Genomic DNA, 53,810 nt, shown 5'->3' on the forward strand with positions numbered 1-53,810 from the left:
CTGGCGTCTGCTGTATTTTACAAGCTAGTACTTTTAATTATTAAATGCCCAGGTGTAAGTACCATAAGAGCACAAATTGATTCCTGACATAAATTAAGTAAAGGTAGGTTAAGTTTACTTTACTTTCCTTTCTACTTTTAAGTAAGTAAGTAAGTATAAGAAGGTAAGGTTCCCTTGCCATGTCAGTTTCCGATTGTTTCCTGTTAGAATGTGATACTACCCTATAGATTAAGAAATGTAGTCGTAGAAGGCTTGGCAGGTTGTAACAATTATAGTTATTTTTCCTATCTAACATTATAGCGTTTTTAAGGTTCCGTACCTCAAAAGGGTACAGAATCACTTTGTTTTCTAACTCTCTGTCAAGACCATTTTCTCAGAAACGCGTGGAGGTATCAAGTTGAAATTCATATCAAATACTTAAATCTACTGTCCCTTAGAGCTGTGAAAAAATTAAACTTCTAAGCCAACGTAATCAAAAGATAAAGCCGTTTATGCTGCAAATTTTCGACACTCGCAAAGGAATCAAAACCTACAGGGTACCTACTTCCCGTGAATTCAGAATCTTGAAATTCTCTGAGCTTCATAAGCTTCAACGCTTATAATACTTGATAATGGATTAGTCTATAACCTTTTGCAATACGTATCTAAATAAAAAAAAAAACGAGTGTGCTTTAGACCACGCGACTGAAGTAAACCCTACGAAACGTAACTCTCTCTCTCTCTTACTATCTTCACTAACTTATATCTTTTTTATGGTTTTATATGTTTTTAGTTATGTTTTAACGTTCTACGACTAACAGTTTTTTTTAAGTTACGCAAGACACATTTAACTGTACCTACTTACGTACGTAGGGACGCCAATAGTTAAAATGGATTAAGGGATCGTCAAAGTAAGTAATAAGTCTCTGAAAATTTAATTTCTACGATCAGATAACTTACATAAGATATAGAAAATAACATCTAATTTAAACCATGTCTATTATTGATAATTTTATTGTGTTCGTTGGCAAACGAAAAAAAAAACCGACTTCAATTACATCGACAAGACAATACAACGTAGGTAGGCGAAAAAATAGTCAAGTAAATAACTATCAAAGATTACTCCAAAATTTATAATCAGATCTCGATGAAATTTAAATGTGATCACATAATAAACATCGGCTTTCGATTAAATTAAAAATCACCAAAATCGGTAAACCCAGTAAAAAGTTATGCGAATTTTCGAGGGGTTCCCTCGATTTCTCTGGAATCCCATCATCAGATCCTGGTTTCCTTAACATGTTACTACACTTAGGATGTTTCCAACAAAAAAAAGAATTATCAAAATCGGTTCATGAACGACGAACATACATTAAAATATATATATATACACTCGAATTAAGTAACCTCCTCCTTTTTTGAAGTCGGTTAAAAATAGCTTTCGTGATAAAAACCCAATTCATTTAAAATTATTCATATGTACAATATGTAAGTAAGTACATAGTAGAGCCACTAGTATTTTAAAACCGATCAGGTTTTCTAAAAAATTAATCAAAATATCACAAGTACCTACCTACATGGGTATATAAGGTATACCTAAGCAAACTATACAAATATCACAATAAACACACTAAAATTTGAAAAATACAGCTGTAAAATGAAACGTATAGTCCTAAACTACAAATACCTTAGAAAAACGTATTATTTTATTCAAGTTTGCAGTCCTTGTGGATCTGCCCACCGTGCCTCGGAGAGCACGTTAAGCCGTCGGTCCCGGCTGTTATTATGTACACCTGATAGCGATCGTTACTCATAACAGGGAATATATCCCGCCCAACCTGCATTGGAGCAGAGTGGTGGATTAAGCTCTGATCCTTTTCCTACATGGGGGAAGAGGCCTATGCCCAGCAGTGGGATGTTACAGGCTGAAGCCAAGCGACCAACACATGACATTTATTTAGCAACGCAACGCTCAAAATTATCCTAGAAAGTAAGGTCGAAATTTTTATTGACGCTCTCTCCGTCTAACCATCTCCTTAAAAGAGAAATATTAATCTCCATATATTACAATCTTTATCTTCAGTCGTCTCCTACAAATGATCTTTCTTCATGAACCGTTGACGTTTGCCAGAAATTATGACGCCGTCAATAACTAACAACTCTCAACCTCTCTTCTGTCTATCTGGAAATGCTGATATGCCTTCGCGTTCTTCCATTCTTCCCGGTAAAAGGAGGTTCCCGGATTCAAGATTCTAAGCTCCGACCTTCAGTTTTTTTTTAATGTGTGAAACTTATTATTATAACTTCAGCATCGCGATAATATGTTGACCTATCAAGGCTTATTTATGCATATGATTTATTAATTTTAGGTCAACTTTTCTTTAAATTGTACAGAGTAATAAGTAAGTCTTCCAGAACCGCTAACAATATGACTACGAGATTGATAATATGTATATAGGTGATTAAATATAATACGGGTATACCTAACATAAAAACAAATTCCTTATACCTTGGTTAAAAATAGAAATAAAATCAGAAGAAATAAAAAATGTAATATATATATTTCAACAAATCCTATTATATTACCAATAATACTTAACGAAGCCCTAGAACCGTGTCGAAGTGAAATAATACTTTGCAGGTGATGTGGATAAAAATGTTTGAAAAATACCGTACTATGGCTTTAAATCTTAATTACACTGCATAGCGCTATCTATAAAATTTATAAAGAACTAATTGGCTCAATACAAAACGTTTATGACATCAGAGCGTTTGTTTGTAAAAGCTTCTAAATTAATACTCTAGATGACACCAGTGACAATTATTAAATAGTTTTCTAACAATCTACTAGATGGCAGTGTATGCCATATTTACATCTTTTTAAACCTACATCACAAGATATCTCACAATATATTTTCTCTTCTAGTAATTTAATTTAAGAATCATTAATAAGGCGAACGGCTTTTCTATAAATACATACACGTAATTTAGTCTTCTTAATCATTTTATCCACAAAATACATATAATAAGAATCACCTCTGCAAGTTTGTAATGATGGGTCAATGACGATTAACCCTAACTCATATCAATTGCGTCACAGGCCACAGGCTTACAGGTTTGTCTGGAGTAAATGGACATTGCATACTTTATTTAATACGTACAGACAACTCTTTCATTTCAATTTTTTATATATAATTAATTTATAACTTCTCGTATATACGGGAACGTAAATAGGTTTACCCATTAGTTAGAGTTTCAGAGGTGTATTTCTTTTAGACCTATATTTGTAATTTGTAAATCCGATATTTTATTTATCGTTTCATACTTACCTATATAAATATTTATTACAACTGACGTTGACCTTTGTAAGCTAATGTTGAATCATTGCATCTAAAAACGTTACTGATTGAGTTCTAGAACGATTGCGTCACCAGTAAACATATTAATGATATCAAAACATTAACATTTGTTAGTTGCCTAAGTAATTAAAATTTTATGAATATTCTATTTGCTTGCTAATTCGTTTCCTTAGCACAAGTCGTCGTTCTCACAGCCGGCTAATGCCTGTATACTGATATAAATATGTACATGGCCTCTTACACGGATTTTCAAAAACTTGAATCGAATCTTTTAACCTCTTCCTTTTTTGAATTCGGTTAAAAACAACATTAGTGTTTGCGTCTTTTTTCTTAAATCGGTTAAAAACAACATTAGTCTTTTTTCTTTGAAGTTTTTTATAATTTGTTTCGATATAACTACCTACCTAAAAAGAAATAATATAATAATAGTCTCTCACAATTGTTGTTTAACAGTTACCTTTTTACAATCAGTAAAGGATCATTTTTGTATGTGTTGTAATTAATAATAATATAATTGTTGGGAAAATATATTTTTGTCATTGTTATTATTGTCTATAATAGGTAGTAAGTAGAGAATATATGTAGTCCTACAATATTCTAGTACATAACTGTCGCAGTATTTGATAATTACCCATTGGATTCATCTATAATATAAAAATGAGTCGCTGAATGTGTTGCTAAGCGCAAAACTCGAGAACGGTTGGACCGATTTCGCTAATTCTTTTTAACCGACTTCCAAAAAAGGAGGAGGTTCTCAATTCGACTGTATTTTTTTTTTTTTTTTTAATGTATGTTACATCAGAAATTTTGACCGTGTGGACCGATTTCGACAAATTTTGTTTTAATCGAAAGGTGGTGTGTGCCAATTGGTCCCATTTAAATTTATTTGCGATCTAACAACTACTTTTCGAGTTATACCTATCTAATAATGCGTTTTTACTTGACGCTTTTTTCGTCGACCTACGTTGTATTATACCACATAACTTTCTACTGAATGTACCGATTTTGATAATTCTTTTTTTGTTGGCAAGGGGATATCCCTAGTTTGGTACCGTGATAAGGAAACCAGGATCTGATGATGGGATCCCAGGGAAATAGAGGGAAACTCTCGAAAATCCGTAATAACTTTTTACTGGGTGTACCGATTTTAATAATTTTTAATTTAATCGAAAGCTGATGTTTATCATATGGTCACATATAAATTTTATCGAGATCTGATAACTACTTTTTGAGTAATCTTTGATAACGCGTAGTTGCTTCACTATTTTTTCGTCGATCTACGTTGTATTACTTGTCGATGTAATTGAAGTCGGTTTTTTTTCGTTTGCGAGCAAACACAATTATTTTAAAATATTCCTTGAAGTACGAGGATGGTTCTTACGGAGAGAAAAATTCTAAAAAAAAAAATTAAAATTTTCTGAAAAAGTCTAAAAACAACACTTTTCTATACTTCCATACAAAAGATTTGTGATAATACTTAAAAGTCAATTTGAACTTTAATACCATACGATAAAGTTTGTGTTAGGCGATACGAAGTTCGCCGGGTCAGCTAGTTATAAATAAAATAATTGTTTTTTGGCCCCGCGTTGACGCAACGGTTACAGCCATGGATTGTACCTATTGCGTTGGCGGTTGTGGGTTCGATCCCCGCTCATGACAAACATTTGTATTGGCCATACAGGTGTTTGCCGTGGTCTGGCTGTTTGTGCAGTACTGTGGGTCTCCCCACCGTGCCTCGGAGAGCACGTTAAGCCGTCGGTCCCGGTTGTTATCACGTACACCTGATAGCGATCGTTACTCATATATCCGCCAACCCGCATTGGAGCAGCGAGGTGGATTAAGCTCTGATCCTTCCCCTACATGGGGAAAGAGGCCTATGCCCAATAGTGGGATATTACAGGCTGAAGCGTAATTGTTTTTGCTCGCAAACGAAAAAAAACCGACTTCAATTAGGTACATCGACAAGTAACACAACGTAGGTAGACGAAAACATAGTCAAGTAAATACTCGTTATCAAAGATTACTCAAAAATCAGTTATCAGATCTTGATCAAATTTAAATGGTACCGAAAATCAATCATCAGCTTTCGATTAAAATAAGAATCATCAAAATTAGTACACCCATAGATTGAAGAAAGAAGAGTACATCCAATGAAAAGTTACGCGGTATAAAATACGATTAGGTACAAATTTAATTGAGTAAATAAATTACCATTTTGTTGTAATTAAAATCAAGGTGAAATTAAATTTGCATGCCTAGACTGGTTTTTGGTATTTTTTATAACGAGAGGTTAAAATAGTTTATTATTAAATGAGTGCAAATACTGTGACGAAATTAGAAGACATCACAAAATTATTACTAATATTGTCGGGTCAAGTGGCTTCAATTGATAGAGGATATGTAAGTGCCTATATAATCAGATTTTGATTTACATATAATATACGGTTACATAAGAAAGATTTTGTTCAACATTATACATACACATATATAAATATTTACAACATACTTACACACACGATCATCTGTCCCTAAAGTAAGCAACTTACTGCTTGTGTTTATAGGTAACAGCCGACTGGTTTAGCTACATATTTTTTTTCGATAAGCATACATATAAATAATACATACATAAATAAATATATTTATATTACGCCCAGACTCGGGGTGGGAATCGAATCCACAACCCCTGGAGCAGAAAACAGGGCCACTACAAACTGCGCCAACGGGCTAATCAAAAGTACTTAAACATATTAGTGCTTTATGCATTTATACCTTAGATACTATACAAATTTATATTATTACTTATTACTTATTCAGAACTAGCCGCAGTTGTTATTTTGAAACATCTTTTTTTATACAAAATTTTGGACCAACAAGCCTACGACCCACCTAATGCTAACCGGTTACGGTAGCCTATAGAGGCCTGCAACACCAGAAGCATAACAAATGTGTTGTAGACCCCTCCCACGGCTGCCCCCAGAAGCAGTGGCTACTTTACTAACCACAGTAACACCAGACTGCTTGAGAGCGGTATTGTTTAGCTATGATATTCTGTAAAATTGAAGTGCTTCCAAGCCGGGCTGCTCCAGATACAGAGCAAGATATTTCTTGATGTACCTTACAAGAAAAACCCAAGCGTGTGAAATTTCTGATATTTTGGCGACGTTACTGACTAAGTCCTCTTTAAGATAAATGTTGATAGTGGCCGTAATTTCTCAAGAACCTTGTCAAAAACATGTTCGTTTTACTTGTAAGAATTGCCAACTGAAGCATAAATTCTGAAAACTACTGTAAAATCGAGACATTCCGGATCAAGGGTTGGTACGTTTGTCCCGAAAGCCTTAAAAAGAAGTACCTCGCGTAGCATACTTGGCAAAAGTATCTAATAGTTTTGATACAAATATTAAGAATAATACGGTTTTTTTTAAATAAGATTTTATTTGCTTTGACGTGTGACTCTGTATTCGTCAAATTGACCTTTATTTGTAGGTTACCTTAGCTCCATGATATCGCAGCGTGATATTTAATAGCTACTCGTAACAACTTTTATTATTAAAATGTATATCATAACCAAATATTATTTTTTACATATTTATAATTGAATGTCTCTTGCGAATGATATCCTGTTATCTACGTATCAAGTTTCAGCGCAATTGGCTCATTATTATTACGTGATTAACAATGTCCATTATTTAAACAATATTAACCAGAATTTCTTAGTCTCGTGTAAAAGCACCTAAGAACGTTTACGACTAATCTGTAATATGTATATCATAACAGTTTCATGCGGCTATAAATCTATAAATACAAATATTACACCCAGACTCAGGCGGGAATCGAACCCACAACCCGCTAAGCAAAAAGCAGGGCCACTACAGACTGCACCATCGGGCTAGCCAAAATTTAATAATTTGAGTGAAAAAACTAAGTCTAGCTTGTAGTGCGAATTCAAACCATGCCTATAGGCCAATATCATATGCTTTTTAATCAAATTAAAAAACGGAGAAGGTTATCAATTTGACTGTATGTTTTTATGTGTTATTTTAACTTTTTACTGGGTGTACCAATTTTTTGATTATTTTTTTTTTCATTCGAAAGTTGTTACTTGTCGTGTAATCCCGTTTAATTTGATCGAGATTTGATGAAAAGTTTTTTAGCCCCTACTAATGTGTATTTCATTGACTACCTTTTTCTACCTACCTGTCATTCAAGTATTATGTAAACACCGGGGGTGGGGATCTATCTATGTTTTGCTTATTTTTGATGACATGGAGGCCGGGGGGGTCTAGATGGTGGTTACGTCAGCAATATTTATTTATTATTTCTGAATAGATTAAAAACATATACCAATGTTTACGTAAGCATAGGGGGGAGAGGGTAGGGTTTTGCTGACTTTCACTGACATGGGGGAGGAGGGGGTTAAAAATTACTAAAATTTTGCTGACGTAATACTTAAACGACCCCTATGTAAATTGAAATCGTTTTTAACCAACTTCCAAAAAAGGAGGAGGTTCTCAATTCGACTGTATTTTTTTTTTGTATGTTACATCAGAACTTTTGACCGTGTGGACCGATTTCGACAATTTTTTTTCAATCGAAAGGTGGTGTGTGTCAATTGGTCCCATTTAAATTTATTTGAGATCTAACAACTACTTTTCGAGTTATATCTAATAATGCGTTTTTACTTGACGCTTTTTTCGTCGTCCTAGGTTGTATTATACCGCATAACTTTCTACTAGATGTACCGATTTTGATAATTCTTTTTTTGTTGGAAAGGAGATATCCCTAGTTTAGTACCATGATAAGCAAACCAGGATCTGATTATGGGATACCAGAGAAATCGAGGGAAACTCTTGAAAATTCGCAATAACTTTTTACTGCGTGTACCGATTTTGATAATTCTTTTTCTGCTGGAAAGAAGATATCCCTAATTTTGTACCATGATACTGGGTGACCGATTTTAATAATTTTTAATTTAATCGAAAGCTGATGTTTGTCATGTGGTCACATATAAATTTTATTGAGATCTGATAACTACTTTTTGAGTAATCTTTGATAACGCGTAGTTACTTGACTATTTTTTCGTCGATCTACGTTGTATTTACTCGTCGATGTAATTGAAGTCGGTTTTTTTTCGATTGCGAGCAAACACAATTATTATTTTATTTTTTTGATACCAAACACAATCATATAAAATTTCCTTTGGTTTCAGCGTTATCCATTATAGTCTTCCACTTTTTTTTTAATATTAAATATTACCAATGTAGGGAATTAAAAAATTTATAGTCTCGACGACTATATAAAATATTTTGCACTTAAAAACTATGCGAGTCACGTGATTAATTCACTAGATGACTAGACTGATCTGGTTTCTCATTTATAACTGCTGTTGCTATGAAACATCTCTACAATGAAACTTTGAATAACTGATATTCTCGATCGAGATTTCCATTGTCCGGCTTATTTTTATTTTAGTTTCACAATATATAGCATACAGTTAGGTATACTTTAGTTAAATATTTTGTTTTTGTTAGAACTTGAAGACACGCTACAAAGAATTTCCTATCAGATTTATTTGCAATTCTTTAAACATAAATTGTACCAGCGATGACCAAACGAAACAAAAGTTTAATATCAGCTCTTTTTTACATATGTATCTATTAAAACGTCATATTAGTTTTATTGTAAATTAATTTGTTGCTTCAATAAGACAAAGAGTCAGTTCGACGAATTATATTGTTTGATTTGTTTTTGTGTTTGCTCAATCTAAGCATATTAACGCTATGTAAACTCATAATACTTCACTTGTATAATATATTGTATTTTATATCATGTCGATTTTATTTTACAATGGTGAACGATACGGTTGAGATAGCAAGGCGTTCACATTTGTACGCCATCACTCATCAGTCTGCAATTCGTATTCGCAACGTCTAAACAAAAATACCGCATGGAATTTTAGAATACAAAACAAGTTTTTGTCTATTTCGATAATTTTCTAGACTTTATTTATTTATAAGAGTTAGCTTATTACACTGTCTTTTTTATTGATAGAATCCTTAAATTAATTGTCAACGGACTTATTGCAACGATTAATTTCTAAAATAAATATTTACTGGCTGCAAGCCGTTGTTAAGATTAAAATTGTATTTTTACCAACCTCGTGGGTGTCATTTTAAGAGCCAATTATGAAAGTTTTGTTTCTGATTTTGATTGGTTTTTGATTCAATTTCTTTTAGCCGGTATCTAATATTAATATTAGACATAAGCAACTTGTTAGTTCTCGTAGAGAAGGTACACAGATTATTGTTGCTGTATCATATATGTAACTATAATGTAATTCTACTTATATCTTGGGTATCGCGCCATGATACGCGATGAAAAATAATATTTTATCACTTAATATTTAACTTATACTCTCTTAATTAAAATAGCTAAAAATATTCACAGATGCGTGGCAAATTTTGGAGAAGGCACATCTATTTTATTTATACACAAACTGGTCCCGTCTGCTTACAACTTTTTAAACGACTTCAAAAAAAAAGAGTAGGTTCTCAATTCGATTGTATTTTTAACCAACTTCATAAACAATCAACAATAGTTTATTAAACATTATACATATTTACATACTTCATAAAATAATTTGATCAAGATCTGAAGAGCACATTTTGAGTAATCTCCTACTATGAGTAACAATCGCTATCAGGTTTACATGATAACCACCGGGACCGACGGCTTAACGTGTTCTCCGAGGCGCGGTGGTAAGACGCACAAGGACTAAACAAACATCCAGACCACAGCAAACATCTGTGTGGCCAATACAAATGTTTGTCATGTGCGGGGATGTTGGACCGTTGCGCCAACGCGGCGCCACGTATGATATAATACACCCATTTCAATACACCCATCGACCATACAAGAATAAAATATTTTTGCAATGTATGCGTGACCTAGTTATAGATCCTACGGCCTGTTCCACCAGCTGCGTGTGTTAAAGTTTATTCAAATAAGTTACGATTAGACTTTGACAGCAGAAGGTAGAATAGGCCATTAGGACCTGTTTCACCGCAATTAATAAACTACAGCTTTTAGATTCATTTTTGCGAAAACAAATATCTCAAGAATACAGTGGAGTTTGATATTGAAAAAGAATAAAACATCAAAAACTTTTATTTGTTGAATATAGTCATCCGCCATCTTCGCTATTCATCGCCAGTCATCGGTGAATACAATAATCCAAACCATTTTGACTAGCCGTTGGCGCAGTTTGTAAATACACTGCTTTCTGCTCCGCGGGTTCTGGGTTCGATTCCCCCCTCTGTCTGGATGTAATATATGTAAAAAACTAGATTAGTCGGCTGTTACTTATAAGTCTTATAACACAAGCATTAAATTGGTTAGCTTAGGAACAGACGACAGTTTGTATAAAGATATTAAAGATATATTCACTTATGTATCCGTCAAATAGCATTATCTACAACAGGTGAATCAGGCCTCTAATGTTTTTGTTTTTTACACTTTAAACTACTGTTTCTCATTAGTGTGATAAAACAATGATCATCCTATTTAATGGACATCGTTAAATACACCTACAATTTTCACACAATTTCTATGACGCGAGGACGACTCGCATTTAATGGGTTAAAATTTTCTTAAGTTAGTAGACAACGAAAAATATTTCCCTAATTTTATTGGGAGTTATTACTAGTCAATTGTAATAATACTTGTCAAATACCATAGTATTTTCAAACATTTTAAAAATCGAGTCAGGTAAGGATGACATCATTGTTTGTTACGTAGTCGCGGAGGCCGTGGAGCGCGACCGGCTTCTCGCCGTCCTCACGGCCCACAGTTGCGCAGTTGAGTCCGGAGATCCAACGCACTAAGAGCTCACGCAACCAAATAGAAGTGTTCATACAACTGTTATAACCATGGCAAACATTCTCGGTAAGTTTTATTATATCACACTACTTAAAATACTCTTCAAATACTTTATATCTATAGATAGATTGCTTCATTGACATTCTTGATACATATTTAATCAATTAGATGTTATGTTTCTTACTAAACTCAAACGAAATGCCGGTTTATCAAGTACCCGGCATTATTTTGGCTCAATGCCAAAGACGGGTGCGGTGTATGGCGTCTAAAATTCTTAGGATCGATATCAAACATTTTTTTTGGCTATTACTGAAGACTAGTACATTTAAATATCTAGATTTAGGAATCTATAATTATCCTAGAAAATGTTCTAGCGGCTGCTAAGTTCTTTTTGCGATCTAAAATTAGACTTGATGTAGTTACCATGACATGTACTATCTTGAAAAATCTGTATAATTGTTAATGATTGTTACTAATTGATCTAGTTATAGTTGTAGGTGTTGACAATGTAGGAACTCTAACGTTGGGAGGTATGAGATCATCCGTAATAAATTGTCGGCTACAATTACATTTCGGTCCTTCGTTCACTTTGTATTGTATGTAATCTTTAATGAAGTATTACGTTTATTATTCTGTTTCACGTTCTTTTTCGAAAGGTTGTCTGGAAGAAATCTCTATATCTCTCGCGATAAGACCGCCTTTTGTACATTTTTTTTGTTCTCTTGCATATTTATATTTCGCATGAATTGTTAACTAAGAAGTCATCCATAAAAAGGTCGAATATCGTGCTAACTAACACAATTATAAAAATTTGGAAATTATGTAACTACTTAAAAAATGTAAACAAACGTGTATGGATAACAAACAGCAGTATTATTATTTCTTATAAACAAGAACTTTAACTCAAAAGTATTTTAACATATTGTAGCATATGAACGTTAACTTTACATTAGTCAGTTGTTCAGTTCAGTCAATATTACATTATTATTTCAAAAATATTTACATTATGATGACTACATTACATTATGATATAAATATATATAAAACTCGGCATTAACTCAAATTACCAAGGTAACTTAATTGATGATACTATCAAAACGAGTTATGTACAAATACTATACAATTCTTTTCTATTATAAATCTAAGGAGTCGGAAAGAAGTTTCAAAATGACCTAATGTGTCGCTTCGCTCATTCTGGTAAACCTAAAATATAAATAAAATACAAGTTTTATATGCATAATTCTGTATAAACACGAAATTTATTTAAAAGTGCTTAACAATAATAATACTCTTTATTGTACACCATTAAAAGAAACAACAAAAAAATGATAACAAAAATGAAAGATGTACAAAGGCGGTCTTATCGCTAAAAGAGCGATCTCTTCCAGACAACCATAGGACACGAAATAGAAACAGCAGTAAGGAAGTAAGCAAATAATTGGTGTGCGAATTAGAATATTTTAATAAAGTACATATAGATAATATATAATAATAAACATACATAATACTTACATAATTAAATAAAATAAATACATAGGTATATCATACAAAGACGATATAGGCGATCATGACGTGTTTAGTGACAAATAGTATAGTTTAAAATATTTTTTTAAGGAGAAGAGAGATTGAGCTTGTCAAATAGAAAGAGGGAGAGAGTTCCAAAGTTGGACAGCTTTAACAGAGAAGAATTAGAGTAATAGGAAGAAGTATGAGACGGAGTAACAATAGCTCGTATATGGCTTACTCGACATTGGTATTAGAAAATGAACGTGTAATATTGTAGCAGCTTGAATTAAATTCAGTATAAATGCTTTTTGCAGTTCGGAATAAAGCTGGAAATCTAACATCCTTCGTTATATCCTTACTTAGCTGGCTAGTAGCTATCATTCGGTTTGCTTGGTTATTTATGAGTGTGTGTACTGTGTGTCACTTAATGACTACATCACAAACATTATGACCCCTATAACAATAAAATATAAATATATAGTATAGAAACTTGTATTAATTAGAGAAATTCGTTTTCGTAGATATCGTAATATTCGGATGTTTAGTTTAGACTCGTTCGATAGACGATAAGCAATAACATATTTTGTACGTGGTTCAAGTAATTATATCATGTAGATATATTTTTATCTCAATTAAAAATTTTGAACATTAAATAATTATATTTATTTCGATGTTGGATTTGTTTTCTAGCAAAAAAATCTATGTTATTGGTTGGTAAATGAATGAGTGTAGTTAAAATGGTACATTGACCTAAAATAATAAATATCCTAAAATAATCAATTAAGTACCTTGCTAAACTTTCTAAACAAGTAAAATAAAAAGATATATTTTGATTAAATATGAAATACATTTATATGTGATACGAGATATACCTATTATTATTATGTACAGAAGAAAAGAGATATAATTATATACAAGCATTAGCATGTTTTCTGTCATTTTATTTACAATTGTGCCACGTACCTAATGATAGTTTCCATAAAATCTGCCGCTAGAAAAACGGTATATTAAATGAGTGAAGAAGGTAATAACATCTGACTTTATTTTTAGGCATGTACCTATCTAATCTTTATTTTAATAATATTATATCTTTATTTTAATATTATAATTGTAATAACTTTACTATAAAAATATAGAATAATAATAAAAATATAGAAGTTATTCTATGCCATATATTATTTATATGCTAGTAGCATATAAATAAATAGGTAATTATTATTATTTTATTCAAAAGCAACGAAACGTGAATAACATAATTACCTATGTAAAATATTTTGCAAACGTAATTTAAAAAAGTTGAAGATGAATAAGTTTGTAGAAACTTCAAACAGAAAGAGTTAAAAACTCTTAACATTCCCCAAAACTAAATAATTCAGTCACAAAAAAAAGGTTCGCACCGCAAATCGCATCTCCACGCATCGCATAGCGCCATTATATTATTGATTTAAGAGTACCTATGACATCATCTAATACGTAGAAGGAGCGAATGTCCGACAACATGTACATACTTCCAATATTAATAGCAAATTTTAAAAAAACCTGGATTTATATAGGTATATGTATGTATAATAATAATAATAAAATAAATATCGTATGGGAATTAGTATGTCTACATTATTTGCATTTTTCAAAACTAAGACGTAAAATTTGAGTCTAAATTGAAAAATACTTTTTGTTAGTAATAGTTACGAGTTTCTAGACTATTTTTTCAGTTTTCACAGTAAATAGGTAACATTTAAGACTTTAATTTATAAAACTTGTGGGTGCGCGCCGTACAGTTCAGTCACGCTAGTCTCCGCATACCAAATAACAAAACTATATTTAGAAATGCTGTTAAGAGACCTACTCCGTCTGAGGCATTGACTGTAGCCTGAATGGGGTTGGAAGGAAACGCTACAATCGACAACAGAATAACAACTAAAGTTTATTAACCACATTATATTTTATTACTTATGATACAACTTCCCAAATAACAAATCCTAGAACAAGACAGCTGTCTTCAACACTTCTTAGATCGGTTGGTATTAATCGTAATTATCCGCATTTGCATTGTGATTTACTATAGACTATAAATTTACTAAAGAAGCATTCTATGCGGCACAATATTTAAATACCAATCTATTCGAATTAAGCGTGCCCAATAGTAACAACAAACAACAAACTAACCAAATTTCTTCATAATTAATTTCTCTTAATTTTTGATAAAAATTAAACAGTCTTATACCTTTTCCCTTTTTTTATGATTTCTTTTAAAAGTAAAAAGGTACAGTATGAATTGAATATTTTCAGACGTTTCGACCCCAGATAACCTCCAGTACCAATTCTTCCCGGTATCCAGCGGATCCGTACAATTCAAAATAAGAGCTGCCAATGACGCTCATATTGCTTTAACCATGGGACCACAAGAATCGGATCCCATGATCGAGGTAAAATAATGCTTCAGGAAAGTAAAATAAAGAAAGAAAATAGGGTTGCAAAAAAATTCTTTTTAAGTTTATTATTTAAATTGTGCATGATTATTATGATTTCAGATATTTATTGGTGGTTGGGGTAATACCAAGAGCGTTATCAGAAGAAACAGAACAAAGCCCGATAAAGTTGAAATTGAAACCCCCGGGATTCTGAATGCTGGCGAATTTCGCGGCTTTTGGGTGAGATGGGATGGCGGCATCGTGTCTGCTGGACGTGAAGGAGAATCTATTCCTTTCATTTCCTGGTCCGACCCGGAACCATTTCCGATAGGTTTTGTTGGTGTTTGCACAGGTTGGGGGGCGTCTGGTACCTGGAAAATCGAAGGTCAGTAGCTATTTTGTAAAATCACAAAATGTACCCAACATTCCTTTAATAAATTCAAAATTAACGGTACAGATGGAGCTGAATTCAATACACCGGACAAATTAGAGTATAAATTTGGACCCGTCGCTGCTGGGTCTTTGGAATTTGAGTACCGTGGAAAACACAACTGTCACATTTGCCTCACTCCGGTACCAGCTGAAACCGATCCTATGTACGAGATCATTCTCGGTGGATGGGAAAATACTCAATCCGTCATTAGGCACTGTAGACAAAAACCAGATAAGGTAGTTGTTGTTTTATAGTTGTAGCCATGTAGAATAATGAGAGTAATATATAAATATGTAGGTACATCTATCACGTGGCAATAAATCGTTGTGATATCCTTAGGTTACTGTCCCGACTCCCGGTCTCGTGAACCCCAATCAATTCAGAAAGTTTATCGTCCAATGGCACTGCGGCAAATTGTCAGTTCGCGATGGAAGTACTGGCGCTGTGTTAATGGAATGGATAGACCCGTCACCTTTTCCCATCACTCACTTCGGCGTGCGCACTGGATATGGCACAACAGGACAATGGCGTATTTCACACTTCTATAGAGATGGCGCAAGACCACGTTGAGTGTCCATATTGAGAAATAATGCTTTGATGTTAATCGCTTTTGCATCCAATATTATTATTATTATATTTTAATGGAACTGGCTGACATTTTAAATTACTAGTGTGTACTAACCAATAAATTGTCGTAGATACTTCAAATTGATTGAGTTTTGTAATTTCCACCTTATTTTAACTCTGGACTACATATTGGATTAAAATTGTGGCAGGTTGGGTACATTTTGTGTGTTTATTAATCTTCTTCAAATTATTTACTTTCATGTGCTTCTGGTACTTTTATATATTATTCTCTTGTGTTATGATTTATTTTTAGCATGTCCTTTCATTGGTATCTATATAAAATTGAAACTTTATATACATATGTATCATGCTTACACTTATTCTAACACCTGTAACAAAACCTGAGTTATCATTTTCATAGATTTGCTGATATCATTCTTCATTATAAGGGAAAATGCTGTACGTGTTGCAATTATTTTATCATTAAATATTTTTCAGTTCCTCCAACAGCGCCACCAGCAGCGGCTCTGTACAGCTCTCCTCCTGGCTACCCTGGCGCCCCCCATGTAGGAGGCGGTGCGCCTATGTATGGTGGTGCTGGTGTCTGGGTGGACATGACATCCGGTCAAGTACCGCCAGGTGCTGTGGTCGGAGGACAAGACTGTTCGGGTGAACCGCTTTACGTGGCCAGAGCACAGCACCAAGGAGCCCTTATTCCTGGAAAACTAGTTTCCTCTCATGGATGCGCTTATGTAGCTTGGGGCGGACAAGAACACGGAAAGCCTGAGTACCAGGTAGGTGAATAATGTAATCATCATCATTACAGCCTATACAGTCCACTGCTGGACATAGGCCTCCACAAGTTTACGCCAAAATAACGTGAACTCATGTGTTTTGCCCATAGTCACCACGCTGGGCAGGCGGGTTGGTGACCGGAATAATGTAAATTGTTTATTTATTTGATTGTTAGTTGTTGTGTACTATTTGTTTCATATAATATTAGTTAATTTTTATTTAACGAATGTTGTTACAATTTTTTATTTAAAATTATGTATATAGGTGCTAGTCGGAGGCCCTAACAACTGGGTGCCGACCAGTGGATCGAATATCCCGCCTCGCGCGTTCCCAGGAGGCCAATCAGAAGATGGTGAACCTCTCTTCGTTGGTAGGGTTCGCCATGAAGGTAGCGTTACAACTGGAAAAGTTCAACAATCTCATGGAGTATGCTACATCTCTTTCGGAGGCCAAGAATTAGGTTTCCCCGACTATGAGGTCCTCGTGTCTTAAGTAATTATAAAAAAAAGTAACGCCTTAGACACCATGTCTTGAAATTAAGCTGCTTTCTAAATTGTGTGACTTATTACTTGTAATAATAAGACATATTTAATTATTCACACTGTGCCTGGTAATCTTTATATGTTTAAGCACTGCGTAAAAATGTAGTTGTTATTGATTATTATGTAACGATCGTGTTATATTTTATTAAATTATTTTTAAAGTACAATTGAGTAGATATTTACTAATCAATGCACATCATCTAAAATAAATTTGTATTTTTTAACCGACTTCAAAAGAGGAGGAGGTTATTCAATTCGACCTATACCCGACCGATATATATGTCTATAACTTCGTCGTTTATGAACCGATTTTGAAAATTCTTTTTTTGTTGGAAAGGAGATATCCTAAGTGTGGTACCTTGATAAGGAAACCAAGATCTGATGATGGGATACCAGAAAAACCGAGGGAAACCCTCGAAAATCCGCATAACTTTTTACTGAGTACACCGATTTTGGTGATTTTCTAATTTAATCGAAAATCGATGTTTATAATGTGGTCACATTTAAATTTCATCGAGATCTGATTACAAATTTGGAGTAATCTTTGATAATGCGTATTTAATTGACTATTTTTTCGTTTACCTACGTTGTACTACTTGTCGGTGTAATTGAAGTCGGTTTTTTTTTCGTTAGCCAGCAAACACAATTATTTTTATTACATTACATATTAATATTAGCTGCCTTAGAACTGCTTTTGATGGGGGCAAGCTTCGTATAAAATACTTAGTGAATGACAAAATGTCACATAAATATTACAACTCTTCAAAGCTTAAACTTGTCGATTACCTCTATCTACATTACTTTAGTAATAAAAATTGGATTGCAAACAAGTAATTTTTTATTATTTAGAATTAGGACTTAGAAAGTAGTACGAAATACTTAATTATTATCTACGGGGAATCTGATACATTAGCTTCCAAGCCATATGGCTTGGAAGCTAATGTAGTATATACATACATATACCTACTTGGTAATGGCGTACACTGAAGCTCCGCCTGTTTGGTATAAAAAGCTCTGATTGATGTAGGTAAGTACAGAATAAGAGGCGATTAGACATTTCAATATAAAGTCGTATTCCTTATAATTATTAACCTATGATAATTATTAAAGAAACTTACGTTTTTACACTAAGTATTAGCAAACAATAGTAGTCCCTATATATAATTATATTAACTACATACTAGATGTATAATAGACCCTGCAAGCTAATTTAGAACATTATATAATTAAAATTAAGGCGAGTCAAACATAGAATAAACGTTTAAATGTGTGGGTTATTAGGCCGCGGCAAATATTTTGCTACAGTAGTCTAGTCCCAAAAATATAAAAATGCTGAAAAAATACATCTTGGTCTGACAAGGCAACGATATTTATATAAAAGAAATATTACATAATTTTTCTTAAACTGTTACCTTACCGACAAAATTGTAAATGAAAGATACAATTTTTATACATACTATATTTTTTTTCTATACAGTGCCGAGTAGCGGATGTCGTCGAATGATTTTGGAATTTATTGGAGTTTACTCCTTGAGAATTAGCCCGCAAGTTTAAAGTCATTCAACGTGTTATAGAACAAAATACGCTTATGGTCTATCTTAAGATAGGATCAGAAAGGAGACTGTCCGCGAGAGAACTATAATAACTTATTTAGCCCATAAAATTAGCAAGTTGAAGAAGCAGTTGGCTGGTCATGGGTGTCGCATACAACATATATCGACCGATGCCCGCTGGAGCATACGCGTCATGGAGTGTAAATTGCGGGTTGCCAAACGCAGTGTAGGGGCATCCTCCAGCAATGCTGAACAGACGATCTACGTAAGATTGCCTTGGGAGGCCGGATGTGATTTGCTGAAAACGCGGCTTTGACGCGAGCTGTGGGAAGCTTATATATGTTACGCTCAAAGATCGAAAACGCTCATTGAGCGGAAAAATAGCTCACAACGCGATGTGGTCACAGTAAAACATCCACATAGCGAAATTCGTGTTATGGCTCTAATGAAAACGCACACGACGCGTTGTGGCAATCAAAGAAAGACCAAATAGCGAAATTCGTGTCTTGGCTTACATGCTATTCGATCTCAACGCGTTGTGGCAATGAAGAAAAGCCATGACGCGTATGGAATACTATTTGATTACAACGCACACTACTTTCCGATATAGATCCTACTAGGCCTAGACTGGAAACGTTTTGGTAGATGACCTTAAGAAATATTTTTATTTTATAAAATCACGGCATAACGTGTTTCTCATTATCAAATATATTAAGTATATAATTATATAAACTAAAATGAAACGATATTTATTATTTATTGAGATTACTTTATATTTAAAAAAATCAATGTATTAAGTAATAAATCACTGAACACAAAATATTCATAACATTTGTAAATTACTCATAATTCACATAAAATGATAAGGGTTTTAATTTTTTCATGACAATTAAAATTCTTTCAAGAAATAAAAATATTAAACACAAATGTTTATTGATCACCAATAAACAACAACAATGTTAGGTATTAGAATTAGAAATAACTATAATTGTGAAAAATAAGTATTATATTGCTATTTACTTTTACATGAACTATTACTGTGGCATTTTGAGTTGCATTTTATATTTTTCATTTTAATTTATATAATTATATAGATACTTAATATATTTGATAATGAGAAACACGTTATGCCGTGATTTTATAAAATGAAAAATATTTCTTAAGGGCATCTACCAAAACGTTTCCAGCCTAGGCCTAGTAGAATCTATATCGGAAAGTAGTGTGCGTTGTAATCAATTAGTATTCCATACGCGTCATGGCTTTTCTTCATTACCACAACGCGTTGAGATCGAATAGCATGTAAGCCACGACACGAATTTCGCTATTTGGTCTTTCTTTGATTGCCACAACGCGTCGTGCGCGTTTTCATTAGAGCCATAACACGAATTTCGCTATGTGGATGTTTTACTGTGACCACATCGCGTTGTGAGCTATTTTTCCGCTCAATGAGCGTTTGCGATCTTTGAGCGTAACATATACATCAGCGACCTACAATATTCTGAAATGATATTGATAATAATAATGATATCTTTTGAAATATGATCATTGTTTGAAAAATTGGTACCTAAGTTTCTTGATATACCGTTCGTTAGATTTTTCTGTTACTGGGAAAAATTTGTGCGAGTTTCCAATAATGTCTTCTCTCCTGGGACTAAAGCTGGAACACATGAATCAATATATCAAACACCCAGTGGCGTAGCGACGGAGAAGTGGGAGGGGCAAGGGAGCCATTATTCCAACGACGCTACCTAAAAAGGGACGCCAAATGGTCCGCAAAACAAAAAATTGCTGGACATATATGGTTTTGGTATAATTTTGTAAAGTGATAATTATTACTTATACTTATTTAATTTTAGTGCTAAATAATTATTCGCACGGGTATAGCTAGTTTATTAGATAATCAATTAATAAAATTTATAAATTAAAAATACAATTTATAACTTAGTTTTCCTACAGTTAACAATGTACTTACTCAAAATATTATTCAAAAATAATTTTAAAAAAATCTGAAAAGAATAACGAGTGAAATCATTGCTGCACGCTATTAAAATTTGTGATGAAATGTCCCACTTCCACCCACAATCCACCACTAAATATTATTAAATTAATTTGAACCAAATTAATATTGCACGATTTATAATGCTAATCAGAGTTCTTTAGGGTTGAAAAAATGTTTTTGCCTTCTTAACTATTTTCGAAATTTTATGCTTTTTAATTTACGGAACCAGTATCGTTTGCATATCATTGTGCAAATAAAATCATTCAAAAAATTTATTTATAAAAAGAATTGTAATGTTTCTCGTAAAAATAATTTCAACTTTTATTTTAAATTATTATATTTCATACTTTTATGTGAAGTAGATCCTTATCCCCGTATTAACCCCTATCCAAATAAAAAATCCCTTTAAATATTTTGATTCCAATTTTGATATTATAATTAAATTCGGTATAGAATATATCAATATAGATTATTTAAACATAAATATGTATATGCTTATTATCAACTTGAGATATGGTAACCCACTGGTTGTTTATTGTAAAAGGTATAATTGGCGCATGCAGTTTTTGAATGTAAAAATATTTAAGTATGTTCTGATTTAAATCTTATTTTTAAAACGGTAATTTGTTACATTGGTGATAAAATAAAGTAAAAAAAAATGGGCGATCTTGTAGGTATGTATCCATTTTATTTATATTCATACTAGGAAACGATATTTTTAATGAGTCAGAATTTCAGTCTCCTTGTAAAAAAAAAGAATGATAGTGGATTAATAGGTATCTAAAAACATATTTTTATATTATTGGAGTTATTGGACTACAATATATTTAAAAATGTCGGGATAAATAAAACTGATTAGAATCACCTGACTGACCTCGAATAATTATATGCACACGTATATATGTAATCTGTTATGCGGAAAAATTTAACATATAATAATTTAACCAATAAGACAGTGTTAAATCTATGCTATTAGCCTGTTTCACCAGTTGAGGATAAAGTTTTTCCTGCAAATAAGTTACATCAAAATTTTTGTTGGGTTTAATTGGATTGTTGTTTGGGTCTGTTTCACCTCAATTTATAGAACTACCTAACATATGTGCAGTGGATTTCGATTATGAAAAAAAAAATACATCAAAAACTTTTCTTGGATAGCATCATACGTCAAATAGCGTTATCCACTAGTGGTGAAACAGGCCTTAACAATGATGATTTGATGAATCGGTTTTCGGTTGTGGCAGTACACTTCACTTTGTAGGTTATTTTTTATAACGCATCTTTGACTTGGTTTCTTTTCTATACAAAGAACCATAGAGAAACAATAATATTAATTTATTATGTTGATTACTCATTATAAACTATTATAATACTATTAAATTTTATTAAAATAATGTTTGTTTAACATTTTTTGCTGCGAATGCATACTTCAATCATCTTTGACGGACTATGGAATTACCCATTATCTGTGCTTGTGTTATCGCGAAAAACTGAACTTAGCTCACAGTTTTATATACAATCATATTTAACCCACTTTAGCCTATCACAGTCTACTGCTGGTTATATGCCTTCACAAGTTCGCGCCAGAAATGGTGTGTACTCATGTGTGTTGCCCATAGACACCAAACTAGGCAGGCGGATTGGTGACCACAGGGCTGACTTTGTCGCACCATAGACGCTGCTGCCCGTCTTCGGCCTGTGTATTTCAAAGCCAACAGTTGGATGGTTATCTCGCCATCGGTCGACTTTATAAGTTCCAAGGTGATAGTGGAACTGCGTAATGCCTTATCGCCTCTTACGACACCGGTGAGAAGAAAAGGGGTGGCTGTATTATTTTTTGTGTCCGAAAAAAATAACAAAAAAAAAGAAATTATCAACCGTTGACTTTGAATATTTTTTTTAAAGACATGAAATCTGTAGACTTTAGGCTCTATTTTTTTTACTAGCTTAGTCAAAGTCTACCATAAAGCTGGCCATTGACGATCAGTTTTTCGCGTCAGTTTAACTGATCAGCTTTTCGCGTCAGTTAAACTGATCAGTTTTTCGCGTCAGTTGAAATATTTCCCCACTCACTGGCGTCACTCCGGCTCTTCAGTTTTCGACCGACCGGGCTGTTACAGGACGTGTAGGCACTACCTATTTTTGTTGAGAAAAAAAATTGGGTTCTGATTCAGAAGAAGACACATTAATTCTTATAGCGGCTACTCTTTGTTGCCATATACTGGTCTTTTTTTTTCTTTTTTTTTTGACCTTATTATTAGAGATATTTCCGAGTGGCTGTTTGGCTGGACGAGGTCCAGTCCGACCTCGGCCAGCCGGCCATATACTGGTCTACAATGGTCTATAATTCTATATGAACAGTTTTTATTATTAGTTGTACCTCATTTGTAATAAGCATTTCAATGGTCAATCGATCACGCACGGTGTCATTAATGCCATTAATTATAAATGTATTTATTTATTTCTAAGTATTATTTATATGTGGAGATATGTGGAGATATGGAGATTTCCGTTTCCGGCACTAGAACTGTCAATACCATAGTGATAATCTCCGATAAAATTAATTCAATAAATATAGTTTGAACACAATCTGGATACTGGATTCGAGTCAAAGGATCAGCAAAAATACTGCAAAGTACGTAGTAACGATTTACTTTACGTGATTACTAGAATCTACCGCATAAACAGAAGTACAAGTATATCAGTATTTTAAAAGAGGGTAGAACTCAAAATTGTCGTTCCTAGCGGATTGACAGCAACGTCAAAAGAACTGACAACTGGCATTACAGACAGTGTTGCAATCCCGAATAAAATAATTTCCACCATTACCTACGTTCCTCTACACGCAAGTGATTTTGAAATATCTGTCCCAAAATAGAATGGATAAAAACATGGAATTACTTCTTCTCAAAATTGATGAGAAACTTGAAAAACAAGCCGAAAAAATAACTCATTCGGTAAATATAAATGTCATGGAAATACTAGACGAGAAGCTGAAAACAATTACCGAGGAGAACAATATTCTCAAAAACAAAGTATCAGAATTGGAACGAAAACTTAAATCAGTCGACAGAGAAAAACGCAAAAATAATCTAGTGTTATTTGGCTTGGAAGAAACGGGAAAATCTGAAGGGGAACTTATAGACTATATTAAAGAACTTATTTCAGATACGGGAGTCTGCTTGGATAGCCACGAAATTAACAGTGTGTACAGAATCGGAAAAAAAGAAAAAAACAAGAACCGCCGGTAGTGGCCTCTTTCACATCATTGTGGAAAAAACATCTTATACTCAAAAATAAGACAACTCTGCCACCAGGTATTAATGTGAAAGAAGATTATTCTAAAGAAATCCTGGAAAAACGAAAACAGCTACAACCTCAACTAGAAGAAGAAAAAAAGAAGGGCAACATCGCTTACATAAAGTACGACAAACTGATAGTCCTAAATCCGAAAAACAACAATAGGGAAAAGCGGAAACGGGAAACTTCTGATTCTCCTAAATCATCAGCATTGAAAAAAACAACTAAACACCAAACAGTGAGTGACCATCCACAATCCTTATCCAAAACTAACCGGAAAGAAATTATCAAACCTAACATACTGAATTATATTAACCAAGCAAGTTCTGAACCACACGTAAGCATTCCAAAAAACTTATGATTGTATCGGAAAATCGGAAAAATTCCCACAACGGCTGGTCCCCGCGGGAAGTATTGATCACTACCCTCTAACAGCGAGAAGACACAAAACACTCAACATTGCAACCTTAAATTCGAGAACACTTAGAACTGAAGAAAGCCTACACGAACTAGAAAAAGCTCTCGAGGACATAAACTGGGACATATTGGGAATTAGCGAGATGCGACGATTGGGAGAAAAGATCGAAGAGCGAACCGACTACATACTGTTTCAAAAAGGGGAAGTACCCGGACAAGGAGTTGGATTCATTATTAAACAGTCATTGAAACAACAAATACATGAGCTAATTGGACTCTCTGATCGTATAGCCATTCTCAACATTGTCATACCGGGATACAAAAAATTATGGACAATTATACAATGTTATTCTCCAACAGAACAAGCGTCAAAAATAGAAAGTCAACTTTTTTACCATGAACTATCAAAAACAATAACTAGATATTCCAACAACCACATTATTTTAATGGGCGATTTTAATGCTCAAGTCGGGGCAAAGCAATGTAAAGAAGAATATGTCTTGGGAAACTACGGCCAAGGAAAAAGAAGCGCACACGGCGAAGTTCTAGTCGAATTCCTATTGCAACACAACCTTACGCTCCTAAATAGTATGTATAAGAAAAATCAAAAGAATAGGTGGACGTGGATTTCGCCCGATGGCAGCACTAAAAATGAAATTGAATACATTACAACAAATTATCCAAAAGCCTTCACAGATACGTCGGTCATAGCAAAGTTTAATTTCAACACAAACCACCGTATGGTAAGAAGCAAAATAAACATAGAACCACCAAAGAAATCCAGAAAATACTTTTCTCCGTGTAACATAAAACATCATAGCAAAGAAACTATAAAGAAAATAAAACAATCTCTTATTCAATCAACTGAAGAATTAACCACCAGCAATACTGACACTAATGTGAAATATGGAAAACTTGAAAATATACTGACTAATGTTAAAGTTAAGCAGATCAGAGCAAAAAAAGTAAATATAAACTTAGTAATACAACCTTACAACTCATAGAAAGAAGGAAAACCCTCCTCTCAAAACACTCTAGAAAAGACAATTTAAAAACCATAACAACATTAAGCAAGGAAATCTGTGCGAGCATCAGAAAGGATAGAAAGATGACGAGGCTGCAAACATTAGAAAGACACATAGCAAGGACAGGAGGAGTAAAGAAAGCGCTAAGGGAACTGAGAGAATCAAACAAGGAATGGATACCAAAACTAATCAATAAGAAATATACCTCATCTAGCAGAAAAAACATAAATGATATAGCCACAAAGTTTTACCAAGACCTATATTCAAACCAAAACCACAAACAAGAGCACTACCTGAGGATTGACTCCAACAAAAAACTGGAAACAGTTCCAGACATACTTCCTGGAGAAATCGAAAAAGCTATATACAGCCAGAAAATGGAAAAAGCCCCAGGACTAGACAAAGTGACGAACGAAATCCTAAAAGGCACGCTTGATGAACTACTACCAATACTCACTTCAATATTCAACGAAATACTAACAACTGGTCAAATCCCGAAAGAATGGAAAACAGCAAACATCATTCTATTATTCAAAAAAGGACAAAAGGAGGATATAGGGAACTACAGACCTATAAGCTTGATATCAAATATATATAAAATATTTTCTAAGGTTGTTCTGGATCGAATAAGTGCAAAATTAGATGAAAATCAACCACGGATGCAAGCTGGGTTCAGAAAAAAATACTCAACTCTAGACCATATACATACAACTAAACAAATAGTGGAAAAATACAACGAGTATAACAAAAACCTCTATATAGCATTCATCGATTATTCTAAAGCTTTCGACAGCATAGACCACATGGCCATATGGAACAGCTTAGAACAGCAGGGGATACCATCGAACTATATCAATATCATAAAGAACATCTATTTGAATGGAGAAGCAAGAATCCAACTGGAAACCTTGGGTAAAAAATTCAAAATTGAGAGGGAAGTAAGACAGGAAGACCCTCTTTCACCAAAATTATTCTCGGCTGTTTTAGAAAGTATCTTTCGCAGATTAGATTGAAAAGAATTCGGCCTCAACATATTAGGCGAAAAACTAAGCCACCTAAGATTCGCAGACGATATAGTCTTATTTGAAGAAAACCCGATGCATCTAAGCAAAATGATAGAAACTCTCAACAAAGAAAGTAAGAAAGTAGGCCTATACATGAACAAGGACAAAACAAAACTGCTCACAAACTTCAAACCAGTAACAATTAAAGTTGACAACCAACCCCTCGAATATGTGACTGACTACATCTACTTAGGACAAATCATATCTCACAAAAACCAAACTACAAAAGAAATTGAAAGAAGAATAGGAAACGGATGGAAAAAATACTGGTCCTTCAAAGAAGTTATGAAATCCAAGGAGTTAAGTATCCAAATAAAAAGGAAAGTCTTCAACACATGCATAATTCCAGTCATTACATACGGATGTGAAACATGGGCATTGACTAAACACCACAGGGAAAAACTAGAACGCTGCCAAAGAGCCATGGAAAGAAGCTTCTTAGGAATAAAGACACAGGACAGAGTAAGATGTAGTGAAATAAGAGACAAAACCAAAGTTATCGATATATTAACCAATATAGACCAACAAAAATGGAGATGGACAGGTCACATGATACGAGACACACAAGAGAAATGGTGTAAAATAGTCACAGATTGGTATCCTAGAGATGGCAAAAGAAGTAGAGGACGCCAACAGACAAGATGGGAAGACGACCTAAAACTCACGGCAGGACATCACTGGAGAAGGGTAGCACGGGACAGGTATCAGTGGAAAGTGTCAGAGGAGGCCTATGCCAAGAGGCAAACTGAACTTCGGGACATTTTATAAAAAACAAGAAAACATATATGATATACATTGAAGTTCAGATTGAAAGGGCTTATTATTTTATTATTTATATGTATTTATAAAAAAAAATGTATCTATATTACCCGGCAGTTACCTACAGCACAAGAATTACATTGCTTACTGTAGGACGAGACAACCGTGTGTATATGTTATGAATATTTTAAAAAAATAGTAGGTGTCTAAAATAAAACTTTTTGTCGATGCTGTTTAATTTTATAATTTTCGTCCGTTTTCCACAAACATTCAAAATTTTTATATTTTTCAATAAATTCTGTCATTATGACACGTCTAGGGGACACCGACGCCGACACCGACACTTTAAAAACAAAAACTATACTAGTGCACTCACAATCACCGCGGACGCTGCGAACAAAATGATGCGATTGGTTGGAACGACGATTACACACACATGGGCAGTTCGGCGCGACGCGCCGGGTTGGATTTTCGTGGCGCGTCATCAGTTAAAACTGTGGAGCTATGATTCTACACTCACGATCAAATTTTGGATAGCGCGAAAAAATGATCAGTTAAAGTGACGCGAAAAACTGATCGTCAATGCCCAGCTTATTATTATTCAGCTCTGTCAAATTATCATGATATGAAATCTTTCTAATTAATTCCTAAGTTTTTCTGACGCTTCTCGTCGCGTTACAAGCAAAAGCTTGTATAATATAATATACTATATAATCCGCAACCTATAGCCTTCTTCGATAAATGGGCTGTCTAACAGTGAAAGAATTTTTCGTCAGTTGAAATATTTCCCCACTCACTGGCGTCACTCCGGCTCTTTAGTTTTCGACCGTCCGGGCTGTTTAAAGGACGTGTAGGTACTACCTATTTTTGTTGAGAAAAAAAATTGGAAAATTGGATTCCGAAGAAAAAAAAAATTCTTACAGCGGCTACTGTTTGTTGTCATATACTGGTCGTTTTTTTTTTCTTTTTCTTTTTTTTTGATTTATTATTAGAGATATTTGATTTGGAGGCTCATCCTGACCCTTCCCTCTCCGATCTGCAGGCTAGCTCCCGGTGGGGGTCCCTTGCGTCCGGTCCTGCGAAAGAGGAGGGCTTCGGTCTTGTCAATTCTGACACGAAGCCCCAAATTCTTTATGCGGCTGATCACGAGGACGAGATATATATATATATTTGCTTCTCTTCTTTATCTAAAATCTTGAGCCCTGCTATAAATGCTCATTTGTATTCTTTCCCATCTTTTCTTGGATTAGTCGTAATATGATCATATATAATATTATCTTTAATATTGTTAATCGTAGTATAATACATTATTCACTTGTCCTTAATCATTATTTTTTCAATATAAAGATAATGTCAATTTTCCTTTACCTAAAAATGGATCCTATCGTCAATTTTTTTTAAATGTGCCTGTACTACACTGTGTAATAGGTACCTACCTACACTTCTGACAATCTAGATTCTATAGTCACTAATATCATTGCACAGGACCACAAAAAAAGTAATTAAAAAGATTAATATAACTGATTTATAAAATTGACGATTTTTGTGGAATTTTTAAGCCGAACTTTTTTTAGGCCGCCTATTTCAGTTTTATCGAGTATACAAGGAAAATATCCGTAATATATATCATCTAACCTTTTTTATAAGTATAAATCGATTATTTCTTCACATGCCTCACTCATAATGCCGCTCCGAACTATAGCGTTTTTCACCCTAGGGTAATTACGCCCATGGTGTTGTTGTTGGTTCTTTAAATTTCGTCTTGTACGTTGACTACATGCCAGTTACATAATATACCAGTAATTGAATTTTCGCTATTATTACGACCGACGGTTAAAGCATTGCCTTCCTTTATTGAGTTTAATTTTGTCTTGTTTTAATGATTAACAGAATTTTCCACACCACGAAAACATCAAAATTTGTTTTATAAAGTAACAAACAACGCTCTAATCTTCTACGTCAAAGGTGTAGCTAACGCGACTGTGGGGCTAGCTCGGACACCAGATGATTGCATACATTGGGTAATTATTACTATAATATAAATTACTTGATAACTCTAACATTTCGATACTCGTTAATTAAATAAGTCAATATTAATATAGACATTTTAAATCAGCAAGTTATTTTTTTTTTTTTTATTTAGGTTGTAATAGGTAATGAAGTCTGTTTCATAATTAGTGAAGGAAATCGCTATCAGCTTACATCGTCCAAAAATGTCCTATCTGAATCAAAATACAAAATGTTTTGGATTTCTTGGAACAACGGAAATATAAAATTGGGCCATGGCAATAAAACGTCACCTATATTTTCACATAAAATTTTGGAGCAAGATTTGAATTTTGTGACATTTTCATCATTTAAAGAAAATGATTTGCACTGGAAATGTTATTGTAAGTTACTGTAATATACTTATATACCTACAAACTATATATTGGTATTTTTTTAAACGATTCTGATAATTCAAATATTGGTATTTTAACTGTTTCTGTATTTGGAAAATATTTAGACTTAGAATTTTATTGTTTCATTCTAAATATTCATGCCTAATTCCAGAGCCTCCTGAAAAGATATCTCTTAAGCCAGCTATGAAGAAAGTAAAGGGTGGGAAACCACATTGGGTTAAATTCCACAAGAAGTTGCCAGAAGATTCAATTATAGGTGGATATGAAGAAGAAGTCCTTTACATAATGAGAGCTATGCACGAAACAGCTCTAACTCCGGGAAAATTCGTTCCCTCAACTGGAAAGGGCTACGTAGAATGGGGATGGCATGTCCATGAGAAGTCGGAATTTGAAGTAAAACATAATTAATGAACCTACTATAGTAATTTTATAAAATAACTACTGTCTAAAAAATATTGTAATATTAAAAGTTACTAAATTTTTCAAAAAAGTTATGTTTCTTTACAGATTTTCTGTGGATATGATTGCATTTGGGTTCCATCGTCCGGTAATAAGATACCAGTAGGAGCAATTGAAGCTGGATACACTGAAGGAGTGCATGAAATAATGTACATAGGTCGTGTAATGTACAATAATCATGTAATACCAGGAAAAATTGCACCATCTCACTGTGTTTGTTATATTGCCTATGCTGGACAATCATTGGCAATAGAAGAATATGAAATTTTGGTAGATCCATTTCAAAGAAACAAAAGTGTTAATGATTTCTATGTTTCAAATTTACACACTCCGAATTCAATGTGACAAATAATGTTTTAAATTCGCGACATCTTTTGTAATGCCTTTAAGCTGTATTGTCCTTTGCGAACCATAATTTTAAAGACATAATTGTTGATCTTGGTTTTATTTATTATACCTTTATATAAAATCTAATCAGTTATAAAAAAATGTCTAATCAGTTATAAAAAAGTCTCTATCCACCACTGGATACCTACGCATTATCAACCATTGCAAATTCGCAGTTGGTACACACTTCACGTGAGAACTGAAATATTGGCGCTCTTTACGTTTAAATATTATGTTCGCAAGGAGTGTTCTGTAGAACTCCTTAACCTTTGCTTTTCTATCGTCGCACTCATCGCCGCAAGTCTCGCTATCGCCATTTGGGTGCTTCGTTTGAATCCAATACGCGGAGCTTTTTTTTCGTAACTAATAACTTTCCTCTTGAGTTTTTTTATCATAGTTTTTAACAAGCATTTTGTCTTTATAAATTTACAGGACTCATAATTATTGCAAATATATTAGAATTTTTTTTAAAACATACTAACTAAAAAAAAACATACTACTAATTTTTATTTGAATTTCTTTTTTTTTGTGGAGATTAACATCACTTATTTTTAAAGTTAACAAAAAGACAAATTATTACGTCGTGAACTGTGTTTAGTTAATTATTACGTCGCGAATACAAGACTGGTTTAAATTAAACAACTTGGTTTTAAACACCATGTAAACCAAATGTGTTGTGTTTGCGTTGTCGAATGTTAAACATCCGAATCATAATTTAGAAATAAACAACGCTAGGCTTAGTATTATAGACACAGACACTACGGTTTTTTTAATGACTAAATTTATATTCGAAACTGCAGTGGGAGTCCCATTTGTCGTCGGTCAGTTAATATATTTTAATTATACAGTACCTGGGTGACCGAGCTATGCTCGGTATTTTTTTTTGGTAATTATACCTATTTAAATACGAATTACATGTTGATGAAACATGAATAATGTTTTTCGATCTTACCGCCATAAAAATAAAAAAATAAAATAAAAAATTCGCAAGAGCAATTAGTTTAACATTTATTAGAAACTTAATACTTCCTCGTCGCCTTAACTTAATACTTCCTTCCAAACTATATTGCGGGTGTGTCGAGAATCATCATTTGAAAGACGAACTTTTACCTTAACTCTAGAAAATGCTACATACAACATGCCATGCATGAAGACCGGGCTTGACCTTAAGTCAACCCCAACAGATTCGAATGTTTGCCCTTGGGATTTGTGGACAGTCATGGCAAATGTTGATCTAACGGGAAATTGGTGACGCTGCACGGTGCATCCAAGTTGTCCTTTTGATGAATCAAGGGTTATTCTTGGTATATATACTTCTTTGCCGGATTGTTCATCAGTAACAATTTTTGCTTTTATTATGTGATTACACAGACTTGTTACAATGAGTCTTACACCATTGCATAGACCTTCTGATACGTCTAAATTACGCAACAACATTATTAACGCATTTTTTTTCAATTTTAGCTCGTGTGGTGGCAAGTCTGAAATGTTGACACTATTGAGAAATTCTGTGTAAATTCGACTGCTCCTTCTAGTTGATCTTTCACGGAGTCATGGCTATAGTAGATTTTGTACTCTCCGGGAAGTTTGGCAACTATATCATCATTAATTTTTTCAACATCTTTGTTAAGAGGCGCGAGTATTGCTCTGTGTTTCATCCCCTCATAATTTCCATTGACTAAGCAGCTACCAAATACTTCATCAATAAGGTTGTTGCTTGAAATTATATTCTGTGGCAATTCAATTTCTTCCATTGTATTTAGGGTCAGTTCGCCGTTATCTAATTTTAGTAAATAATCAGCAAATTGTCGTTGCTCTATATCAACGCGCATATTTTCCTCTAGTTTAAACGTCTTAAAAACGGACCATAAAGAGCATCGCTTAATAGAAAGATCTAATAACTCGGTTTTATTCGCATGCGGCTGTACAGGCAGACATTGACGAAAATCTCCTCCTAGTACTATTACTTTTCCACCGAAAGGTAGATCCGAATTTCCAATGGATCGCAAAATTTGATCAATGTTCTGCAAACCATATTTTGGAAGCATAGGAACTTCATTCATAAGAAAAATATCTATTTCTGCTAATTGTCTCGCTTTAGAAGAGTTGGGTTTAATACTTGAGACTGAATTTGGTGTTAGTGGTACTTTTAGTCCAAAAGTCTTATGAAAAGTACGTCCATTAGGCAATAATATGGAAGCAATACCGGTAAAAGCCATACATTTTACTCTGTATCGTTTTCCAGTCAGCATATAATATAAAGTTTTATATACAAATGTCTTCCCAGTACCCCCCGGACCATCAATGAAGAAACACTTCGTTTCAGAAGCTGTATTGTTTACAGCTTGAAGAATGGAATTAATGACTTCTATCTGTTTTCCTTTTAGTAACTGGTACATTTGCTCACCTATTGAAGCTGATTCATTCGTGTTGAAATTCTCTTGATTATCTTCAAGATTGTAACTATGAATATCCTCAAAGCCAAAAGTTTGTACCCAGTATTGGAAATTTCGGCCTTCTGTTGATTCGGTGTTTAATTTTTTAGCAATAATTCTGTAACAGTGATTAATTCCATTTTCTATCAACTGTCCGTTTTGCCGGGCTGCATGCATAAAATCTTCTGACAAATTTTCTTTAAATATTTCCCACAGACGCTTTGGATTTTCAGGAGATCCGTAAATTAAAATTTGTACAAAAAGGCTTCTCATCGCTACAGGCATTTTAGATAATGCAGATTCTTGTAATCCTTCTATCCATTGTTGATCGTCGTAAGTCAAGCCTCGTGCTAAGCAGGCTTGTTTATACTTCTGATATTGGATGTCTGTTACGGTTCGAAGATCTTCAAAACTTGTTGCATCTTTTACATGAAATAGTAATAATCGCAAGTGGTAAAGTTCCGGTTGGGCAACGAAATTCACATTGTGAATCCTACCAATGACTCGCGAACGGCGAACTCTTTGCTCCCATCGGCTAGACCTTCCGATCCACTTAAAGTTTTCAGGCATCTGCTAATAAAAACGATATTGATGTAAGATATTAGTGCTTGACTGATTATGTATTTTAATATTTGCATTTTAAGCAAAATAAGCTTCCAGAGTAGACCCTCTTTGGCCAATGTCAGCTAAATCTTCATGGATTTGATCCAAGTTTGTAATCCGATATTGTCCTAGTAAGTGGATATCCATTCGTTGGACACTGTGACTTTTTTTTTGAATTTCAAAAGCAAATAATCGCCAGCATGCTTCTGGTGGTGTGACACAACGGCCTTCAATGTATGTATTTGCTTCATTATAAATCAGCCTCCTCTGTTCATCTACAACTTTGATTGATGCACAGTCGTATCCTTTATAAATGTATTTATATAGATATTTTACAGCCAAAATACTCCCTACAAACTCAACATTTATATGACAATTAATTTTTTTTAACAAATATGCATTGTAGGGGGCTACATGACGATTATCTCGTGTTATACGATGACCGTTTATGTCTTTGCGATAAACGGCATGTTCGTGGGAAAATTGGGTACTATGAGGGTCCAAGTGCGGATTGTAACGTCGTCGGTAATTTGGTTTACCATCATCTACTAAAGATGTAACTTCCTGGTACGATTTTGAAAGTCGAATCGACATTTTGTTCTTCCGTTTTTATGAATCATACACGTTGCATTGGGATTTAAATCGCCACATGGATTATGAATCATCCATTTAAGTACCAATTCTCTTAATTCTAAGTCATAATTTCCGGGTATTTCGGATGAAATCAAGTCATCGAGTTCTTCTGGTTGATGAATCTTATCATCAGATGTCATAATTATAAGCAGATGCATGTGTGGTAATCCGCGTTTCTGAAATTCTATAGTATATACAAAAGCAGATACCTTTCCAAAGATTTGTTTTTTATCTAAATCTTCTATAATTTGGTCAAATTTTAACTTAGCGGCTCGAGCGACGATATCAGGACGATCCAGTGGAAGCTGTTGCAAAATAGTTCCATCTTCTAAATTTATTTGCAATGCCTGTTTTATTTCTGGCCAATTAGGATTCGATGTCATGGTGATAAAGAAATCAGGTGATCCAAACCGTCGAACAATAGCCATTGCATCTACAAAATTTTCCATGTAATACCTCGTCGAACCAGGAAAAGAGGATGGTAAAATAATCTTTTCACCAACTGTGGCATTTTTTTCTTCGGCAAGTTGATTAATAAAACTTGTTACTACCCTATATTGTTCAGCTAGAATCTTACTTTGGTTATATTTTATCCATTGAATACGGTCACGCTCTACACGAATGTAAGTATCCACTAAATATTGTTGAAATAATCGGCCCCCAAAATGCAGTGCATTAAATGGAAGTTCCCGTACATCGTATCCTCCTGTTGGTGGAGATTCTGTTAAAAATTTAACAAACTCTGGTCGAAACGAAAGTCTGTATTGTGCCAGTTCAAGGCGAGTTAAATTACTGCGACTGGTATAAGGCGTTTGTAGCTGCAAATCTGGGCTAAAACCATCCGTACCGGCTGGGTAAAATAACGGGTAAGTAAATGGTTCGACACGCTTATCAACATTCTTTAAAGAGACAATGTGTTTATTGCGCTGGTGAACAATCATTTCATTTTCTGGCGAGCTTTGATCAGCATTTAGTGTAAAAACTGCACAAACTTCATTACACGCCGGTATATTAAACCTTCTGTGATCAGCTTGATTTGGAAGTCTAAATAAAAGCTTTACGTATGGTGGGGGTAGCCCTTGGGCAGAAGTTAACCGATTTATTTCATCCTCTACTTCCCGCATCATTATATATCCCTGTACATAACGATTTTGCGCTCGAAATATGAACTCCAATAACATCATCATTGAGGTAGTAATTCCAGAATTAAGTGGATGGTTAACTCTTTCATTAACGGCTTCATCAGGATCTAAAAAGTATAGTTGCCCGTACAGTGGCCGTTCAAAGACACCAACATCATTTTGCGTCGGGTGAGCTGTCATATTCATTTTATGATATACTTGTCCGCAAACGATAAAACTATAAATACCATGGCTATTTATTGTTCTGTCATCTTCTGCATTAAAGGACGCCAGAGCAAAAGATGCGTTTATCTTTCTTATATTTTTATGAAATTCTTCCGAATGTGGGTGACGATTCAAAAAGAGACGTACTAATTCATTTAAAAATTTTGGTTGTTCTATTAAAATTCGTCCGTGCAAACAACAGTCACCAAAAGAATTTCTATTAACACTATTAAAGACGCGTTCCTCAGGGAAAAGCAATGCACCACAATGGATACACAAAATTTCAAATAGTCCTAAGGCGTGATATTGCACAGCTGCATTAACGGCACATTTATATGTCGGTAAATAATTATGAAGTTCTAAAGCCCTACGACGTCTTTCGTCTCGACGTCTTTGTTCTTCTAATCGGTATTCTCTTTGTTCGTCATTTTCGGTAGCTACACGTTGTGCAGCACGCTGCCGCAAATCTTAAGGACGTCGCTCTCGTTGTTCCTCATTTTCAGTAGCTAATCGTTGTGCTGCACGCTGCCACAAATCTTGTAGACGTTGTTCCCGTTGTTCCTCATTTTCAGTAGCTACACGTTGTGCTGCACGCTGCCGCAAATCTTGTAGACGTTGTTCCCGTTGTTCCTCATTTTCAGTAGCTACACGTTGTGCTGCACGCTGCCGCAAATCTTGTAGACGTTGTTCCCGTTGTTCTTCATTTTCAGTAGCTACACGTTGTGCTGCACGCTGCCGCAAATCTTGTAGACGTTGTTCCCGTTGTTCATCATTTTCAGCGGCCACACGTTGTGACGCCCGCTCTCGTGAAACATCTAAATCATAAGATCTCTCTGCTTGTATAATGTTAGTCAAGTTTTGCAAGCATCTTACTTTAGCAGTACGTGTGGGACGAGCGGAAATCTGATTGTTTTCATGAAGGTTTTCTTGAAATGAGTATTCACTGTTTGAAGTTTGAGAGGCCTGACCTGTTTGTGACTGATGACGATTTTCTTCAAGTTGTTCTTGAGACGATTCGCGGTTTCGTGAAGTTAGATTATTTATAAGCGATTTTTTCAACGGTCTATTAGGCATTTTTAAGTAGACGTCAGTTAAAAAGACATCAAACCACGCATTGGCTTAGTGTTGATTAACAACACCATCTATTGCAGTAGCGTTAAACAGTTGCATTAACAATTGTGTCGTAATAATAGTATTACTACTCCCCAATAGATGTCAGGAAAAGTCATATTTTTCAGCTTATATTTAAGTTGATTAGATAAAGAGTTATTGATTTGATTTTTATTTTTGTACCGAAACATCGTCAGTAGGATAAAAATATTTGCACAATGACGGTTTCTTTACTAATACTACTATATACTAACTACTAATATACTAACTACTACCGTATTCTTTTTTTTAAGCCCGCTCATATTTTTTCGGATTTCTTCTTAAAATATACTTAGTTACTAATTAAATGCGTTGACATTTGGCTCTCAATGATAAAGCCAGGTATTCTCGTCTTGAGACCGAACGATATCCCCCACCTGAACTATTAAAACTTGTAGACATAATTTACTATTGATAAAATATGAATAATATTTTTTACCGACTATAACAAAAAATATAAAAAATCAAAGATAAAAAATAATTCAAAATAATAATGATAAAATATGAATAATATTTTTCGATTTTACCGACATAATAATAAATAATTGTGTTTGCTCACAAACGAAAAAAAAACCGACTTCAATTACATCGACGAGTAATACAACGCAGATCGACGAAAAAATAGTCAAGTAACAACGCATAATCAAAGATTACTCAAAAAGTAGTAATCAGATCTCGATGAAATTTAAATGTGACTACATGATAATCATCGGCTTTCGATTAAATTAAAAATCATTAAAATCGGTACACCTAGTAAAAAGTTATTGCGGATTTTCAAGAAGTTCCCTCGATTTCTCTAAGATTCCATCATCAGATCCTGGTTTCCTTATCATGGTACTAAACTTGGGATATCTCCTTTCCAACAAAAAAAGAATTATCAAAATCGGTACATCCAGTAGAAAGTTATGCGGTATAATACAACGTAGGTCGACGAAAAAAGCGTCAAGTAAAAACGCATTATTAGATATAGCTCGAAAAGTAGTTGTTAGATCTCAAATAAATTTAAATGGGACCAATTGGCACACACCACCTTTCGATTAAAAGAAAATTTGTCGAAATCGGTCCACTCAGTCAAAAGTTCTGATGTAACATACATAAAAAAAAAAAAAAAAAAAAAAAAAAATACAGTCGAATTGAGAACCTCCTCCTTTTTTGGAAGTCGGTTAAAAATAAGAATTGCCTATTAAATAAAAAATAACGAGTGCAATTAGAAAAAGAAAAAGAAAAAATAATTGATCAGGGACGTGGGGATTTGAACCATGATCTTCTCGGTTGATCCCGACCGGCCGATTTCCCACCGCGCTATTGCGACTAAATTGACAAATGCGAAATTTACCTTCGTATTCTAACGATATTTTTTTTCACTCCTTAAAAACACGGATAAAACGACATTTTCTGAAAATGAATCCTAGCTAGATAGATTTATCTCCCCCGAAACCCCCTATATACTAAATTTTATGAAAATCGTTGGAGCCGTTTCCGAGATTCAGATTATATATACATATATATATATATATACAAGAATTACTCGTTTAATAGTATAAGATATTCACAGTGTAATCTCTCTCTGTGTAATCTTACTCTATTTTACTATGAGGTAACGTTAAGATATTAAGTCTGAATATATATCTTGCATTTATAATCTAGGAGCTTGAGTGTCAGTGAGGGACTTTTATGGTAGATTACATCTGCATCACAGTACCTCAATAATTATATTGTGTGTGTAGTCACTACCCTGATAGTCGAAAATCCTGTGTAACAATCTACCACGAATGCCATACCATTACCAGAAAATAAATGTAAAGCTTTTTGCTTAACAGCGCTCTATTTCACGCAAGAGATGACTAAAATAATGTTTCAAAGTTTTTGGTTTACATCAAGAAATTAAAGTTAAGAGTAACTGGAATTTCTTGACGACTTTTTTCTGCAGAATCTAAATCCCGAATCGGTGGTGGCAAATACTAATATTGTTATAATTTGTAAAGTGTATATTCAAATGCGCTTTTAAAGCTTCATAGAGAAAATTTTGATTTCATTCAGTCTTACGAGTGAATTCTCCAAAGTGACGACGAGACGAGAAGAGAGATGTGTTTTAACAATTCTCCACACAGTTTGAGTGGATACCAAGGAGCGAATATATATCATATGGTATAGAGTAACCGATATACAAAGTTGTGATACGTTAGTCTTAACGATTGAGCTGGGTGATTTTACAAAGCGGGCTTGTGAGGTGTGCAACAGTGAAAGATGAAAGAAATAAAGAAATGTTAGCGGCGCTACTTCCCTGTCTAACATCCAACTCTCGCCACATGTACAAAGTTTTGCTCTAGTGAGTTCCTATCTAGCTAGCACCCATTTCCACACAGCTTCGGTGAACACACACTAATTAAAAACATATAATCTTTTCCGCTTCGGGACTATTTTCCCACCTCCGCTTTGATGGAGTCCTGGCCTAAATGGGTTGCGTATGTTACTAAACTACTACCGTATAGGATCGCCTATACACGATTTAAGATTACTAAAGCAAAAAAAAATCTTTTAACTTTTAGGGGGTTACTTACAAAAAACTTGTTGGTTTTTCTTCTTTTAGTTATATTAATAAAGAGATAGCTCACTGTTTAGTTTTCATTATTTCACTGTGTGTGATAATATAAATAATGTGTTGTCAAATCCCTAATTTCTTTAGTAGGAACTTTATTAACTACAACGTGATCTCACATCAGTGCTGTAACGTGAACGTGACTCTGGGCAGCACGTTTAAAGGGGCGGCAAAATCGCAACAAAATAATTGTGTTTGCTCACAAACGAAAAAAAAACCGACTTCAATTACATCGACGAGTAATACAACGCAGATCGACGAAAAAATAGTCAAGTAACAACGCATAATCAAAGATTACTCAAAAAGTAGTAATCAGATCTCGATGAAATTTAAATGTGACTACATGATAATCATCGGCTTTCGATTAAATTAAAAATCATTAAAATCGGTACACCTAGTAAAAAGTTATTGCGGATTTTCAAGAAGTTCCCTCGATTTCTCTAAGATTCCATCATCAGATCCTGGTTTCCTTATCATGGTACTAAACTTGGGATATCTCCTTTCCAACAAAAAAAGAATTATCAAAATCGGTACATCCAGTAGAAAGTTATGCGGTATAATACAACGTAGGTCGACGAAAAAAGCGTCAAGTAAAAACGCATTATTAGATATAGCTCGAAAAGTAGTTGTTAGATCTCAAATAAATTTAAATGGGACCAATTGGCACACACCACCTTTCGATTAAAAGAAAATTTGTCGAAATCGGTCCACTCAGTCAAAAGTTCTGATGTAACATACATAAAAAAAAAAAAAAAAAAAAAAAAAAAAAAAAAAAAAAAAAAAAAAAAAAATACAGTCGAATTGAGAACCTCCTCCTTTTTTGGAAGTCGGTTAAAAAAGGTGATACTATCGACAGCGTAAAAGTACAAAAGAACGGAAGCGCGGTCGAAGTGCAGTAGCAAATCTACGTTCTGACTCGTAATAATTATTAAAAACTTTAATACAATCATAACCACCAACACGCACAGCCTGTTCAGATTATACTCAATCACTTTATCGGTTATATTTTAAGCATTTTGTTAGAATTTTAGTAAAAACGGTCAGATTTTTTACCACTTTTTTTACGATTGGTATTATCTTCATATTATGAGCTATGCAATTTTTAAGCCGTCTGGAAAAATTTACTAAACGTATTTGTAAAAACGTTAAGTTGACTAATACTAGATAGTTCTGTATTTTGATCTTTGAAGCTATACTTCTTTTTTCGTTATAAAGTAAATTTTTAACGATGCACGCGTCTACCGTCACGAAAAAAGCTGACAACCTAAAGTTAGCAACTATAGAAAGAAGAAATTAGCAGCGCGAAGTTAACTAGCTAATGAAGTATAACTTCTTACGTGCTTACATAAGTACACACGCGTTTTTTAAGAAATAATTACTAAATATTTTTCATAATAAATCAGTTTGTTACGCTCGTTAGTCAATGATCTAATAAATCTAACTCTTAGATTTCAATACCATTAAATATTCTGGATTTGTATACTTCTTTACTTCTGTTTTGATTCGTTTTAATGATTAACAGAACCCCACAAAAGCATCAGAATTTGTTTTATAGAGTAACAAACAACGCTTTAATCTTCTACGTCAATGGCGAAGCTAAGTCGTCAGTAGGGCTAGATCGACACCCACACCAGATGATAATGTATAGGTACTGGGTAAGATTCTTAAGCAAAACTACTAACTACTTGAACTAAACTACTTTATACATTAACTAGCTGACCCGGCAATCGTTGCCTTGCCGCTAAACGCTATTAAAAATAGGGGTTGATGGTAGAGGGTTGAAAATTTAGGCTTGTATGTATTTTTTAATGTTGTATCATAAAAAAATAGAAATTAAAAATTATGTCTGAAAAAAAAAAATTAGGAGTGGACTACCCCTAACATTTAGGGGGATGAAAAATAGATGTTGGCCGATTCTCATAGATACCGGATAAGCACAAAAAATTTCATCAAAATCGGTCAAGCCGTTTCGGAGGAGTATGGCAACGAAAACTGTGACACGAGAATTTTATATATTAGATAGTAATACCTTTTATACATTACATGGGTAATCGATTTGTTATAGTTTTATATCAGCAAGTTATTTAATTTATTTTTCAATTTTAGGTTGTAATAGGAAATAAAGTGTCTTCCATAATTCGTACAGGACGTATCTATAAGCTTACACCATCCAAAAACTATTTCGAATTTTAGATCAGAATATAAAATGTTTTGGATTTCTTGGAACAATGGAAATGTAAAATTGGGCCATATAATACGACGTTTGTAAAACTAAAATATTACTAGTTAACTTTTTTTAAATTATTTATGTAATTTTATACTGTCGACAAAAATAAATAAAGACATGTTTTTTTTTATTTCACTTAATAGTTTGAATTATTATTATTTTGTTTGATTTATTTTATTTTATGGTATTTGTTATTTTCTAAAATACTAAATTTCCTAAATACTTTTATGTACCTAATCAAAAACCAATCATCAAAATTTAAAAAAAATTCAAGAACTAGAAAATATATATAAAATTCAACAATTTTTTTTAAATTGTGTTGCTTCTATACTATCCGAAGGAACTTCATTCCTACCTGGTGTCCCATGACACCACATAATTTATTATCTTTCTTTTCTTTCTTTCTTCTACGTATACGATAATTTCATGCTAATATTTTTTGTACGATAGTATAAAAACCGTAAGCATGAAATACCGAAAACAAGCTTTTATAAAACTGCAGCTTCTTGACCGAAACGCAACGATTTATCTACAAATTTCCGATTTTATGGAAATCATTCCAAACTTTTTACCGATCTAATACTTAAATAAAACTGCAAAATAGGCACTTTTTATATGATTGAACGTAGCCATATTACACTATTTACCTACTAATAAAATCACTAAACGTACCTAACCTACCTTAAAAAAAATTGTTCAGCCGAAATATATTACGGATATTTTCTCTTTGATTTAATATTTCGTGTCTGTTTTGGTTTCACCAGTTGTGGATAAAGCTATTTGGCGCATGACGATACAAATTACGAATTGTTTTAAGATGCATTAATAAAACTATAGTTACTTGTTTTATGATGTATTAATAAAACTATAATTACACATTCTTTATCTTACACCGCGGAGTCGTTTTTTTCCTGAATGTCCATTGTGGTAACACTGTTACTAAACACGTCAGAACCAAAAAATAGAATTAGCTGTCATTAAGTACATAAGTAGTCAGGTTCACAAATTAATTTAAATAAAGTTATGTTAAAGACTGGTGACTTTAATTTACAAACTATTAATACAACATGGTGTCAGGTGAAATTATAGCTATTTAACAAAGTAAACACGTGAATAAGTGTAAAAGTAAAAGTATAATATAATTTGAAAATAATACGCTACGAGCACGTTGTATGATGGAGTTTAAACCACCCTCTGAGTTATCGTTTTCGGGTAGTATTGCAGAAAATTGGAAAAATTGGAAGCAGAAATTGGAATACTATCTTGTAGCAACGGAAAAAGATAAAAAAGAAGATAAAGTTAAAATAGCAATTTTACTCAATTTGATTGGAGATGAAGGTTTGGCTATTTTTAATACGCTTGGACTACCTACTGGACCAACATATGACGCTGTTATTGCTAAATTTGAAAATTACTGTAAAGAAAAAAAGAATGTGTTGTTTGAGCGGCATAAATTCTTTAAAACATTGAGAATTGATGGTCAGACTATTGACAATTATGTGACAGTACTTCGTACTATTGGAGCAAGCTGTGAATTCGGTGATCAGTTAGAATCTTTAATTAGGGATCAAATTGTGTTACACTTAACAGATCAAGGGCTACAGGAAAGAATATTAAGAGAAAGTGAACTAGATTTAGCTAAAGTCGTTGATTGTGTAAAAGCATCTGAAACTTCAAAGGAGCAAGTGAGATTAATACAGGAGAAATCTGTAGAAGTACATGGATTAAAAAGAGGTAATAATAAATCTAATTATATCACAGCTAATAAAGAAGGCAAGAAACCTATAAATAATTCTAGGCATAAATACGGGAATCACAGTGGTGTGAACATCAATAATGAAGCGGTATACTATGAGTGTCGGAAGTGTGGTAATAAACATAGAGCCAATAATTGTCCAGCATATGGGAAGTATTGTAATTTATGCAATAAGCCAAATCATTTTGCAGTTGCATGTTTTAAAAACAAGAAAAATATAAGTCTAGTACAGCAAAATACGAATGAAAGTGAACAGGATTATGTGGATTCCCTTATTGACTCCTGTGAATTAGTGGAGAGCTCAACAAAAATTTGTAAAATTAATATCTTGCAATGGTCACAAAAATTAAATATTAATAACAAGGAATTGGAGTTCAAGCTTGATACGGGAGCTGAGATAAATGTAATGCCACTAAGCTGTCTGTCCAGATTGGGAGTAAGTACTGAAAATGTATGTAATAATAGACAAATAATGCTGGAGGTATTTGGAGGCAATCAGTTAAAATCTTCAGGAGTTGTTAAATTAAGATGTAGTACCAATAATGTGAGGAATTGCCAACTTAGTTTTGTTGTAGTGGATGATGCAAACAATAATAAAATTAAACCCTTGCTGGGGTTGGATGGTTGTGTTAAATTAAACTTAGTTAAAAGAATAAATGATCTTACAGTTGATAATCAAAAGAAAACGGAAATTTTAAAGAGAAATGAAGACATATTTCATGGAACTGGCCTAATAAAAAATTATGAGTGTCACATTAAAGTGGATAAATCTGTAACACCAGTCATCAGACCACCTAGAAGAGTACCTTTAGCTATTAAGGACAGATTGAAAGAAAAGTTGGATCTTTTGGAAAGAGAAAAAATTATTGAAAAAATGGATGGTCCGGTGACATGGCTCAGCAATCTTGTAGTCATCGAAAAATTAGATGGAGGTCTCCGAGTATGTTTGGACCCAACTGATCTGAACAAAGCCATCATTAAAACACCTGCGTTAATACCTACCTTGCAAGAAGTAACTTCTCAATTAGCAGGTAAATGTTATTTTTCTTTACTTGATCTTAAGGAGGGATTTTACAATATTAAACTGGATAAAGAATCATCTAACTTGTGCGCATTTTCAACACCTTTCGGGTGCTATAAGTTCCTCAGACTCCCGTTCGGTGTATCCAATGCCCCAGAGGAGTTCCAAAGAGTAAATGCTTCCATATTTGCAGACATTCCTGGACTTATAATATATTTTGATGACATTTTAATTGCAACCGAGATAGAAAAAGAACACGATGAAGTGCTAAATAAAGTATTAGAAAGGGCTAGGTCAAGTAATTTAAAATTTAATCCTAGTAAATTTCAATATAAAACTAATAAAGTCACATTTTTGGGGTTTGACTTTGATAAGAATGGGATGAAAATTGATCCACAGAGAATAGAAGCTATTAAAAGTTTAGAAAACCCTAGTAATAAGAAGGAATTACAGAGAATTTTGGGCATGCTTAATTACATAAGAAATTTTATTCCAAATTTTGCTGACTTAACTTCTAATTTGCGTGCCCTTTTGAGATGTAATGTGGAATATATTTGGACAGAAGCTCATTCAACGCTTCTAAAAAATATAAAAGAATTAATTACAAAAATTCCAGTGTTAACTCATTTTGATGCATCTAAAGAAATTACTATTGAATGTGATGCATCTAAGGATGCAATAGGATGCTGTTTAATGCAGGAGGGACAACCTATTTCCTATGCGTCAAGGTCGTTGTCACCAACAGAAAAGAATTTTGCACAAATTGAAAAGGAATTATTAAGTCTTCTGTTTGCAACGTCTAAGTTTCACTTGTACATCTATGGCCGTAAAACTTTAGTCAGAACAGACCACAAACCTCTTGTGTCTCTAATTAAAAAGAATGTTGGAGAAATACCATCACCCAGGTTGCAGCGGATGATTCTTAAATTAATTAAATATGACTTAGATTTAAGGTATGTGCCTGGGAAGGAATTATATATTGCTGATTTGTTGTCAAGAGGTTGTGAAAATGAGAACATCAATTCTGAAGAAGGTTGGATTAGCGAGATAGTGCATGAAGTAGCAACTAATAATCATCAGTTACAGGTGACACCCAGAAGAAAAAAGATTCTTGAAGAAGAAACAGCCAAAGATAAAACATTGCAACGTCTAGTTCAGTATTATATGAAGGGTTGGCCCGCCAATAGTAAAGATGTACCTGAAGAAGTAAGGATATATTACAAATTTAAAGACGAAATATCTGTGAATGGAAATTTAGTATTTGTGGGCAGAAAGCTGTTGGTGCCTATTTCCTTGAGAAAAGAAATGTTGGAGAAACTTCATAGCCCGCATTTAGGAGTCAGCAAAACTCAAAAAAGAGCAAGACAAATATTTTACTGGCCGCAAATGAATTCGGATATTGAAGAATATGTATTGAAATGCAAAATATGTGAAACGTATAGGAATAAAAATACAAAGGAACCTTTATTGCCTTACCCGGTACCATCAAGACCTTATCAACGGGTTGGTATGGATTTCTTCCAATTAGGAGACTATTCCTACTTAATAATTGTGGATTATTTATCAGCCTGGTTTGATGTTGTGAAGATGCCACATAAAACATCATCAGAAACAATCAAGGCTGTTAAACCGATATTTGCCACACATGGCATACCGGATGAAATTGTGGCTGATAATATGCCTTTCTCATCCTTTGAGTTCAGGAGATTTTGTCAAGATTGGGAAATAAAATTGACTAACACCAGCCCACACTATCCACAATCGAATGGAATGGTGGAGAAAGCAGTTGGTATCTGCAAAAGCATCATGATAAAATGCTGCAAGTCTGGACAGGATTTCCATTTGGGATTGATTGAGTATAGAAACTGCCCAATCACAGGATTGTCAGTAAGCCCAGCACAAGTGCTGATGAGCAGAACGCTAAGAACTGTCCTCCCAACTGTCGAAGAGAACCTTCTGCCAAATGTTGTTAGAGTGAAGGAGGATAGAGAAATTAAACAGCAAAAGTCTAAGCTACACTTTGATAAAACATCAAAGAGGAGAAGAGTTTTCCATGATGGTGAAAGTATAGTCCATAGAAGAGGAAGGAGATGGGAGCCAGCCCAGATTATTAAATCAAATAAAACACCAAGATCCTACATAATAAGAACTGAGGATGGTCAAGCATTAATTAGGAACTCAGTCCATCTACGCGAATCAAGAAATCCTTTCACTATCAATAGAGATATAAATAATGATTCTGCTTTGGAAAATAACATTATTGAAAGTAGTAAATCGAATACTGTTCCAGCTCAACCATCGAATACTGTTCCAGCTCAATCACCTCAACTTCCGCAGGGGAATCCTGAGGTCACCTCTGAAACCCATAACTCAGCTCAACCTATGTCTAGATATGGAAGACAGATCATTAAACCGAGAAGATTGGTGGAAGAATAAACATTATAATTTAATTGGTATAATTTTATGTATATTGTGAAAATTTATGTTATGTTTTAATCAGTTGTATTTTGTGTCTATTATGAAAATTTAATTTTATGTACATTGTGAAAATTTATGTTATGTTTTAATCAGTTGTATTTTGTGTCTATTATGAAAATTTATCTTATTTTGTAGAATTGTTAATCTTTAGTTTAAATAAAAGAAAGGAGATGTGGTAACACTGTTACTAAACACGTCAGAACCAAAAAATAGAATTAGCTGTCATTAAGTACATAAGTAGTCAGGTTCACAAATTAATTTAAATAAAGTTATGTTAAAGACTGGTGACTTTAATTTACAAACTATTAATACAACATCCATAGATATTTTTCACAAATAATTTTTAGTCAATTCCTATAGATAATCTATAATATTTCAACTCAAATCATGGATCAAGTATACTGTATCATAGGTACTTCATCCTAGGACACAAATAGACTGAATAAATTCTTATTGAAATTATATTCATTGAAAAACAATGAACTTTTTAAAAACCTTCTAATAGCTTATTCAACAATTTCAAACACAAATTCACTGTTCTTGCTACAGAATTTCTCTGAATATTTACAGTTACTCGAATCTTCAAATATTCACAGAACAGAGACTACTTGGCCATGCTTTGAAGGAGATTATGAATGCTATTATGTAAATATTAATGCAGAAATAGACCCTTCCCTTTCCTCGAAAGAATTATTCTATGACAAGCTTTCGAACTGGTCAAACTATAGAATTGTATACACTGACGCAGCAAAGAATTAAAATAGTACTTCAATCGCCATTTATGATAGTCTAATAAAGCTCGGGTCTGGTGAAAAAATTAATCCATATGCAAGTATTTTTACAGCGGAGGCACTTGCTATCCTATCAGCATTACACTATTTAGAAAATAGAAAAACTGAGACTCTAAAATGGGTGATCGCCAGCGATAGTATGAGTGTACTTTCATCTATTTCAAATTGTAAAATGAGTGCTAAATCAAATTACATCATCTATGAAATTAAGAAGAAAACCTATCAACTGTATTGGAATGGTTTTGACATTGTTTTTATTTGGGTTCCGGCACACTCTGGGGTGAAAGGAAACGAAAATACAGACTTTCTGGCAAAAACTATAGCAAATGCATTATCCAACCAAATCCACAACAGAAGTAATTGTCATTGTCAAACACAGTCCCTGCCCCATGGTCCCTGCCCATGGTCCCTGCAAAGAACCAACGCTGCTGCCCTCCCTTACACAGATATACACAAAAAACTAATCAATAAGATGGAGAGTAACTGGCAAGAAATGTGGAATTCCCTTGAACATAAGCACAAAGGATTGGAGTATAAAAATTTAAGTAATAATATTAATAAAAAAAACCATGGTTTTGTAAAGAGAAGATTTATAGCAATCGTATACAGTTATTTGTCGCTTACGATTTGGACATTGCCGACTTAATTCTCATTTACATAGAATGAATATAATAAGAGACTCGCCGTCATGTAATTTTTGCAACACCAATGAACCGCAAACACTGGATCACATTTTCTTTTCTTGTTCATCTTTTGGCATTCAGCGCCTTGTGCTAATTGATGACTTAAGCAATGTATATAAGAAGATTGAAGACGTACCGCGCTCTTTAAGGGATTTATTGAAGAATCCTTTGAATTATAAATATTTGTACAAATTCATAACGAATACTGTACAAGAGATTTGACGACAACAAATATAAAAATATTAAAGACTGAAGACTTTAATAGAATTAGTCCTGAATTAGACCGCCGGATTCGACATAATATTTTTAAAAAATTATTAAATATAAAAAAAAGAAGAAAAAGATACATTCAGTTATATCCTCAGAAATTACCTAATGGAAAAATAAAAATATTTATAAGTATTTATATTTTAAAGAAATACGATTGAATAGGCTTTGCCTTCTTAAATAAAAAAAAAAAAATTAAAGAAAAAGAAAAAAAAGTTATACCGAAAATTTGAAAAGAAACACGTCTGAATAGGCTGTATGGTCTTAGATCTTTGCCTGTCCCGAAAGGCGACAAAATGAAAAACAACAACAACAAATAGACTGACATTGGACTGACAAGTGACAAAGTAACAACGGTACTGCGGTAGGTAGAATCTCCGGTAGGAGCAGTGTTGCCAACTTAGTGGATTTTCCACTAGATCTGGTGGTTTAGACACCCCTTTTGGCGGGAAAAAATTGGTTTTAGTGGCTAGTGGATTTTTCAGTGGTTTAGGTTTGTTCCAGTTAGTGGTAAGCTTCATAGCTTACCACTAAAGAATGATCTAGTATTTTTCTAGGATTTTTTTACAGGCACACACAAAAGGCAAAAATGGTATATTTTTGTTGTGTAGGCAACACGAAAAGGAAAGTTGTTTATGAATTTCTTGAATGAACGTAAACTTTATATGTTCAACTATTGGGTTAAGTTTGATTTGATTCGAAAGACCAAGTTGTTATTTATTTACTCAGTCGTCGCTAGTAACTAGCTTTCGGGCACGGTTTGGGTGGCGTTAAATTTGGTGATGAAAAATATATTAAAGAAAAAACTAAAATATAAAATATATATTTTTTAAAAGTTCTTTATACAATAATTAATGATATTTTTAATAGAGATTTTAAGAAATTTCATTGTGTATACTTGTTTTTTAATTGTTAATTTCGCGCTCTCACAAGTATTCGCTGCACCAGCCTCTCTGTGTCCTGAATCATTATTTATCATTTATCTTAAAAACTATTAACTTTATCAAGATTTTTAAAGAGAGCAATGTTATTAATAATTAAATTCTCTGTGATTTGTTTCTAACAATTTTTTTTCTGGAATCCATTTAACAAAATTTATTTAAGCATGAATCGGAGCATGTAATTAAAATTACTTTTTTATCTGTTTATATTACTTTTTTGTTACTAAAGCAGAAAGTAATTCCATTACAAATTGGAGATGAAGCTGATTCATCAGAAGACGATCTTCTTTAGTAGTTATGTACTTACATAATTGTTTCTTTTTTTTCTGTAGTTACATTAATTATTGTTTCCTGTAGTACGTAACTTAAATAATTATTATTTTATTTCATGATGATAATTACGTTGCTGTTGCTGTATTTTCAAATTATATTTAGGTAGGTAGCCGTTGTCTTTGATTTTTTTATGGAATTCTGGTGGTTTGAGAGGCCAATAAGTTTTAGTGGTTTCTGGTGGTTTACACGGCTTCATTTGGTGGGTTGGTAAAAATAAAGTTGGCAACACTGGGTAGGAGTAATAGTGTTCTGTGGGTAGAATAGGCCAGTAGGAGTGTAGGACCTGTTTCTCCTCAATTAATAAACTACAACTTTAAGATTAATATGTATATGCGATTAGAAATATCTCATAAATATTGATACGATAATTTGGATCCATATACTTGCCATATACGATAATTCTACGGCCTTGGTATGATAGTCGATAGCTGCCTTGTTTGTTGTTGATTTGTATGTGTTATTAACGAATTAGTCACACCGTATTACCTAGTCTATTTTTGCAACTCATGAAATCAATATTTTAATAACTTTTGTCCAAAATTGTGTAATTCGTAATAAAGGATAACTACAATGGGTGATATATGTGGTAAGTTGTGTAACTTATCAATATTTAAAGTTGAAAATTAATATTCATACTAAATTTTATAATTTTTACAGAATTCACGACTTGGCCTAAACATCAAAACTTATTTTACAAAATTAGTAGCAATGCTCTAGTGTTTAACATTAAAGGAGAAAGAAACGCTGCTATCGGTCTAGCAAAGAATCCTGGTGAATGTGAATACTGGGTATTTATACACATCAAATGTTTTAAATTTGAAAATGAAGTTTTCTTACTTTTTAAAATAAAATAATAAACGTAAACCAAATTGGTGTGATATCTTTTATATTATTTTTGTTTTCAGGTTTTGATAGGCGTTGATCAGCAATGTTGGATAAAAAAGAATAATGGTAGATGCTGTTGCACTGTATCCACACAAAACATTATATCTAGAAACAAATACAAAAAGTTTTGGATTATGTTGAAGAAAGGGGAAATACTTTTGGGTAAAAGTAATAAAAAAACTCCCATTCTTTCTGAGCAAACACCACTTCAAAATTTACAGTATGTCACATTTTCTGTTCTGGGAGAGAGAAATCCTGTTCAGTGGAGACTTCATTGTAAGTAAGATCAATAAGCATTTTCTTATCTATACATATCTATAATATAAAAATGAGTCGCTGAATGTGTTGCTAAGCACAAAACTCGAGAACGGTTTGACCGATTTTGCTAATTCTTTTTTTTAAATATTCCTTGAAGTACGAGGATGGTTATTACGGAGAGAAAAATTCTAAAAAAAAAAAAAATTTAAATTTCTTGAAAAAGTCTAAAAACAACACTTTTCTATACTCCCATACAAAAGATTTGTGATAATATTTAAAAGTCAATTTGAACTTTAATATCATACGATAAAGTTTGTGTTAGGCGATACGAAGTTCGCCGGGTCAGCTAGTATATATATATGAATCTCCTAAATGTATGTATGCTCATAACTTCCAAGCGAATGCAGCAAATTAAATTGTTCTTTTTTTTGTTGTTTTCTCTATTGTCAGACTAAGGTTTATCTATAAAAAGTCTCATGCATGTGTGCGCATTTAACTGTAACTGTAATATCCTGCTGCTGGGCATAGGCCTCTTTCTCCATGTAGGATTGGAGCTTAATCCAACTTACTACTTCACTGCGGGTTGGCGGATTGTGAATAGAAATATCTCATAAATATAGTGAAATTTGATTTTAAAAAAGTATACTATATCAAAAACTTTTTCTGTTGGATACCATTATATATAAAATGCATAACATTATCCACAACTGGTGAAGCAAGCCTTTAATATAAAATTTAACATTTGTTTTTTCGCTTATTCCATACTTTAATTTTATTTTAATAATATAATATACATCTTTTATATTGTGGTTTATTTATGTTGTAGTACCACCACAAATCCAAAAACCAACTCTAGTGAAATTCACGGGAGGTGAACCACAATGGATAAAAGCTGATGTACAGCTTCCTGACGGAGCTATTATAGGTGGTCATGAAAACGGAGTCTTATACATCATAAGAGCACCTCATCGTGGATCATTGACCCCTGGAAAATTTGTTCCAGAACTGGGACTGGGTTTCGTGTCTTGGGGTGGTGAAATGCATGAAGAATCAGACTTTGAGGTAACTGGTGTTACTTTATATTGGGTTTGCTTTTAAAAATATGTATTCCCTGTATAAGTAATTGTTATTTAAAAGTTTTTGTTTATCTTATTTGATTTAAAAATTTGTAGACAAATTGCTTAGTCTAAAGAGATAATTTGTCAGGTTTGTTACTTGTATGTATGGGGTCTGCTTATATGTGGTCTTCAAAAACAAAAATATCATTTTGCAAAAAAGAACTCATTCCTGATTAGTGCAATCAAATTGACAAACTTCTAATTTGTAAAATAAGTAAATTTAATAAATGTTCATAAGATTTATATTTTGTTTGTTAAAACTAGGTTCTTTGTGGATACAACTGCACATGGGTAAAAACAGTAGGAAATGAAATACCTGTGGGCGCTGTTGAAGGTGGATACTCTGAAGACGGCCACGAAATACTTTATGTTGGCCGGGCATTGTATGATAACTACCTGATCCCAGGAAAAGTGCAACCATCACATAATTGTTGTTATATTCCATACCAAGAAAAAGAAATAGCTGTTCAGACTTATGAAATATTAGTTGTGCCACATAGTATTACACATAGCGCTAATAAATATTATGTGTCTGGTTTGGGCATAAGAAATTATAGGCCAAATTACTCATATGAAAGTGATAGAAGTCATGAAGATTCCGAAGACGATGAAGATAACGTAATTAATATATTTTAAGAGATTTTCCAAATATTTATGTGTGTAATATATTTAAAATGTTCTTGTATTTTTTGTATTACCTGAGATTTTATTTTTCTAAATGTATATAATAAATCATTCTTTACAAAGTGTTTGATATGTTAGACATGCATTATTTCACCTAATGTTTATAATCTACTATCCTTCAAACCATCATCCACACCATTATCCACTGGTAAACATTTTTGAAATTAAATAAAACTTAAAAGAATTTGATTATTTTTTTATCTTAAGCTAGTTTCACTCTATGCCATTAGAATATTAAAATATATATAGGTATATCTCTCTCTAATATATAAAATTCTTGTGTCGCGGTGTTTGTAGTTAAACTCCTCCGAAATGGCTTGACAGATTCTCATTAAATTTTGTGTGCATATCGGGTAGGTCTGAGAATCGAACAACATCTATTTTTCATACCCCTAAGTTGTAGGGTGGGGGGATTAAGGAGGGTTAATAAGATATATGGCAAAACGACGTTTGTGGGGTCAGCTAGTCTTATATATAAAATTCTCGTGTCACAATGTACGTTACCATACTCCTCCGAAACGACTGGAGCGATTTTTATGGAGTTTTGTGTACATATCGGGTAGGTCTGAGAATCGGCAATCTATTTTTCATACCCCTAAGTTTTAAGGGGGTGGGTTAAGGAGGTTATAATAGCATATATATGGCAAAACAATGTTTGCTGGGTCAGCTAGTATATATATATATATTCTACCCGTGTCCACTTCGTTGGGCGTTAATTAATTTTGTGATGCAAATATATAGAAGTTTTCATCTCGCTCGTATTTCTCCGAC

The 53,810-nt window shown here is 33.5% G+C and overlaps 5 protein-coding genes across 7 annotated transcripts; 4 read left to right on the forward strand and 1 right to left on the reverse strand.

Annotated features, from left to right (window-relative positions):
• The first annotated feature begins 11,179 nt into the window (after positions 1-11,179).
• On the forward strand, positions 11,180-17,637 carry LOC123655655. 2 transcript variants are annotated; one of them, XM_045591417.1, is made up of 7 exons: positions 11,180-11,282; positions 15,012-15,148; positions 15,254-15,518; positions 15,591-15,802; positions 15,906-16,131; positions 16,632-16,927; positions 17,193-17,637. In XM_045591417.1, exons 1-7 carry the CDS (start codon positions 11,267-11,269, stop codon positions 17,418-17,420), a joined length of 1,380 nt encoding a protein of 459 aa, XP_045447373.1. In that variant the 5' UTR covers positions 11,180-11,266; the 3' UTR covers positions 17,421-17,637. The 2 variants fall into 2 exon arrangements, with proteins under 2 accessions (XP_045447373.1, XP_045447380.1); XM_045591424.1 differs by lacking the exons at positions 15,591-15,802; positions 15,906-16,131 and having other exon boundaries at positions 11,184-11,282.
• A 3,311-nt stretch (positions 17,638-20,948) lies between these two features.
• LOC123655764 lies at positions 20,949-30,879 on the forward strand. 2 transcript variants are annotated; one of them, XM_045591528.1, is made up of 5 exons: positions 20,949-21,696; positions 29,475-29,605; positions 29,728-29,974; positions 30,138-30,379; positions 30,494-30,879. In XM_045591528.1, exons 4-5 carry the CDS (start codon positions 30,170-30,172, stop codon positions 30,788-30,790), a joined length of 507 nt encoding a protein of 168 aa, XP_045447484.1. In that variant the 5' UTR covers positions 20,949-21,696; positions 29,475-29,605; positions 29,728-29,974; positions 30,138-30,169; the 3' UTR covers positions 30,791-30,879. The 2 variants fall into 2 exon arrangements, with proteins under 2 accessions (XP_045447484.1, XP_045447477.1); XM_045591521.1 differs by lacking the exon at positions 20,949-21,696 and having other exon boundaries at positions 29,302-29,605.
• On the forward strand, positions 23,899-25,740 carry LOC123657363 (craniofacial development protein 2-like). Its single transcript, XM_045592949.1, has 3 exons — positions 23,899-24,223; positions 24,337-24,561; positions 24,662-25,740. The coding sequence occupies exons 1-3, from the start codon at positions 23,899-23,901 to the stop codon at positions 25,738-25,740; spliced, it is 1,629 nt and encodes a 542-aa protein (XP_045448905.1).
• A 991-nt stretch (positions 30,880-31,870) lies between the features above and the next one.
• LOC123657561 (ATP-dependent DNA helicase PIF1-like) lies at positions 31,871-32,269 on the reverse strand. The gene has a single exon (XM_045593115.1). The coding sequence runs from the start codon at positions 32,267-32,269 to the stop codon at positions 31,871-31,873; it is 399 nt and encodes a 132-aa protein (XP_045449071.1).
• Positions 32,270-50,512: 18,243 nt separating this feature from the next.
• Positions 50,513-53,223, forward strand: LOC123655672. Its single transcript, XM_045591432.1, has 5 exons — positions 50,513-50,680; positions 50,752-50,882; positions 51,000-51,255; positions 52,064-52,299; positions 52,620-53,223. Exons 1-5 carry the CDS (start codon positions 50,665-50,667, stop codon positions 52,989-52,991), a joined length of 1,011 nt encoding a protein of 336 aa, XP_045447388.1. The 5' UTR covers positions 50,513-50,664; the 3' UTR covers positions 52,992-53,223.
• Positions 53,224-53,810: the final 587 nt, after the last annotated feature.

This window comes from Melitaea cinxia, chromosome 1, assembly GCF_905220565.1.
Source record: "Melitaea cinxia chromosome 1, ilMelCinx1.1, whole genome shotgun sequence".
Taxonomy (NCBI): domain Eukaryota; kingdom Metazoa; phylum Arthropoda; class Insecta; order Lepidoptera; family Nymphalidae; genus Melitaea; species Melitaea cinxia.

What these genes read in the sequence shown, in the direction of transcription:
- LOC123655672 (XM_045591432.1), top strand. An exon ending in CTGGTGAATGTGAATACTGG is followed by an intron (nt 50,883 to 50,999) that starts GTATTTATACAC and finishes TTTTGTTTTCAG; the next exon opens with GTTTTGATAGGCGTTGATCA. An exon ending in ATGAAGAATCAGACTTTGAG is followed by an intron (nt 52,300 to 52,619) that starts GTAACTGGTGTT and finishes TGTTAAAACTAG; the next exon opens with GTTCTTTGTGGATACAACTG.
- LOC123657363 (XM_045592949.1), top strand. Translation starts at nt 23,899, where the DNA reads ATGGATAAAAACATGGAATTACTTCTTCTCAAAATTGATGAGAAACTT. An exon ending in GGATAGCCACGAAATTAACA is followed by an intron (nt 24,224 to 24,336) that starts GTGTGTACAGAA and finishes CTCTGCCACCAG; the next exon opens with GTATTAATGTGAAAGAAGAT. An exon ending in AACTAAACACCAAACAGTGA is followed by an intron (nt 24,562 to 24,661) that starts GTGACCATCCAC and finishes ACCACACGTAAG; the next exon opens with CATTCCAAAAAACTTATGAT.
- LOC123655655 (XM_045591417.1), top strand. An exon ending in AATCGGATCCCATGATCGAG is followed by an intron (nt 15,149 to 15,253) that starts GTAAAATAATGC and finishes TTATGATTTCAG; the next exon opens with ATATTTATTGGTGGTTGGGG. An exon ending in ACGGAAAGCCTGAGTACCAG is followed by an intron (nt 16,928 to 17,192) that starts GTAGGTGAATAA and finishes TTATGTATATAG; the next exon opens with GTGCTAGTCGGAGGCCCTAA.
- LOC123657561 (XM_045593115.1), bottom strand. Translation starts at nt 32,269, where the DNA reads ATGTTGTTGCGTAATTTAGACGTATCAGAAGGTCTATGCAATGGTGTA.
- LOC123655764 (XM_045591528.1), top strand. Translation starts at nt 30,170, where the DNA reads ATGAAGAAAGTAAAGGGTGGGAAACCACATTGGGTTAAATTCCACAAG. An exon ending in ATGAGAAGTCGGAATTTGAA is followed by an intron (nt 30,380 to 30,493) that starts GTAAAACATAAT and finishes GTTTCTTTACAG; the next exon opens with ATTTTCTGTGGATATGATTG.